Raw genomic sequence first — 72089 nt, forward strand, 5'->3', positions numbered from 1 at the left:
AACAGGAAACTGGTGACATGTCATACCGAGAGCTTTTATTCGACCCCTTATCAAGTTATACACTCCATTTCTTCTCTCACTGCCTGTCGACATCTAGTGGAAGACGTATGAAGTGCATCTATACTAATAGGCAGGCCCTAGAACAGAGCATCGATTTCAGATTTTCCACTTCCTGTCAGGAAGTTTGCTGCAAAATGAGTTCTGTTTTACTCACAGATATAATTCAAACGGTTTTAGAAACTAGAGAGTGTTTTCTATCCAATAGTAATAATAATATGCATATTGTACGAGCAAGAATTGAGTACGAGGCCGTTTAAATTGGGCACGATTTTCCCCCAAAGTGAAAACAGCGCCCTCTGTCCTCAACAGGTTAATTAATATCAACATTAAAATACTGTGAAACATTTTGCTGCAGAATACTGTAAATTATAGTGCAGTTCGGGAAATGTTTGTGACCGGAGAAATAATTGCTGTATTTCGAATGGTACTGTAATTCCATCTCACAGAATACGGTACTGTACAGTATTTTTGGAGTGAAAACCTTTTGACCATCATTTTTATCATCTCCAGCACCACCCCAACATCAACTTACCTTATGTGAAAATGGCACGTGTCGATGTTTTGTAATAAAAAAGATAGAGGAAATGAGTGTTTCCAATGACATCATCAGTGTGCATCATGTGATTTTAAGAAAATATGAAAATACATTGGCTGCAGTCCAAATGCAAAGTAGACAGCCCTCAGCCCTAAACCCTCAGCCTTTGAATGACGTCACATACCGTACATCGTCACAATGTCACTTACCCAAGCGAGGGAGACGCAATGTCCTTTGTGGAAATCTTGAAGTTGAGCTGAAAAACAGCCAACTTAGAGCTATTAATGTACCTAGCAAGCGAATGGAGATAGCAGTACCCCTGTCAGGTAGTTAGCTAAAGTTACCCATAGCTGGCTAGCTAGTTTTAGAGTTTGGTCATTTATTCCAATATAAAAAATATATGTTTATGAAGCTACGTATGTTTTATGGCTCCTCATTATGACACTAAGCCAATTTGAGCGTCATTCCCATTTTTCCGATGCTAAAATCAGTGCCATCAACAGTGCCAGTCAAAGTTTGGACACACCTACTCATTCAAGTGTTTTTCCTTATTTGTACTATTTTCTACATTGTAGAATAATAGTGAAGACATCAAAACTATGCCAAAACCATGCCAAGAGTGTGCAAAGCTGTCATCAAGGCAAAGGGTGGGTCCTTTGAAGATTCTCAAATATATAATATATTTTGATTGGTTGAAAACTTTGTTGGTTATTGCGTGATTCCATACGTGTTAATTCATAGTTTTGATGTCTTCACTATAATTCTACAATGTAGAAAATAGTAAAAATAAAGAACCTCTTGAATGAGTAGGTGTGTCTCAACTTTTGACTGCTACTGTAAATATTATTTTTAGCAAGCTAACTTCATAATTTTCTCACATGCCAAACATGCAGCCGTGTTGATTGAAAGTGGCTAGCTCGAGGGCTGAGGGGGTAAAATGTACGTGTTTGGACTGCAGCCATTGCCTACTAATTGCCTACTAAAAGCCAATTTATGCTTGATCCAAAAATCTGGTAGGAGGCGTCTTATGGATGGTGTGACACAATTCCAGAGCCTCCTGAGACATGCAGAGGCCAAATTGAGCTCCATACTGCATCGCTGTGCGCCGCCCAAATTGTGTAACAATGCAGTGGGCTTCGTATAGCTCCGCAATGACATGATTGGTTGACTGTAAGTGGGAGCGGGAGGTCCTGTATAAACACAAACTCACTTCCTTGACTACTTCCTTGACTAAATGCAGCACCTTTAATTGTCTGCTAATTGGTTGATGATGTTATTGGAAACACTTAATACAAAACAAAATATAGGAATGCGCCATTTTCACATATGTTGTGGTGCTGGAGATGAAGAATATAATTGTGACATTTTCCTTTAAGGCCTCTAGAAGTGGAAGTGATATAAAACACCAAATATGAATTGATACGTAAAATACTATTTTACTGCCTTCAACCTGCTTGCACCAATCCTGTGTAATTACAGTAAAATACAGTGAGATAGAAACCCCAATATCCTCAATGAATTTCATTCATCCATCCATCCATTCATTAATTACGATTACGGTAGCCTTGACTTTTTTACAGTATAATACAGTCAATTATACGGTACTGTATTTCGAATGTATTTCGCTGATTTGTTTGATATTAATAGTTTATATAATAGTATCATAGTTTATACGATTATATACTTAACTAATAGTAAGACATTTCTGTTCTATTAAATGCTGTGTTTCTGTAAAGGATGGTTTCCACTCTAGCTTCCTGCAGTTAGTCTGGGCGTATGGTCAGGTGAATGGGTTTTCCTAGAGATAGCTTGAGCTGACAATGACTTGGTGATAAAAACCTAAAGCTGGCATTCCATAGACAAGATGTGGTGTGTGTGACCCGAGATAGAGATAGCCTGGAAGAGTTTAGAACAATCCCTTACTGTCTCATTTTCATCCTGGCATCTGGGAAACTAAGCCGGGGTCAGGTTAAAACGGCACCGGGTTTAGATGACCACAGGATGAAATCAGGATGGCTTGTGGTGCCCCCCAGCCATGACTAAGCATCTTTAGTGTCAGGTATATAAAACCTCTACGTTGTCTGTAAAGGTTAGACTGCTCGGCCCAACAGCCAAGAGTTTTGGGTTGACTAGTCAAATTATTGCAATAATTAATCAATATTAAATAAAGATGATTCTTTGAAGAAATGACAAAGTATCTCTCAGTATGAATTTCCACGACAGTCATTACACAGTACTTGTTTTGATGCTGTACTTAAATTACAGTAATGTATAATACAGTAACTTACCACTAGCTGTCTGTAAGTTACTGTATTTAAATTACAGTAATGTATAATACAGTAACTTACCACTAGCTGTCTGTAAGTTACTGTCAAATTCACAGAAACCCCTTTACCCCTTTGCCCTTGAGGTGATTCAGGGGTCATCTGTAAAAGAGACCTTTGTCTCAACATGACTCCCGGTCAAAGTAAAGATTAAATAAATAAAGGTGTATTATATGGTTGTCCTATTGCTTATTTTGCAAGGCACCTGGAATTGCAGAGTAATTTTGGTTAAACATTTCTGGTAATGATGTTGCTGTTTTGCCATTGACACTGATAATGTACAATTGGAGGGCAAAATAAATCAAGATATTTTAGATCAAGTAACCAGCTGAGGAATAATTGTACACTTAAAATCCACCACTGTCCCACAGGCACATGCAAACTGTGCCTCAAATAGCTGGTCACTAAGCACCCGACTACTTACAAATCCATGGTTCTGGAGTATGTGTTATTATGAAGGAACAGTGCCACCGTTTCCCCAAATGCGGATTTGATTTTAAATTGTCTCTCAATCAATCAATCAATCAATCAATCAATCAATCAATCAATCAATCAATCAATCAATCAATCAATAACATGTATTTTATAAAGCCACATCAGCAGTTGTCATGAAGTGCTTTACAGATACCCAGCCTAAACACCAAAAATCAATCAATGCACAAGCACAGTGGCTAGAAAAAACTCCCTAAAAGGCAGGAACCTAGGAAGAAACCTAGAGAGGAAGCCAGCTCCAAAGGGTGTCTAGTCCTCTTCTGGCTGTGCCGAATGGAGATTGAAGAGTACATGGGGCATTAAGACCAGATTGCTTTTCAAGACTTTCAAACTATCATAGATAACCAGCAGGGTCAAATAATAACCATGGTGGCTTTAGAGGGTGCAACAGTTCAACACCTCAGGAGTCTATGTGCGTTGGCTCTCCTAACCTGTTATGTGAAAGTGAAGGCAGGGGAGCTGTATATAAAGGGGTGTTTGGTGCAGCATAGCACTCCTCTCACTTTATATCATCATAGAATAGGAGCTATTCGATCCCATCTCTTTGCAGAGTTTCTCAGGAAATTTCATTACGTTACTCTCTCAATTCAGTTAGCAGAGCTCGAGGTTGTATGATTAATCTTTCCCAGGTAATTCAATCGCTGCTCATACATTGTATTATTCTGTAGACTAGAGACACAGCTTAAGGATTAAGTTGTGTTCATCTTTTTGAATCTCCTCAGGCTGAATAGAAGTATATTGCGTCATAACCTCAGTTTGGATATTAGGCTGACTCACATGTTAGATACCTTGCTATGGGGAGGTAGCGATAATAGCTTACTGTAAACATTCTAATCAGATCAACTTCTGGGAGGAAATTACAATGCCAGCTAGAATATTAGGAATACAAGGTATTTCTTGTTAACAGACTTGCAGTTGACCCCTCTTGTATATAATGAATAGTTTGTTGCAGTGGTGGGTGGACAAATCAGAGGACATATTCATTGTTCAGGCAAATGAGAAATAAGTGCACTCAGGCTATCTGGAAGGCCAAAGTTAGTTACTTTAAGGGGCAGTTCTCTCTCTGGGTTTAACCCCAAGAAGTTCAGGGAAACGGTTAAAGACCTGGATAATAAACCCTCCTCCTCACAGCTGCCGATGTCCCTTAAAGTTGATGATGTGGTTGTTACTGACAAGAAGCACATGGCTGAGCTCTTTAATCATCACTTCATTAAGTCAGGATTCTTATTTGACTCAGCCATGCCTCCTTGCCCATCCAACATTTCCTCTTCTCCCACCCCTTCTAATGCGACTAGCCCTGATGCTCCTCCTTCTTTTTCCCCTTCCCCGCTACAAAGTTTCTCCCTGCAGGCGGTCACTGATTCCGAGGTGCTAAAAGTCGAACTTCTTGTGGGCAGGGGCCAGCATTTTCACTTTCGGAAAAATCCCCAGAATATAAGAATATATATCATCCCCAGAATATAAGATATGCATATTATTAGTAGATTTGGATAGAAAACACTCTGAAGTTTCTAAAACTGTTTGAATCATATCTGTGAGAATAACAGAACTTATGTAGCAGGCAAAACCCTGAGGACAAACCATTGTAGAAATTGTACTGTCTTTTCAATGAGGTTTTTTAGAGACACTAGATTTCTAATTGACTTGCTTGCAGTTCCTACCGCTTCCACTGGATGTCACCAGTCCTTGGAAATTGGTTGAGGTTATTCCTTTGTGTACTGAAGAAGTAGGGCTATCGTAAATGAGGGTCACATGAAGTACATTTTTTGAGAGAGCCACGTTACGAAAAAAGTTGCGTCAGTTTGTTTTCTTTTGTATTGGACACAGATCATCCCGACTTCAAATTGATCGATTATTAACGTTTAAAAATACCTAACGTTGTATTACAAAATTAGTTTGAAATGTTTTGGTAAAGTTTACATGTAACTTTTGATATATTTTGTAGAGAAGTGGCGATAGTTGGAAGCTGTGTTTTTCTGGATGAAACGGTCCAAATAAATTGACATTTTGGATATATATCGACGAAATTAATCGAACAAAAGGACCATTTGTGATGTTTATGGGACATATTGGAGTGCCAACAAAAGAATTTCGTCAAAGGTAAGGCATGATTTATATTTTATTTCTGCGTTTTGTGTCGTGCTTGCAGTGTTGAAATATGCTACTCTCTCTTTGTTGACATTGTGCTGTCATCAGATAATAGCATCTTATGCTTTCGCCGAAAAGCCCTTTTGAAATCTGACATGTTGGCTGGATTCACAACGAGTGTAGCTTTAATTTGGTATCTTACATGTGTGATTTAATGAAAGTTTGATTTTTATATCATGTTATTTGAATATGCCGCTCTGTATTTTCCCTGGCTATTGGCCGGTGGGACGTTCGCGTCCCACCTGCCCCAGAGAGGTTAAAGGACACACCACTTCACTCTATACTCCTCTGTAAACTGGTCATCTCTGTATACCCGTCACAAGACCCACTGGTTGATGCTTATATATAAAACCCTCTTTGGCCTCACTCCCCCCTGTCTGAGATACCTACTGCAGCACTTATCCTCCACGTACAGTACAACACCTGTTCTGCAAGTCTCATTCTGGCAAAGGTCCCCAAAGCTCAGACATCCCTGGGTCACTCCTCTTTTCAGTTCACTGCAGCTAGCGACTGGATCGAGCTGCAAAAAACACTTAAACTGGCAGTTTTATCTCCATCTCTTCATTCAAAGACCTAATCATGGACACTCTTACTGACAGTTGTGGCTGCTTCGTGTGATGTATTGTTGTCTCTACCTGTCACGACTTCCACCGAAGGTGGCTCCTCTTCCTGTTCGGGCGGCACTCGGCGGTCGTCGTCACCGGTCTACTAGCTGCCACCGATTCCCTTTTCCTTTTCTGTTGGTTATGTCTTTATTGGTTTCACCTGTTTCTGGACCGATGGGAGAGGAGTGGTCTCCCTACCTGGCCTCCAGCGCCTCCTTCGTCAACTCAAACGACGCCTCTGGCGGCGTCCGGATCCAGCGCTCTTCGTCTCGCGCCCCCGAGGGAGTACGATGGAGCGGCGGCTGGGTGCAAGGGATTTTTGCTCCAGCTAGAGCTATACCTGGCTACCATTCGCCCGACTCCCTCTTGTGAGGAGAGCGTGAGTGTCCTCGTCTCCTGTCTGACGGGTAGAGCCCTGGAGTGGGCCAACGCGGTCTGGAATAGTCTGGACTCTGCAAGGGACCACTACCCAGAGTTCACCCGCCGTTTCTGGGCTGTGTTCGACCACCCACCAGAGGGTCGAGCGGCGGGGTAACGGCTGTTCCACCTTAGGCAGGAGACGAGGAGCGCGCAGAACTTCGCTCTGGAGTTCCGGACCTTGGCCGCTGGAACGACAGGGCCCTGATGGACCACTACCGGTGTAGCCTCCGGGAGGACGTCCGCAGGGAGCTAGCTTGTCGGGACGCCACCCTCTCCCTCGACGAGCTCATAGACATGTCAATACGACTGGACAACCTGCTAGCTGCCCGCGGGCGTCCTGTTAGTTCCACTTCCCGGCCCTCCCGCTCCAACACCTATGGAGTTAGGGGGGGGGGCGCATCGAGGGGAACCGGAGGAGGAGGAGTGCGCTTTTTCACAAAACAGGACCTCAGGAGCGCGTATAATCTGGTGCTTTTCCGGGAGGGAGTTGAGTGGAAGACCGCATTCAGTACCACATCTGGCCATTATGAGTACCTCGTCATGCCATATGGGTTGAAGAATGCTCCAGCCGTCTTCCAATCCTTCGTAGACGAGATTCTCAGGGACCGGCACGGGCAGGGTGTGGTGGTATATATCGATGATATCCTGATCCATTCCGCCACGCGCGCTGCGCATGTGTCTCTAGTGCGCAAGGTACTTGGGCGACTGCTGGAGCATGACCTGTACGTCAAGGCTGAGAAATGTGTGTTCTCCAAACAAGCCGTTTCCTTCGTGGGTTATCACATTTCCACCTCTGGGGTGGTGATGGAGTGTGACCGCATTACAGCCGTGCGTAATTGACCGACTCCGACCACGGTAAAGGTGGCCAGGTGGCGGCTCCCATTACCTCACTGCTGAAGGGGGGACCGGCGCGGTTACGGTGGTCCGCGGAGGCGAACAGAGCCTTTTGTCGTCTGAAGGCGCTGTTTACCGACGCTCCAGTGTTGGCTCATCCGGACCCCTCTTTGGCGTTCATAGTGGAGGTGGACACGTCCGAGGCTGGGGTTGGAGCCGTGCTATCACAGCGCTCGGGCACGCCACCGAAGCTCCGTCCCTGAGCTTTCTTTTTCGAGGAAGCTCGGTCCGGCGGAGCGAAACTATGACGTGGGGGACCGGGAGTTGTTAGCTGTGGTCAAAGCTCTGAAGGTGTGGGGACACTGGCTTGAGGGGGCCAAGCACCCTTTCCTCATCTGGACTGACCACCGTAATCTGGAGTATATCCGGGCAGCGAGGATACTGAATCCTCGTCAGGCAAGGTGGGCCATGTTTTTTTTAACCAGATTTAGGTTCACCATCTCCTATAGACCAGGTTCCCTTAACACTAAGGCCGACGCGCTGTCCCATCTCTATGACACAGAGGAGCGGTCCATCGACCCTACTCCCATCCTTCCAGCTTCGTGTCTGGTGGCACCGGTGGTATGGGAGGTAGACGCGGACATCGAGCGGGCATTACGGTTGGAACCTGCACAGTGTCCAGCGGGTCTTCAGTACGTGCCGCTTGGTGTTCGTGACCAATTGATTCGGTGGGCCCATACGCTACCCTCTTCGGGTCATCTGGGTATTAAGAGGACAGTGCGGGGTCTTAGGGGGAAGTACTGGTGGCCCACCTTAGCTAAGAACGTGAGGTTTTATGTTTCCTCCTGTTCGGTGTGCGCTCAGAGTAAGGCTCCTAGACACCTGCCCAGAGGGAAGTTACAGCCCCTCCCCGTTCCACAACGGCCGTGGTCGCATCTGTCGGTGGATTTTCTCACCGACCTTCCCCCGTCTCAGGGGAACACTACGATCCTGGTCGTTGTGGATCGGTTTTCTAAGTCATACCGTCTCCTCCTGTTGCTCGGTCTCCCTACGGCCCTACAGACTGCGGAGTCCCTGTTTATCCGCGTCTTCCGGCACTACGGGAATGCCTGGGGACATCGTTTCCCAGCTCACGTCCCGAGTTTGGAGGGCGTTTATGGAGTGTCTGGGGGTCTCGGTCAGCCTGACCTCAGGTTTCCACCCCGAGAGTAATGGGCAGGTGGAGAGAGTGAACCAGGATGTGGGTAGGTTTCTGCGGTCGTATTGCCAGGACCGGCCAGGTGAATAGGCGAAGTACGTCCCATGGGCAGAGTTGGCTCAGAACTCACTCCGCCACTCCTCCACGAACATGTCACCTTTCCAGTGCGTGTTGGGCTACCAGCCGGTCCTGGCACCGTGGCATCAGAGCCAGACCGAAGCTCCTGCGGTAGAGGAGTGGGTGCAGCACTCAAAGGAGACCTGGAGAGCCGTCCAGGAATCTCTCAAACAAGCTGGTGGGCGGCAGAAGAGGAGCGCTGACCGCCACCGCAGTGAGGCCCCCATGTACGCACCGGGGGATCGGGTCTGGCTCTCGACCCGAAACCTGACCCTCCGCCTGCCCTGCCAGAAGCTGGGGCCGCAGTGTGTGGGGCCATTTAAAGTCCTGAGGAGGATAAACGAGGTGTGTTAAAGGTTACAGCTCCCTTCTTACTACCGTATTAACCGCTCGTTTCATGTGTCTCTCCTCAGGCCGGTGGTAGCTGGTCCCCTGCAGGAAGGTGAGGTGCCGGAGGTCCCCCCCCTCTGGACATCGAGGGGTCCCCGTCCATTCTGGACTCTAGACGCCGGGTGCGGGGCCTACAGTACCTCGTGGACTGGGAGGGGTATGGTCCGGAGGAGAGGTGCTGGGTACCGGTGGAGGACATCCTGGATACATCACTGCTGAGGGATTTCTATCGCCTCCATCCGGATCGCCCTGCGCCTCATCCTCCGGGTCGCCCTCGAGGCCGGTGTCGGCGCTGCAGGAGCCGCGCGTCAGGAGGGGGTACTGTCACGACTTCCACCGAAGGTGGCTCCTCTTCCTGTTCGGGCGGCGCTCGGCGGTCGTCGTCACCGGTCTACTAGCTGCCACCGATTCCCTTTTCCTTTGGTTATGTCTTTATTGGTTTCACCTGTTTCTCGTTTGGGGTTTTTGTTCAGGGCTATTTAAGCCGTTTATGTCCGCCTGCTTTTGTTCTGTGTGTGGATGGATGCGTTTGTTTATTTGTTGGACAGTTTTGGTGTCCTGTTTGGGTAGGTTGTTGTGATGTCTCTCTTGCCGTGATGTGTGTTCTGTCCTATATTTTGTGATTTCTAATCCCATCCCCCGTCCCCGCAGGAGGCCTTTTTCCTTTTGGTAGGCCGTCATTGTAAATAAGAATTTGTTCTTAACTGACTTAAATAAAATGTTTTAATACAAATTGTAATAGCTGGTATGGAATGATCTGCTACCTCTGGTTTGTTGATAGGGTTTCCATTTACAGTCTCTTGCTTGCTATATTGGAGGGGCGTCACAGATCTGAGGGTGAATGTGTGTGGTACGTTTGTGTTTTTTTGTGTGTTTTGTGTGTGCATGTGCGGCCGTCCAGCATCCTCATTCCTCTCATTACAGATCGATACGGCTATAATATGAGCTTTCTGATTGTAGTGGGCCGAATTAGAGGCCGTCAGACAGAGAGACTAGCTGCATTAGTCAGCTCCGGCTGATTATTGAAAGCATTGGAACGGTTTAACAATTCATGGTTCCAATCACAACACAAAACACTTAACAGACTGACCCAGTACATTGTCTTTGTCTCTGATTGTTAATTAGTTGGGAGCCCACTTCACTACTGCATGGGCCTGGCTACTGACGTACATTAATATTGGAAGCATTTATTTGAATTATTCATTGATGATTAATTGTATGCATATGTATAGTTTGTGTAACACACCCCTGTATACCATAAAGATATAAGTATTGTTTCTCTACCTGAGAGGGTGTCTAATAGAGTTGCACAGTAATATCGCAGAATCAAAACGTCATGATAATTATGAAACCAACATTTTAGAATACTGTAGTACCTTTTCATATGATACTACCACATTTTTCAGCCCTACCGATCTAAAAAACCTGCTGGCATCTGTTTTACAATGTTTATAAAGTCAGTGTTGTTTATAAATTCAGTTAAACATTAAGTAAGAGCAAATAGTATCTTTCATGCGTCGGCCAATAATGTCCACTTCACTTCAATGTGCATTTCACGTGTGGCAGCTGTAATCAGCCCCATACGAGCAATCAATCACCTGCTTTACTCTGTCCGCTCTTCCTGCACATCCAATCCACTGTCTAAAATACTCCTGCATAGAAATATGACCTGAATATTGATCCTTGACTAACACTCAACCTTCTGACTTTGTGTAATATCATCAACCAGGCAGTGACATGTATTCATGTATGCAAAGAGGAACCAGGCTTCCCCAAAATATTAACACCCCCCCCTCAAAAAAGCGGGATTTTAGACAGTGATTTTAGACAGTGTCATTTGCTCCCGCCTGCCGAACATCCACTAGCACAGCAGGCGGAAGGCTGGGGCAACACAGCATGCTAGCTAACTAGCTAGCTTGCTAGCAATAACGTGTGCAAGCTTGCTAGTTAGCTAGCACACTGCCTCCTGCCTGCTGTGTACCAGAGAAAACCGTGCCAGAAAGACAGGGGCGATGTACACGGTCTACCAATTATTCCCGCCTTCCACTTGCACAATAGATGGGAGGCTAGGGCGACACCGAGCACTAGCTAGCTTGATAGTATGTGACACTGTGTGCTAGCTAGCTTGCTAGTTAACTAATACACAGTGTCGCGCCCGCCTCCCACCTTCTGTGTACCAGAGTTCTCCTTAGGCCTATCTGGCTAAGCTAGTACACAGTGTCCACCTGCCCTCGCCGTCTTTATCAGAACTGAGGCAAAAGAGTCCCTGACAGGCGGGGGTGAAGGACACTGTCTACCGGCTAGCTACCATTGTCGCCCCCACCCTTTCTTCTGTGGGTTTTATCTGCGGTTGGCATCCAACATTATTGTGCATTACCACCACCTAGTGTACTGGAGCGCCCCTGCCTCCCACCTGTCCCAACTTAAATATGGACCAATAGCAGTATAAAGAGGGATGCAGGAACGCCCAAATAGCGGGCCGCAGTTGCACCCTTCTCGCCATGGGTGCTATCTGAACTCATGGACTCTTTAACTAAGGAACCGCTCGGGGCTGTGTGTGTTATCGAGTCTCCTTTTGAAAAGTTGATAGAATAAGTGATTTCTGCCCAGGACAGGGGGCTACTATTCCTGAAAATAGAAACAACGGAGAGTACTTACACTATCTAGCTAGCTAGCTTGTAGCGGGATAGATGGCTTGGTGCACACAGGCATCACTTGAAACAGCCCAATCGTGATAGCTAGCCATCCAACTTAGCTAGCTTACTGACAGGCTAACTAGCAACTGACAACTCACAAGATAGCTAACAATTCGCTCTCTTAACTTTACTTTAGCGATCATGTCCTACAGTGCACACAACTAACCAACTCTGGCCGTGAAGGTTGGAACATAAAACAATTGTTTTAAAACATATGTACCAAAAGTTGCGTCCGTCTTTGTGTCACACACTCAAAATATCCTCAGGACTAAATTCCACCCCCCGGCTAGTCTCATTCGTCCCCCTCCCTCCTCTTACGTTCTCTCTATTGGGCTAAGGGGACCTTTACTCAGTAACAGACAATAGCTCTGGGTTACATTAGCATATTTTAAATGTTCTTCAAATGCTTCAACTGGCCAATGTCCGTAATTTTTTTTCAATTCTTTAATTGAGTAAATGGCTAGTAGTGTGGTTGTGTATTCATGTATAGTACTGAATGTTCTAGCCAAGTGTGTCGAAAATAGTTCTAAATCTCAAAGGAACCTAGAGAGAAAGCTTAAGCCTGTGTGGCTGACATTTCCTCATGCAGGAATAAAGAACATCAAAACACTGACAATAACTAACCTGGAGAGAGACTCATCATTATAGTCACATTTGAGGTTTATTTCAGAACCCCCCAAAAAATGTCAGGTTCTGAAGAGAAGTTCATCCACCTACATGAGGTTAAAGCAGTCAAAAAACGTTTTGTGCTTTGGTAAGAGTAGGATGACTCATCATAGTTAGAACACATTTTGCAAAACACATTTTATATCTTCCACTGATACACCAGCACTTCCAGACAGCGGGGACAATAATAGCCGTGTGTTGGCCTTGAGGTTATAATTTGTCTTTGTATGGTTAAGCTCTAACAAGTATTACATACGGTATTGAAGCTCTGCATTTCAATCAAGGTTAAAGATGTTTTTATGAACCTAAACCATCATGCTGCACTAACAATAGAACATCAGACTCTTCAGACAGTTATTGATTCTAATGCATTGAGTTCATTGTCAGTTATTGATTTTAGATGAGAAAATGGTGTGGGTCACTCATTCAAGACCCACTCAGACTTGTACCTGCTCATTGACCACACCATACTATTCTCCCGAAAGCACATTTGTTCTAGTCTGGCTGACACCAAACACTGACTTCATAGTCTGGAAAGGCTCCTTAATGTTGTAGGCATAAAGGGTTGATATTGAAGGAGGCTGTGCTTTTTTACTGATTTGGTTCTTTCTCACTCCCACACCCACATGGACAGCCACACACAGCCTAAGAGCGCCACCCTCTACCAATACAAAACAACGAGAGGTCTCAACCCCCCACAAAAAAAATGTCTGAGAGAACCAATCAAACTAAATCCAACTTTTGCGAGAATATTGCACCAACAACGGACTTCTGTGTATCACGTGAGTCGTGTCAGCCAGGCTACCTTTGTAGTCTGTGTGTTGATATGCAAGGCCTGCCTTCAGCTTGACCACCTGTAGCCTAGTTGGCTCCCAGCAATCTATCTGTCCTGATTGCTTTTCTCCTTCTTTGACTTGTCAAAATAATTTCTTGCCCGTTCAGCCTGGCGAGTCTTTAACAAGGAGAAAACTCATTTATAACCAGGATCAGTAATTATTTGCTGGGAGCTGTGTGAGAACTGAACATATTTGTTATTCTGTGTTATTATTTTCTTTCTAATTGTGTTCTGCCTTTGGCATAATCAGTTCATTAGAATCCTCACTCTGTCACAGAGCGCTTTCACAACTGCCGCTAATTGCCACGACGACTGCTACTTGTCATATCCCGCTACGACTATTGAATTTGTGACTTGTCTTTGGTATTATGCTGGAGCTTTACTGAATTTTCTACAAGGAATTGAAGCTTATTATAACACAGTTTGTTGTTTTGCAAAGTCCATCAAGTGGGTTTATCAAGACAGAGCATCATTATTTCATTGGCTTTTGATAAAAAAAGGTTATACATTTGTCTTAACCATATGCTGCTTATAATCAGGTTACATTTATTGGTTAACAGTAAGCAAAAAGTGCATGGTGAATATGAACAAGGGGACCTTTAAAGCAATCGGAGATAGTAGTCGTAAATGCAGGCAACAGAGATTACAGAGTGTGTTCCTGTCTGTAAACTGTTAGCTATCAGTCAAATTTCGCAAAATATGAAACCGAAACTTAAGTTTAGGCATTCATTCTGTGTAAGTGTTGAGGTTTGGGTTAACTTTAGGCATTAGGGTCAAGCAAAGGAATTCATTCTGAGTGGTTAAGAGCAGCCTGGTCTCAGAACAAAGCATATTACATTGTATGATTTTTTACTTTTCGGGTGACAGTAGATTACTGAAGGCAAAAACGAAAGGAGGGGGGGTGGTCGGGGTGGATGATAGCTGTATAACACAAAAGTCTAGCAACTCAAACATCTAGCAACCCAAAGGTTCTGTGTTTTAATCTCATCACGGACAACTTTAGCATGTTACCTAAATAGCAACTATTTACTAATTTTTAGCTACTTTGCAACTACTTAACATGTTCACGAACACTCCCCCTAACCCTAATCCTCACCATAACCTTACCCAAAATAACATATCATACTAAAGCAGTAGAACATAATATATCATATTAAAGCAGTCAAATGTAATGTATGATACTAAACGGGTAAAAGCAAACTGGTGCGATCAAGACATAGGATACTATACGTTCTGCAATTCTTATGATATTGTATAACCACTATTACATTGGTAGGCCAATGTAATAATAACTTAACGTAACCTAACATATCATACTAAATGGTGTGGCACAGATTTGAGTAAAATATATTATGTTTTGTTCTGACACCAGGTTGGGTAGGGACACAGGAGAGGAGTGCTTCTTTGGTTATAGTTGAATACCATGCGGGGGCTCTTTGATAATGGGATGAAATACTATAGATCAAAACTAAGTTGATGCTGGATTGTGAACACACAGAAAACTTTGTGCAAACAAACTTATAGAAGTAATCTTTGTTTATGGCTTGAATGAAATGAATAGATACACACCGTCACGTAGCAGCTACAACAGCTTTCATCAATCAGGGTGTCAAAGAATAGGGGTGTACAGACAGGTGTATATCCCAACTATCACAGGAAGTGACTAAATTCATTACCATATGTAATTGATCAAGAAACGAGAAAGCTTTTAACGCTCGTAATCGAACACCTGCCTCAGTGCATTGTTAGATGCTTTTTTGCCCTCTCACTTTATACACGGAAGATCTCCGCTAAACATAGAATCGCATGGTTTACCTGTATCTCTGTGACTGCTGATAACTTCCTAACAAAGTTGACTACAAACACAAAGTTGCCAATGTGTTTGCGTTTGATACAAACAAGCAAAGTATAAAAACATGATTCAAATGAAAACCGAGATGACGGCTTTGAAATATAAACAGTAGCCTACAAGTAACAAAATAGAACAATAATTGATTGAACATGCAATGTATTTCAATATGATTAAAATACATTTAATGTTAAATCAATTATGGTTCTGTTTTGCTACTTGTAGGCTAATGTTTATAATTTGTCTCAATATATTTAATGATATGTAGCTTAACATGTGCACAATGACGTGAAAAAACAATGATTTTCTGAATTTTGATTGGGTAAACATTAAAATAAGCCAGCTCAATATTTGCGTCTGTAGGCGGTAATATCTCTCTAGTAGCTGATCCGTTGTTAGTGTTGTGAAATAATTTGAATGTTAAGGAAAGATTTGAATGGAGGAAGCTGATCCGAGAGCAGTGCTCCCGTTCTTTTGATATTATCCTTATCACATGCGCCAAAGGACGCACTTAGCGACCGATCTCTCTGCGTGGTGTTTTGGGAAACGCATGTTACATCTTCGGTCATTGTAGAAAAGATGCATCTTTTTTTTTTTTACGTAAGCCTATCGGGAAACGGGGCCCTGTTGTGTATTTAGATGTGTTGTACTCAACTGTTATTTAGATTATTCACATTTCGAAAACTGGTATGTGCTAAGTGTGTGACTGTGTACATGACAAATTGCATCATTAATGTAAGAAGAAAAAAACTGCAACAGTGACTGTTTTAGTATTATCTGTCAGCAACATCAAATTAAAGGCTTCTTTGGAGGTACATTAATATTTTATGAATGTGAGGTATTTTCATTATTAAACTGTAATTTAAAGCTAATGGGTTATTTCATAGTGAGCATAATGTCCATTCTGTCCGCACATCATTTATCACTATACTAATATATCAGGCAAATGGACTATTATAAAATATTACCATGATTAGATGTGTAGCTTCAAGCCATTGTACTGCACATGTATTACAAAGAGAGAGAAAAAGAAAATCACCAATAACCTTGTTCTTTCTCCATTAAACGGTCCGCCTTATCCTGTACTCTCTAAAGTGTGATTTAAAATGCATCTGTGTGTTTATGGTGAGCATCCTGACAGCAGCGTTTAGCAGAGCAATGTCCTTAGGGATAACATGCACTGATTAAGCTTCGTAGACGTGTATGGTCAATTGTGGGATGAAATATTTAATTATGTTTCTTTGAAAAAGTGCAACCAACTAATCGATATTCAATTAACGGAGACTGTGGAATTTGTTGATTCCAGAGAGAGAGAGAGAGAGAGAGAGAGAGAGAGAGAGAGAGAGAGAGAGAGAGAGGGAATGGCAGAGGGAAAGAGAGTTAGAGAGAGAGAAAAGATGATTAAGATTGCCCTTCTTTCATGTTAAGAACTCCAACTCCCACCGAGAAAGAAAATACTATATTTAAGAGGCTTTGCCTTATTAAGTAATCCATTTGGGTTCACTTTCTCTGCTGTGGTTTCTTGCGACTCCATGTAATCACCTCACCAACCATTATACTTATGTATAATACCTCATTTTAAATGACAACGTCCGACAGCACAACTGTTGGGTGCGTCACTCTGCTGTTTGTATGGTGATCATTATGAAAAGTCAGCTGCTAATGACCTATTAAGGCTGCTAATTGAAATTAGATGGCTAATTGTCTTGTCATTATTGTTGTTTTTTAATGGCAGAAAGCAGGCTGAGGGACCCTGGAGAGGGAAACCAGAGTTAATATACAAATAAAAGCCCTACCATGAACAAGGGAAAATGTGTATTTCGATTTCTCTCCTGTTTGCCTCCCAACAACATGCTAACATGCAGTTTTCTAAGTAAACACATCTCCTCACAGTGACTGTACTTTTCCTCTTCTGTTAGTGTTCTTAGAACAAAGTAGGTGCCATATCAGTGCAGAATGGCGAAACAGGCTACACTGATGACAATCATGATGAAAATGCTACTTCTGTCTTGTCCCGCATGGGCATCTAACTGCCTTGTCACCTTAGTAGAAGGTTCACTTAGGGTATTCATGGTGAATCTCAGACAACAAACACACTTTGCTTGTAGAGAAGGGCATGAGTCAGATAAGGACACATTAGAGACTGGACTTTCCTGAGCTAAACAGCTAAAGACCTGCTGCTGTGATTCTAGCTTCAGCTCTTCCATGTGGCAGATTTGAGAAGGTAAGATTCAGGTGCAGTCCCTTAAGGCAGCATTTCTCAACCCCCCCCCCCCCCCCCCCCCCCCAGCACTATACAGCTCATTCAAATATCCAACTCATCATCAAGCTTTGATTATTTGAATCAGCTGTGTACTGTAGTGCTAGGGCAAAAACAAAACGTTCACCCAGGGGGTCCCCCAGGGTCGAGTTTGCGAAACACTGCCTTAAGGTGTGTGGGTGAATGGTGGAAGCAGGTGGTGGAAGGGGAGCTTTACAGCAGGCTTTCTGGAAGAGTATGTTTACTGTCGGTTTGAGAAACGCTGTAAAAAAAACAAAAAACGGTTGTTTGAGTAGTGTCCCCTTACAGTTTTTTTTCACAATCCTTTGTGAGACGGTATAGTGGCCAGGGAAGAGGGGAAGGATGATTGGTGTCCCTCCCGTGTGTGTTGTGTATGGAAGGGGTGCTCTATGGGGAACACCACTCAGACATGCAGGACTGCCCCTCTTCCCCCATGTTCCCCTCTGTTGTTCCACATCACTCAGCTACAGTACAATATTAATGAGTGACCATCGTGAGTGGATGCGTCCTGACAAGATAAAACAAGAGTTCAAGCTTTTTAAAGTACCTCCTGTCAAGCAGGACATTCTTCTGTGTCCCCCCCTCCCCTACATCAGCTTACATCTACATCTCAACAGTGTGCTTCAATTCACCTGGGGACCTAGTCACAGAATGCAATTCAACCTCTATCTTTGGGCTCTTTCAGTTGGATTTCAATTTACACTGTTTCTCTATTGGTCACTCTAGATGGCTCTCTTAAAGTGAATTGAAGCTGATGTAGGGGAGGGGGGACACAGAAGAATGTCCTGCTTGGCCCTCCTACCAAGCTAATGTTCTATCTTGGTCTGCTGCCACTTTGCTTGGTCCTGTAATCAAAGAAAGATCAATTTAAAAGGCAAGGCATGTGAAAGTCCCAATGATTATTGTTCTAAAGCGATGTTTGCAGTGTTGTGCTACCCCCTGACCGGGCGGCTTTATTATTCTATTCATAGTCCTCAGTTGCTCGCTGTGCATTTCAGTGTGTGAGTGCACGTGGGTGGTTGTCTTTGAGTTTCCGCTTGTTCTATTTGTTCCTTTTCTCCCTGATGAGTAGAGGAAGCCGTGTGTTCCCTCTGGTAGCAGCAGACTCCCCATTAGAGCTGTTTCGCTGGGGGGGGGGGGGGGGGCGAGATGCGATGAGATGGACGTGGTTCATGAACGCACACACTGTTTTTTAATGCCTGAGATGCTGACGGGTTGCCCACATACACTCCACGCACATACACTGCTCAGATGCACACACGCACACACCCACACAGAAGCACACACCCACACAGCCATGCATATAGAGAGACATAAACAGAGAAAGAGAGGCAGGCTTCCCTCCTGCTCTCTGCATACCCCCTCCCTGTCCCCCTCCCCAGGGTGTTTGAAGATCTTAGATGTGTTGCGTTATAAACGGCAAAGAGTTGTTAGTGAGTACTGGCCTGGAAAGATTGAGATGGAGATGAGGATGATGATGATGATCGTCGTTGAGGGCTGGTATATGCTATTGAGGGGGAGAATTTAGACGTTTTAGAGGGAAAGGGAAAATGTACTTGCTACGACTGTGATATGTGGTTGTCTCACCCAGCTATTTTAAGATGAATGCACTGATTGTAAGTCACTCTAGATAAGAGCGTCTTCTAAATGACTTAATGTAAAATGTTATCTGCTGTTGCTGAAAAACAATAGCTAACATATTTAAACATGAATTAATTTGATTTTAGAGTACATTGCCAATGATGTCTGAACAATGCCAAATCCCATATCTCTCCATTTTTGGGGGTTTTAGTCCTTGGGTCGTTCGACGAAATGAGTGCCTTTTGCGTCCCTTAAATATCTTACGTAGACATTTTTAAAGCCTGTTATTTTAAATGAAGTCTCCGTTTAACGTAGACCCCCATGGACAATTCGATAAACAGAGACTTACTAAAGTGCCAACATTCAGCTCTGTGCCAGCTCTGTCCCTCTGTGCAACCTAGGAAGATTTGAACCCTCTTAATCCCAACATTTATCCACCATCCGTGTAAAGCCCTAGTTATTTTCTTGCATTTCTGAATATTATTATTTATTTCATGTGATTAGTGATTCATTTTAAGTTAAAAACAACCCTGTCCATAATTTTAAGGTCAACCCTATTACAGTACGTAAACTGGCTTGTTTTAATATGGTGAAACTATTCCTTTTTAAATAATATCAAATAAAGAAACATTTAACATCTAACAGTCAAATCATAGTGTAAAAGCAGGTGAGATGTTCTACTCTTTTGAGACATTTGTGGGTGCTTTGTGGTGGAAACTGAGCGGGTCGAGCATCAACCCTATTACCCATAGATAGACAGACTAGAAATCTTTTAGAAACTTGAATGTCTTAGTGAAGCTTGCATTCAATTTCCCCTCGTTGTTGCACACAACAAGCTTCCATTTCCCTTGTCACAAGGGGATACATGGATGATTTAACCTTTATACTACCAACATATTTTACAACATGGATTACCAACTGGTGTGATTTTGACCCCAAGAAGAAACTATAGGGAAAAGCAACAATCATAGCAAATGATGAACTTAATTCCTATCTAAACATAATTAGACATGTAAATAAGGTAATCTGAAATAAAAATCCCCAAAATACACTGTTATTTTAGCAAATGTTTTGTTACTTTGCTTATTGTGTCAAACAAAACCCAAAATTTTCCCCTTGAATAATGTGCAGCTTTTTTCCCAAAGTACCACGTATATTACTAGTAAAAATCTGATTTACTGTCACTTCCTGACCATAGAGAGCCCTTGGATTCTCTACAGGGGTTTAGGGTGTGACTAGGGGGGTGTTCTAGAATGTCTATTTCTATGTTGGTGATTTTGTATGGTTCCCAATTAGAGGCAGCTGGTAATCATTGCCTCTACCTGCTTTGTGGGATATTGTTTGTGTTAGTGTGTTTGGGCACTGCGTCTTCACAAGTTTTGTTTCTAGTTTCACTTTGTATTAAAAAGATGTGGAACTCAATGCACGCTGCGCCTTGGTCCGCTCATTTTGAAGTTCGTGACATTTACCATAATTTGATTGTAGTATCGTTTATTTTTTTGAATTTTGAAGTAAATATAAATGTTATATTTGCGATAAAAACGACTGCCATTTAACCCTCCTAATATGTTGCGGGTCAATTTGGCCCATTTCCACTTTTGAGTTCAAATACTAGTTGACCTCTCTTTTTCTCCATGAAATTAAATGACTTTTCCTCATTTAGGGTCATGAACCTAACTTCAAAATGTGGACACACTGATGTTGTGGAATGTACACCATAGTACCCTCCAAACTCGTCATCAAGCTCGAGACCCTGGGTCTCGACCCCGCCCTGTGCAACTGGGTACTGGACTTCCTGACGGGCCGCCCCCAGGTGGTGAGGGTAGGTAACAACATCTCCACCCCGCTGATCCTCAACACTGGGGCCCCACAAGGGTGCGTTCTGAGCCCTCTCCTGTACTCCCTGTTCATCCACGACTGCGTGGCCATGCACGCCTCCAACTCAATCATCAAGTTTGCGGACGACACTACAGTGGTAGGCTTGATTACCAACAACAACGAGACGGCCTACAGGGAGGAGGTGAGGGCCCTCGGAGTGTGGTGTCAGGAAAATAACCTCACACTCAACGTCAACAAAACAAAGGAGATGATTGTGGACTTCAGGAAACAGCAGAGGGAGCACCCCCCTATCCACATCGACGGGACAGTAGTGGAGAGGGTAGTAAGTTTTAAGTTCCTCAGCGTACACATCACGGACAAACTGAATTGGTCCACCCACACAGACAGCGTTGTGAAGAAGGCGCAGCAGCACCTCTTCAACCTCAGGAGGCTGAAGAAATTCGGCTTGTCACCAAAAGCACTCACAAACTTCTACAGATGCACAATCAAGAGCATCCTGTCGGGCTGTATCACCGCCTGGTACGGCAACTGCTCCGCCCACAACCGTAAGGCTCTCCAGAGGGTAGTGAGGTCTGCACAACGCATCACCGGGGGCAAACTACCTGCCCTCCAGGACACCTACACCACCCGATGTCACAGGAAGGCCATAAAGATCATCAAGGACAACAACCACCCGACCCACTGCCTGTTCACCCCGCTATCATCCAGAAGGCGAGGTCAGTACAGGTGCATCAAAGCAGGGACCGAGAGACTGAAAAACAGCTTCTATCTCAAGGCCATCAGACTGTTAAAGAGCCACCACTAACATTTAGTGGCTGCTGCCAACATACTGACTCAACTCCAGCCACTTTAATAATGGGAATTGATGGACATTTATGTAAAAATGTATCACTAGCCACTTTAAACAATGCCACTTAATATAATGTTTACATACCCTACATTACTCATCGTATATGTATATACTGTACTCTATATCATCTACTGCATCTTGCCATCTTTATGTAATACATGTATCACTAGCCACTTTAAACTATGCCACTTTATGTTTATATACCCTACATTACTCATCTCATATGTATATACTGTACTCTATACATCTACTGCATCTTGCCTATGCCGTTCTGTACCATCACTCATTCATATATCTTTATGTACATATTCTTTATCCCTTTACACTTGTGTATAAGGTAGTAGTTGTGGAATTGTTAGGTTAGATTACTCGTTGGTTATTACTGCATTGTCGGAACTAGAAGCACAAGCATTTTCACTACACTCGCATTAACATCTGCTAACCATGTGTATGTGACAAATAAAATTTGATTTGATTTGATGTCTGTGTAGATTTTGTATACAAACATGCTGTTGTGGGGAATTTTGACCCATACGCTTTCATATGTATAGATTATGGACATGTCCAAAATAGACAAGTGTATTTGATCTATTTTGTTTTGACTGGTTCTGATTGCACTTTTATAATTATGTTTGCGTGAAAAGGAGCTTTCCCAAGCTTCTCCTTCTCAGTGAGAGAGCAGTAGATCTCTAACAGACATTCAAAAATTAGCTCCAAACAGAAAATGCTTGTTTGTGAAAAAGGAAATATTTTAAACAAATATTTCTCAAAAATATTTAATTTTTAATTTTTAACAAGACAAGTCAGTTTAGAACAAATTCTTATTTACAATGTCAGTTGAAGTTGGAAGTTTACATACACCTTGCCAAATACATTTAAACTCAGTTTCACAATTCCTGACATTTATTCCTAGTAAAAATTCCCTGTCTTAGGTCAGTTAGGATCACCACTTAATTTTAAGATTGTGAAATGTCAGAATAATAGTAGAGAGAATGATTTATTTCAGCTTTTATTTCTTTATTTCACCCACATTCCCAGTGGGTCAGAAGGTTATATACACTCAATTAGTATTTGGTAGCATTGCCTTTAAATTGTTTACCTTGGGTCAACCTTCCCAAATTGTTTACCTTCACAACCTTCCCAAATTAAGTTGGGTGAATTTGGGCCCATTCCTCCTGACAGAGCTGGTGTAACTGAGTCAGGTTTGTAGGCCTCCTTGCTCGCACATGCTTTCTCAGTTCTGCCCACAAATGTTCTATATGATTGAAATCAGGGTTTTGTGAAGGCCACTCCAATACCTTGACTTTGTTGTCCTTAAGCAATTTTGCCACAACTTTGGAAGTATGCTTGGGGTCATTGTCCATTTGGAAGACCCATTTGTGACCAAGCTTTAACTTCCTGACTGATGTCTTGAGATGTTGCTTCAATATATCCACATACTTTTCCACCCTCATGATGCCATCTATTTTGTGAAATGCCTCAGTTCCTCCTGCAGCAAAGCACCCAAACAACATAATGCTGTCACCCCCCTGCTTCACGGTTGGGATGGTGTTCTTTGGCTTGCAAGCCTCCCCCTTTTTCCTCCAAAGATAACAATGGTCATTATGGCCAAACAGTTCTTTTTTTGTTTCATCAGACCAGAGGACATTTCTCCAAAAAGTACAATCTTTGTCCCCATGTGCAGTTGCAAACCGTAGTCTGGCTTTTTTATGGCGGCTGAGCGGCCTTTCAGGTTATGTCGATGGAGAACTCGTTTTACTGTGGATATAGATACTTTTGTAGCTGTTTTCTCAGCATCTTCACAAAGGTCCTTTGCTGTTGTTCTGGGATTGATTGGCACTTTTCGCACCAAAGTACGTTCATCTCTAGGAGACAGAACGAGTCTCCTTCCTGAGCGGTATGATGGCTGCGTGGTCCCATGGTGTTCATACTTGCATACTATTGTTTGTACAGATGAACGTGGTACCTTCAGGCGTTTGGAAATTGCTCCCAAGGAAGAACCAGACTTGTGGAGGTCTACAATTTCTTTAGATTTTCCCATGATGTCAAACAAAGAGGTATTGAGTTTGAAGGTAGGCCTTGAAATACATCCACAGATACACCTCCAATTGACTCAAATTATGTCAATTAGCCTATCAGAAGCTTCTAAAGCCATGACATAATTTTTGGGAATTTTCCAAGCTGTTTAAAGGCACAGTCAACTTAGTGTATGTAAACTTCTGACCCACTGGAATTGTGATACTGTGAGTTATAAGTGAAATAATCTGTCTGTAAACAATTGTTGGAAAAATTACTTGTGTCATGCACAAAGTAGATGTCCTAACCGACTTGCCAAAACTATAGTTTGTTAACAAGAAATTTGTGGAATGGTTGAAAAACTAGTTTTCATGACTCCAACCTAAGTGTATGTAAACTTACGACTTCAACTGTAAATAGCCCAGTACTGTACTGCCGACCATCATGTTGTACAGCGCCATTTTTCCCGTTCCATCCTAACAGAAACTCAGAAGGTTTTCTTTTTCATGGAATAGAAACACCATAATATTTATCAAATTAATTAAGCAAGTACCAGTCAAAAGTTTGGACACACAAACTAATTCCAGGATTTTTATATATTTTTACTATTTTCTACATTTTTAATAATAGTAAAGACATCACAACTATGAAAGAACACATATGGAATCAGTTAAGAACAAACTCTTATTTACAAGGACAGCCTTCTCTTTCCTCCCGGTCGGGGAATTGAACCCCGGTCTCCCGCGTGCCTGGAATATGGAAGACTATTGAATGCTTCTCAATGATGCCCTCTGGTGGTCAAACTAGCACTAACTTGCATTATCAATAAAAATGGCTGACAATTAAATGATGTGCCACAGAATGCTGCAGCAGCCCGCAAGCTGTGCCGCAGTATGACGCAACTTTTAATGGAGGAACCACTGTACATATTACCTCAGCTAACCTGTGCCCCCGCACATTGACTCTATACCGGTACCCCCCTTTATATAGTCTCACTATTGTTATTTTACTGCTGCTCTTCAATTACTTGTTACTTTTATTTCTTATCCTTATCCATATTTTTTTTAACTGCATTGTCGTTAGGGGCTCGTAAGTAAGCATTTCACTGTAAGGTCTGCACCTGTTGTATTCGGGGGATGTGACAACACTTTATTTTATTTTATTTGGTGCTAAAACTCCCTGTTATAAACCAATCAGCATCCAGGATCCAAACAACCTGTTTATAATCTCAGAATATTTATAATGCTATGCTTTGAAACATCAAAACTCAGAATTCCAGGGATGATGCTCTAAAACTCTCTCCACATACAGAGATAGAACTCTTTCCCTTGCAACCATGAACAAAGTTGCTTTGTAAAAACATTTGTTTTCCTTGCCACAGTAAACACTAGGGTCTGTAAAGTGTGTACAACAACGATTACACATTCAGCACATTTAGATTCCCTGTGGATACAGAAGGACAAGGGTCAGGAGTTTTTTTGTTTCTTTAGAGAATGGCACGTACAAAGTAACGGTTGGAGTGCCCTGCTGCAGTCATCAAGGGCTGTAAGGACAGCAGAGATGGCTGGATTGTTCCAATGCCCTTTGTTCATTATTCTGTAAAGGCCTTGGAAGTCCTTGAAGACAACTGCCAGAAGACTAACGTTAACTAGTCAATAGACAGTGAGGGCTTTTAGAAAATCGGATTAATTAAGGCTGAGTATGTTTTTTTTAAGCTTGCAGGATGCATTACTTACCAACAACAGAGGCAAATACCAATAAAACCACATCACATTTTGAAGATTACTTTCCTTGCTTTGTCTGACAACACAATCATGAATCTAACAAATACGTTTTGTGATTCAGAATGCAGTATTTATTTTGTTTCATAGTGAAAATGCACGTTTCTCACACTGGCTTTAGCCGCAGCGGGAACAGACCTGCCCGGGCAAGTCCAGGTGGTTGCCTGAAACACTTGCCTCAGAAGGAAGGCAACGTCAGCATAGTGCGACAAATCCTCATGTTTCTATGCTAGATTCGGACCAAACAATTAGCACAATAGCTAAAATGGTTTTGAAAAAAATAGTATGTAACAAAATAAGTATACTATAGCATTCCCTAATCATAAACTATTTACAGTGCCTTCATATTTGTGTCACTGATCTACACACCATACCCAATAATGTTTTTTATTTTATTTTTATAAATAAAAACTGAAAAGCTGAAATATCTTGAGTCAATAAGTATTCCACCATTTTCATATGCCAAGCCTTAATAAGTTCAGGAGTAAAAATGTGCTTAACAAATCACATAATAAGTTGTATGGACTCATTCTGTGTTCAATAATAGTGGTTAACATGATTTTTTAATGACTACCCCATCTCTGTACCTCAGATATACAATTATCTGTAAGGTTCCTCAATCGAGTAGGGAATTCAAGAACAGATTCAACCACAAAGACCAGGGAGGTTTTTTCAATGCCTCTCAAAGAAGGTCACTGATTGGTAGATATGTATAAATAAATAAAAGCAGACTCTGAATATCCCTTTTTAGCATGATGATTAATTAGGCTTTGGATGGTGTATCAATACACCCAGTCACTACAAAGATATAAGCATTCTTCCTAAAATCGTTTGCCAGAGAGGAAGGCAACTGCTCAGGGATTTCACTATTAGGCCAATGGTGATTTTAAAACTGTTATAGAGTTTAATGGTTGTGGTATGAGACAACTGAGGATGGATAAACAACATAGCAGTTGCTCTACAATACTAACCTAAATGACAGAGTGAAAAGAAGGAATTCTGTACAGAATCCTGTTTGTAACAATAATACTGCAAAACAATTGGTAAAGCAATTCACTTTTTGTTCTGAATACAAAGCACTATGTTCAGGGGAAATCCAACATAACACATCACTGAGTACCACTTCATATTTTCAAGTATGGTTGTGGCTGCATCATGTTATGGGTATGTTTGTCATCGGCAAGGACTAGGGAGTTTAGGATAAAAATAAACGGAATACAGCTATAAGCACAGGAAAAATACTTGAGGAAAACCTGGTTCAGTCTGCTTTCCAACAGACACTGGGTGACCAATTCTCGTCTCACAGGACAATAATCCAAAGAACAAGACCAAATATACACTGGAGTTGCTAATGAAGACAACATTGAATGTTTCTGTGTTGTCTAGTTACAGTTTTGACTTAAATCGTCTTGAAAATATACGGCAAGACTTGAAAGTATCTGTCTAGCAACGATCAACAACCAACTTGAATAATTTTCAAAGAATAATGGGTAAATATTGTACAATTAATGAATACTTGTCACGTCTACTCCCGCTCCTCCTCTTTTGCGCTCATTGTCGTCAGTTTACTCATTATTACGCACACCAGTCACCATCGTTACGTGTACCTGCGCCTCATGAGACTCAGCTGGACTCCATCACCTTCCTGATTACCTCCCCTGTATCTGTCACTCCCTTTGGTCCTTTCCTCAGGAGTTACTGTTTCATGTCTGTACCCCTCTCGTGTTTCTTGTTTTGGTCCATGTTCATTTATTTATTAAATTCACTCCCTGTACTTGCTTCCCAATTATTAGCATACACGTTACAATACTTATCTAATCAAGATATTAGTGTTTTATTTTTCATTTATTTTTTATAAATGTGTCACACCCTGATCTGTTTCACATGTCCTTGTGATTGTCTCCACCCCCCTCCAGGTGTCACCCATCTTCCCCATTATTCAGTTATCTCCTCTGTTTGTCCGTTCCCAGTTGGTCTTGTTTGTCAAGTCAACCAGCGTTTTGTTTCTCAGCTCCTGCTTTTCCCCAGTCTCTCTTTTCATGCCCTCCTGGTTTTGACCCTTGCCTGTCCTGACTCCGAAACCGCCTGCCTGACCACTCTGCCTGCCCCTGAGCCTGCCTCCCGACCTGCACCTTTGCCCCCCTGCTGGATTTTTACTTACCTTTACCTGCCTTGACCTGTCTATTGCCTGCCCCTATTGGATCATTAAACTATTGTTTATTCGAAAGTTGTCTGCATCAGGGACTCATTCCTGCAATTTTTTAATAATATTTCTACCACTTTGATATTACAGAATATTCTGAGTAGATTGTTGACCAAAAATGACAATTAAATTCATTTTAATCCCACTTTGTAACACAACAAAATGTGTAAAAAGTCAAGGGGTGTGAATACTTTCTGGAGGCCACATTTGTGGACAAATCCTACATACAATTATTTTACATTAGCTGGGGTAAGAAAAGTATTAAATTACCTTGAATTAGTCAAACCAACACATAACTGTGCAGATGCAAACTTTGGTAATGGAATTACGATAAAATCTCCCTCAGATTTTTGTGTGACCACATTTTGCCAACAACTGTTAAATATCTTCTCCGAATTAAGATTCAAAGATGTCAGCAGAAAGAATGGGTTGTCAGCTATGACATGCAGTATATTTTGGTTATTGAACTACAGTAAGTGAAGTGGATTTATACCCGTTAGCAGAATTGCATCATGGGTCCCTGATCTGTACTACACAGAAATCACAGGAGGTTGGTGGCACCTTTATTGGAGAGAACTGGCTCGTGGTAATGGCTGGAGCGTAATCACATGGTTTCCATGCGTTTGAAGCCATTCCATTTGCTCCGATCCAGCCATTTTTGTGTTTTTTATTTAACCTTTATTTAACTAGGCAAGTCAGTTAAGAACAAATTCTTATTTTCAATGACAGTCTACCCCAGACGATGCAGGGCCGATTGTGCGTCACCCTATGGGACTCCCAATCACGGCCGGATGTGATACAGCCTGGATTCGAAACATGGACTGTAGTGGCACCTTTTGCACTGAGAAGCAGTGCCTTAGACCGCCGCGCCACTCGGGAGCCCATAATAATGAGCTGTTCTACCCTCAGCAGCGTCATGTGACAGAAATGTATAGTTATGAATATGAATGTCATTCTCCTCAAGTTTAGACAGCATAGCACAGCGGAGTACAGTACAGTGCAGTACAATACAGCACAGCAGAGCAGTGTAGATGGTGGCTGGTAGCTTAGCGTTTAAGGGCCAGTAATCTGAAGGTTGCTGGTCAATTCCCCGAGCCAACTAGGTGAAAGATCATGCCGATATGCCCTTGAGCAAAGAACTTAACCCTAATTGTTCCTGTAACTTGCTAAAATGTAGAGTACAATATAATGGACTATACTTTTCTGTAATATTGGACTGTACTCTACTCACTGTAATGTCCAAACTTGTGAAACATACACTACTGTTCAAAAGTTTGGGGTCACTTAGAAATGTCCTTGTTTTTGAAAGAAAAGCACATTTTTTGTCCATTGAAATAACATCAAATTGTTCAGAAATACAGTGTAGACATTATTCACGTTGTAAATGATTATTGTAGCTGGAAACGTCTATTTTTTATACAATATCTACATAGGCGTATCAGCAACCGTCAATCCTGTGTTCCAATGGCACGTTGTGTTAGCTAATCCAAGTTTATCATTTTAAAAGGTGAATTGATCATTAGAAAAAACCTTTTACAATTATGTTAGCACAGCTGAAAACTGTTGTTCTCTGGCAGTCTCTATGGTGGTACCACAGGGTTAAATTCTGAGAAGTAGTTGAACTCAATCAGAGAAGTAGTTGGTGAACCAGGCAAGGCAATCATTTGAGAATCCAAGGCTATCGAGTCTGCCGATGAGGATGTGGTGACTGACAGAGTCGAAAGCCTTGGCCAGGTCAATGAATACAGCTGCACAGTATTGTTTCTTATCGATGGCGGTTAGGATATCGTTTAGGACCTTGAGCGTAGCTGAGGTGCACCCATGACCAGCTCTGAAACCAGATTGCAGGAGAAGGTGTGGTGGGATTTGAAATGGTCGGTAACCTGTTTGTTGACTTGGCTTTCGAAGACCTTAGAAAGGCAGGGTAGGATTGATATAGGTCTGTAGCAGTTTGGGTCAAGAGTGTCCCCCCCTTTGAAGAGGGGGATGACCGCAGCTGCTTTCCAATCTTTGGGAATCTCAGACTACACGAATGAGAGGTTGAACAGGCTAGTAATAGGGGTTGCAACAATTTCGGCAGATCATTTTTGAAAGAAAGGGTCCAGATTGTCCAGCCCGGCTGATTTGTAGGGGTCCAGATTTTGCAGCTCTTTCAGAACATCAGCTGACTGGATTTAGGAGAAGGAGAAATGGGGAAGGCTTGGGCTAGTTGCTGTGGGGGGTGCAGTGCTGTTGATCGGGGTAGGGGTAGCCAGGTGGAAAGCATGGCCAGCCGTAGAAAAATTCTTATTGAAATTCTCAATTATAGTGGATTTATTGGTGGTGACAGTGTTTCCTGTCCTCAGCTCAGTTGGCAGCTGGGAGGTATTCTTATTCTCCAGTGTCCCAGAACTTTTTTGAGTTTGTGTTGCAGGAAGCAAATTTCTGCTTGAAAAAGCTAGCCTTGGCTTTTCTAACTGCCTGTGTATATTGGTTTCTAGCTTCCCTGAAAAGTTGCATATCACGGGGGCTGTTCGATGCTAATGCAGAACGCCATAGGATGTTTTTGTGTTGGTTAAGGGCAGTCAGGTCTGGAGAGAACCAAGGGCTATATCTGTTCCTGGTTCTAAATTTCTTGAATGGGGCATGCTTATTTAAGGTGGTGAGGAAGGCATTTAAAAAAAATAACCAGGCATCCTCTACTGACGAGATGAGATCAATATCCTTCCAGGATAACCCGGCCAGGTCGATTAGAAAGGCCTGCTCGCTGAAGTGTTTCAGGGAGCGTTTGACAGTGATGAGTGGAGGTTGTTTGACCGCTGAACCATTACGGATGCAGGCAATGAGGCAGTGATCGCTGAGATCTTGGTTGAAAAAGGCAGAGGTGTATTTAGATGGCAAGTTGGATAGGATGATATCTATGAGGGTGCCCGTGTTTACGGCTTTGGGGTGGTACCTGGTAGGTTCATTGATAATTTGTGTGAGATTGAGGGCATCAAGCTTAGATTGTAGGATGGCTGGGGTGTTAAAACTTCTCTAGGATAGGGGGCAGGATTTTCACGTTTGGATGAAAAGCATACCCAAATTCAACTGCCAGCTACTCATCCCCAGAAGATAAGATATGCATATTATTATTAGATTTGGATAGAAAACACTCTGAAGATTCTAAAACAGTTTGAATCATGTCTGTGAGTATAACCGAATATATTTAGCAGGCGAAACCCCGAGGACAAACCATTCAGAATCTTTTTGTTGTTGAGGTCACTCTCTTTTCAATGAGATTTCATTGGGAATCCAGATTTCTAAGGGACCTTCTTGCAGTTCCTACCGCTTCCACTGGATGTCAACAGTCTTTAGAAATTGGTGGAGGTTTTTCCTTTGTGTAATGAAGAAGTACGGCCATCCAGAACGAGGGTAACTTTTAGATATAGGCGCGTGACCAGAAAGCTAGCTACAGTTTGTTTTCCTCCTGTATTGAACACAGATCATCCAGTCTTCAATTTTATCGATTATTTAAGTTAAAAAATACCTAAAGTTGTATTACAAAAGTAGTTTGTAATGTTTTGGCAAAGTTTACAGGTAACTTTTGATATATTTTGTAGTAACGTTGCACAAGTTGAAACCAGTGTTTTTCCAGATCAAACGCGCCAAATAAATTGACATTTTGGATATATATCGACGGAATGAATTGAACAAAAGGACCATTTGTGTTGTTTATGGGACATATTGGAGTGCCAACAAAAGATGCTCGTCAAAGGTAAGGCATGAATTATATTTTTATTTCTGCGTTTTGTGTCGCGCCTGCAGGGTTGAAATATGCTTCCCTCTCTTTGTTTACTATGGTCCTATCCTCAGATAATAGCATCGTTTGCTTTCACCGAAAAGCCTATTTGAAATCTGACATGTTGGCTGGATTCACAACCAGTGTAGCTTTAATTTGGTAACGTTCATGTGTGATTTAATGAAAGTTTGATTTTTATAGTAATTTTCATAGTAATTCATTTGAATTTGGCGCTCTGCATTTTCTCTGGCTTTTTGCCAAGTGAGACAGTAGCGTCCCACCTAAACTCACATTTTTGGATATAAATATGAACATTACCGAACAAAACATACATGTATTGTGTAACATGAGTCCTATGAGTGTCATCTGATGAAGATTATCAAAGGTTAGTGATTAATTTTATCTCTATTTCTGCTTTTTGTTACTCCTCTCTTTGGCTGTGTAGCTTTAATTTGGTATTTTGCATGTGTGATTTAATGAAAGTTTTATTTTTATAGTAATTTATTTGAATTTGGCGCTCTGCATTTTTACTGGCTTTTGGCCAGCTCGGACGCTAACGTCCCACATATCCCAGAGAGGTTTTAAGCATGTTCCAGTTAGCAGCACGAGCTCTGAAGATCGATGGGGGGCAATCAGTTCACATATGGTGTCCAGAGCACAGCTGGGGGCAGAGGGTGGTCTATAGCAGGCGGCAACGGTGAGAGACTTGTTTTTAGAGAGGTGGATTTTTAAAAGTAGAAGTTCAAATTGCTTGGGTACAGACCTGGATAGTAGGACAGAACTCTGCAGGCTATCTTTGCAGTAGATTGCAACACCGCCACCTTTGGCCGTTCTATCTTGTCTGAAAATGTTGTAGTTAGGAATGGAGATTTCAGAATTTTTGGTGGTCTTCCTAAGCCAGGATTCAGACACGGCTAGAACATCCGGGTTGGCAGAGTGTGCTAAAGCAGTGAATAAAACAGACTTAGGGAGGAGGCTTCTAATGTTAACATGCATGAAACCAAGGCTATTACGGTTACAGAAGTCATCAAAAGAGAGCGCCTGGGGAATAGGAGTGGAGCTAGGCACTGCAGGGCCTGGATTCACCTCTACATCACCAGAGGAACAGAGGAGGAGTAGGATAAGGGTACGGCTAAAAGCTATGAGAATTGGTCGTCTAGAACGTCCGGAACAGAGAGTAAAAGGAGGTTTCTGGGGGCGATAAAATAGCTTCAAGGTATAATGTACAGACAAAAGGTATGGTAGGATGTGAATACAGTGGAGGTAAACCTAGGTATTGAGTGATGATGAGAGAGATATTGTCTCTAGAAACATAATTGAAACCAGGTGATGTCATCGCATGTGTGGGTGGTGGAACTGAAAGGTTGGATAAGGTATAATGAGCAGGGCTAGAGGCTCTACAGTGAAATAAGCCAATAAACACTAACCAAATGCAGAGAGGGAGAGAGAGAGGGAGGGGTTGTCCATACTCAGACTGTTTTATCACTCTTGGTTTGACCACCAGACAACAGAAAGACAAAGAAAATAGTTATGATCTGAATATGACAGTAGCAGGTAACCCAACTGTGGTTTGTGACTAATATAATCTCCAGGGGCGCAACTTTGATTTTAGAAGTGGGGGGGGACGTAACCTGGCGAGGGGTCTGGGGGTCCTACCTCAGAAATGTTTTGGCCATCTAAAGCTAATATCATGCATTTCTACACAAACTAATATGACCCTTTTGGGATCATTTTGGGGTCACTTTTATTGTAAATAATAATGTTTCTAAGCACTTCTACATTAATGTAGATGTTACCATGATTATGGATAATCCTGAATGAATCGTGAATAATGATGATTGAGAAAGTTACAGACGCACAAATATGATACCCCCAAGACATGCTAACCTCTCACCATTACAATAACAGGGGAAGCTAGAATTTTTGGGGGGGATATTTGTGCGTCTAACTTTCTCACTCATCACTATTCATGATTCATTCAGGATTATCCGTATTCATGGTAGCATCTACATTAATGTATAAGTGCTTAGAAACATATTATATTATTTTTTACTATAAAAGTGATTCCAAAATAACACAATACATTATTTAGCTTTCATTTCTCCTGGGCACTAAATAATCTGAAACACAACCAAAACAAACAGGAAATTCATCCAATAAATTTGTAGTCACAAGCTTGATGTAGTCATTGTGTGCTATGAATATAAGACCAATTACTTCACTTTTCACTACTTTAATACACTTACAAGTGAAGTTGTCCCAATGCTTTTGATCCCCTAAAATTGGGGACTACTGTATGTACAAAAAGTGCTGCAATTTCTAAACTGTTCACCCAATATGGACGAATACGTTCAAATAAAAGCTGTCAGTCTGCACTTTAACTTCAACTTTTGGAGTATGGAGCTGGATTGCCCCGTCCTGCCCCTAGGAGTCCACCGCCCTGCAGCGCCCGCAACCCAACACACCTCACTCAGCTTTAGGTTCTTAGTGAAACATTCATTATTGCCTAAATAAGTATTTTCCTGACATGGGCATGTTTTCAATACAGACCCCTGCGAACAGAACCCTTTGGTCGAACTGTTTTCCATATAAGGCATCCAGACCTTATGAAGTTGCACAGTATACCCTTAATCTAGTAATAAATCTAGTGATACATAACGTAACATTTCTGCTATCCGTTGTGACAGGTTACACAGTTTATTCTGATAACAGTCTCCAGTATCAACATTTCTTAGCAAACAAAAACAGGGAAAAGGGAGTCTGTAGACATGTTGAGACAAAATAACATACTAGAATTCTGTCAGCCTTCACAAGAGCATACCATATGAAACACTGTATGTCCCCTTTTGTGTTTACACCTTACACCTCCAGCAGAGGTATTACATTTCTAAGTGCATGATATTCAGTTTCAATGGCATACAGTACATTCTATGGATGGTCTTAACCTGTTTGGGCTGCAGGGGCAGTATTGAGTAGCCAGATAAAAGATGCCCATTTCAAACGGCCTCGTACTCAATTCTTGCTCGTACAATATGCATATTATTATTACTATTGGATAGAAAACACTCTCTAGTTTCTAAAACCGTTTGAATTATATCTGTGAGTAAAACAGAACTCATTTGGCACAAACTTCCTGACCAGGAAGTGGAAAGTCTGAAAACTATGCTCTGTTCTAGGTCCTGCCTATAAATGGGTATGATACGTATTAGTATACATGCACGTCATACACCTTCCCCTAGATGTCAAGAGGCAGTGAGAGAAGAAATGGAGTGTTTATCTTGGTCTGAGTTGGAATAAATCCTCTTGGAATGACGTGTCACCCATTTCCTGTTTTCAGGAAGGCGCGAGAAGGAACCGGGGATTGCCTTCTGTACAGCTGTCGTTATAGGCGACTACTATCTCCGGCTTTGATTTTATTTGATACATGTGACAATATCATCGTAAAGTATGTTTTTTCAATATAGTTTAATCAGATTATTTAAATTTTTTCGGGAGTTTTGCCGTGTTCCGTTCTCTTCCGTTTGTTGACATGGAGAGATTCGCGCCACTTGGCCAGTGTGCTTGCTAAATCGAGAGGGAAAAAGGTCGTTCTAAATCCAAACAACGATTGTTCTGGACAAAGGACCCCTTGTACAACATTCTGATGGAAGATCAGCAAAAGTAGGACCCATTTTATGATGCTATTTCATATATCTGTCGTACATGTGAACTAGTCGTTTGCGCCTAGCTTTTGGGTACTCTCTCGCTATACCTAAGCTGTATGTCGTAATGAAGTTATTTTTAGAATTCTAACACGGCGATTGCATTAAGAACTAGTGTATCTATCATTTCCTATACAACATGTATTTTTTAGTTATGTTTATGAATAGCTATTTGGTCAGAATATGTGTGTCAGAAAAAGTGTCAGAAAAATATCCGGACGTTGTGGGAAAAAGTAGCTACGTTAGCACAATGTATAACCACTGATTTCAGCTCTAAATATGCACATTTTCGAACAAAACATAAGTGTATGTATAACCTGATGTTATAGAACTGTCATCTGATGAAGCATATCAAGGTTAGTCAAAAATTATATATCTTTTGCTGGTTTGTTACGATCGCTAACTTTTGCTGCTGGGAAATGGCTTGTGTTTCTGGCTATTGTGGTAAGCTAATATAACGCTATATTGTGTTTTCGCTGTAAAACACTTAATAAATCGGAAATATTGTCTGGAATCACAAGATGCCTGTCTTTCATTTGCTGTACACTATGTATTTTTCAGAAATGTTTTATGATGAGTATTTAGGTATTTGACGTTGATGTCTGTAATTATTCTGGCTGCTTTCGGTGCAATTTCTGATTGTAGCTGCAATGTAAACTATGATTTATACCTGAAATATGCACATTTTTCGAACAAAACATAGATTTATTGAATAACATGTTATAAGACTGTCATCTGATGAAGTTGTTTGTTGGTTAGTTTGGTTGGTTCTTGGTTAGTGAGGTTGGCTTTGTGCATGCTACCTGTGCTGTGAAAAATGTCTGTCCTTTTTTGTATTTGGTGGTGAGCTAACATAAATATACGTGCTGTTTTCGCTGTAAAACAAGTTTAAAACTCGGACATGTTGGCTGGATTCACAAGATGTGTACCTTTCATTTGCTGTATTGGACTTGTGTCACGATCGTCTTGATAAGAGAGAGAGGACCAAGGCGCAGCGCGTGAAAAATACATCTTCTTTTAATGAAGGAAAAACAAACACTTACAAAATGAACAAAACAAACGATCGTGAAGCTAAACCTGAACTAAGTGCACACATGCAACATAGACAATTACCCACAAAACCCAAATGCCTATGGCTGCCTTAAATATGGCTCTCAATCAGAGACAAGTAAACCACAGCTGCCTCTAATTGAGAACCAATCTAGGCAGCCATAGACATACAAACACCTAGACAAGTCACTGACCCATTAAACGTACAACCCCCTAGACAAACCAAAACACATACATTCCCCATGTCACACCCTGACCTAACTAAAATAATAATGAAAACAAAGATAACTAAGGCCAGGGTGTGACAACTTGTTAATGTGTGAAAGAAAAAATGTGTGAAAGAAAAAAAAAAAAATTTGAATTTCGCGCCCTGCACTTGAAGTGGCTGTTGTCATATTGATCCCGACTTAGGGCTTGCAGCCAGAAGAAGTTAAACAGCAGTAATTTATGTCTGAGATTATATGAACATGACTAGGCATTGTAACATATCTGTGTCCATTCAGCATCATCAATAGTGTCTCAAAGGTCTTCCTCACATTTTGTTTGACATGTTTTGTGTCATCAGAAAAAGCCTCTATCAACCCTTGATACAGTTTGGAAATAAACTTTTGAGGTTTGTAAGACTGTCTTAAAATAGTTTTAATCTTTGAAGCATCTAGCTTGTCCAGTGTTTGCTGCAAGAAATAATAAAGTGTTCACCTCAGCACTGTCACAGAATGTAACATATACGCTGAGAGTAAGGCAGATTAACAAAACAGGAGAAGCGCACTGAACGTGACAAAAATCAATACTGCCTGATGACTGAGGCTACTGAGGGCTAAATGAAGGCAGTAATCAAGATGATGAGGTCCATGTGTGCGTAACGATGGGGAGCAGGTGTACGTAATGATGGTTGCCAGGACTGATGGTTAGTACCTGCCACGTTGAGCACTGGAGCGAAGGAGCGATAGTAGGCATGACAATACCTCTACGCAGCATGGTTTCAGCCACAGGACAACACCAGCCAGGAGGACGGCCCAGAAGGCAAGGAGCGGGCCGGTCCAGACGGCGTAGATGGAAACGATGTTGGGGTCCAGGATGTTGGCCGCCGGGACCCAATAGTGCTCCTCTGGGCTGTATCCCTCCCAGTCCACCAGTTACTGGAACCAACCCCATGATGTCGGGAGTCCAGGAGGGACCTGACAGCATAGACGGGAGTCCCATCGATGTCCAGAGTATGCGTAGGGTGTCGCGGGGGATGGCACCAGCCAGGCGACCAGGAACCACCGGCCTGAGGGAAACATGAAAGAGGGTGAGATCCAGTAGTTGGTGGGGAGTTGTAATCGATATGTTACCTCATTGACCATCCGAAGGACCTTGAAGGGCCGCACAAACTGGTGGCTCAATTTCCGGCAGGGCAGGTGGAGCGGGAGTTTCTTGGTGGAGAGCTAGACGCGATCACCAGGATGCAACACCGGAGCCTCACCGCTCCTTCTGGCGGTGGCGGCGCATTGGAGCCTCACATGGGCAGCGTTCCAAACCTCCTCTGTGCGCCGGAACTGCTCGTCCATCTCAGGGGCTTTGGTCTGGCTCGGGGTCCACAGGGCCATGACGCACTGGAAGGGAGTCAGCCCGGTGGAGTAGTGACGAAGTGAGTTCTGGGCGTACTCTGCCCAGGGAAGGTCGGTGCCCAATCCGCCTGGCAGTAATTCCTAAGGAACCTACCCAGCTCCTTGTTGATCCTCTCCACCTGCCCGTTGGACTGAGGCTGGTACCCGGATGTGAGGCTGGCTGTGGTCCCTACCTTCTCCATGAATACTCATCATACCCGCAATGTGAATTGGGGGCCACAGTCAGAGACGATGACCTGCTGGAACAGTGCCTCAGCAACCTGGAGAGCAGTAGGGAGACCAGAGAGAGGGATAAGACAACAGGAGTTAGAGAATCTGTCCACAACAACAATGAAAGTGGTGAAACTGTCAGACGGGGGGAGATCAGTAACAAAATATTTGGACAGATATGACCAAGAGCCGCTGAGGCATGGGAAGGGGAAGGGGTTTTCCCTGCTGGAGTGTGCTGAGGGGATTTGTTTTCGGGACATATGGAGCTGGAGTTGGCATAGCGTGCGACGTCTCATGCCAAGGTGGGCCACCTGTACCTTGCGGAGATGGAATGAATGATGTGGGTGATACCTGGGTGTCTAGCAGCGAGGGATGTGTTTGCAGCCGATTGCAGCCGATCCTTACCCCCTTGGGGACGTAGGTGTGTTCCAGAGGGCAGGTAGCAGGCACGGGTTCCCTCTCCAGAGCCCGGCGGATGTCCACGTCTATGACCCAAAGCACGGGGGCAACGATTCGGGAGGGTGGAATGATGGGCGCACTCAGGCCAGGAGCCTCTCCCGAATTGTAGAGACAGGACAAGGCATCGGCTTTGATGTTCTTTGAAACTGGGCGATATGACAGGGTGAAGTTGAAACTAGTGAAGAGCCCACCTTGCTTGGCGCAGGTTCAGCTGCCTCGCTGTCCGTATGTACTCCAGGTTCTGATGTTTGGTGAGGATGAGAAATGGGCCCTTGGCACCCTCCAGCCAGTTTCTCCACTCCTCTAATGCCAACTTCACCGCCCGTTCACCGACATCATAGTTCCTCTGCAGGAGACAGTTTTTTGAGTGGTATGCACATGAATACAATTTCTGTGGGTTACCTTGGCATTTGGACCGGATGGCCCCGTGCCCACTTCTGAGGCGTCCACCGCCAACACGAAGGGCAGCGTAGGATCTGGGTGTTTCAGCAACGGGGCGGAGGTGAAACGCTCCTTCAGCAAGCGGAAAGCCTCATTAGCTGGAGGACTCCACACTAACTTACCGCCCTTGAGGAGAGAGGTGAGAGGAGAGGCGATGATGCTAAAGTTTTTAATGAAGCAGCAGTAGAAGTTGGAAAACCCGAAAAACCATTGTGGCCCCTTAATGTTGGTTGGGATTGGCCATGACCTGACTGCTTCGCCTTCCTTACATCCATCATCACTTCCTGGGGGCTGATCCGGTATCCAAAGGAGACAACAACCTGATGGAATTGGCACTTCTCCGCTTCCACATACATGTGTTTCTCCAGAAGGCGTCCCCAGGACTATTCGGAGGTGGGCGATGTGATCCTCCATGGTGGCCGAGTAGACCAGGATGCCATCGATATACACAACCACCTGGCGCCCGAGAATATCCCGGAACACCTCATTCCCTAATGCCTGGAACATTGACAGAGCATTGGCTAATCCATAAGGCATCGCCAAGTACTTGTAGTGCCCAAATATCATGCTGAAGGACGTTTTCCATTCTTCCTCTCCTGGATGTGGATAGGATTGTAGGTGCTCCGTTTAGTAAAACCCCGGGCCCCGCAGAGCTGTTCGACAGCAGCCGGCACCAACGGGAGATGGTAGCAGTACTTGGTGGTGATGGAAGTGAGTCCTCTAATGTATGTACGGACGTAGACCATCGTCCTTCTTGGCCACAAAGAAGCCTGCCAACGCTGGGGAGGTGAATGGGCGGATGAAACCTTGTTGGATAGCCTCCTGGATGTCTTCCTCCATGGCCTCGGTTTCAACCACTGACAGATGGTAGACCTGGCTGTGCGGAGGTGCAGAGCCTGCAAGCAGGTCGATGACACAGTCCTAGGGGCGATGAGGAGGGAGACTGTTAGAAATGGGTCTTGTAGAAAACCACCCGGAGATCCTGGTAAACCTCTGGGATGTCGGGCAAGAGGGAAACCACAGGACTCTCAACTGATGTGGAACCACAGGGTAAAAGCAGGTCCTGCGGCACTCGGGTGCCCAGGCAATGATTCTCATCCTCGACTAGGAGATGGTGGGGTCATGACGTTGGAGACACGGGAGGCCGAGGATGACTTTGTGTACTGGTGCGGTGATGAAGAAGAAGGGAAAGCTTTTTTGGTGCATGGGTCCCACGATGAGGGTGTGTGGTGCTGTGATGTGAGTGATTGTGATCTGTTTCACCTGTACTTGTGCTTGTCTCCACCCCCCTCCAAGTGTCGCCCATATTTCCCATTATCCCCTGTGTATTTATACCTGTGTTGTCTGTCTGTCTGTTGCCAGTTCGTCTTGTTTGTTCAAGCCTACCAGCGTTTTGTCTCAGCTCTTGTTTTTCCCTAATCTCTCTTTTTCTCGTCCTCATAGTTTTTGACCTTTGCCTGTCCTGAACCTGTACCCGCCCGCCTGATAACTGCCTGTCTCTGACTCTGCCTGGCGTCCTGTACCTTGGCCTCTGCTCTGGATTATCAACCCCTGACTGCCTTGACCTGTAGTTTGCCTGCCCCTGTGGTTACAATAAACATTGTTACTTGACACAGTCTGCACTTGGGTCTTACCTTGATTCCTGACAGACACGATAAATTCCAAGCTTGCCGGTGAATAAATGTATTCCTTAAAACCTCTACCGATTCACCCTCCCGGATCCGGGATCCTCCTCATCAGAAACGCTGACTAGCATAGCCTAGCCTTGCGCCACAGGGATATCATATAATATAATTTCATGAAATCACAAGTCCAATACAGCAAATGAAAGATAAACATCTTGTGAATCCAGCCAACATGTCTGATTTTTAAAATGTTTTACAGCGAAAACACAATATATATTTATGTTAGTTCACCACAATAGCCAAACACACAACGCCATGTTTTCACCGCCAACATGGCTTTCACAAAACCCACAAATAGAGATAAAATTAATCACTAACCTTTGAACAACTTCATCAGAAGACAGTCTTATAACATCATGTTATACAATACATTTATGTTTTGTTCGAAAATGTGCATATTTATAGGTATAAATCGTAGTTTTACATTGCAGCCACCGTCACAAATAGCACCAAAACAGCCAGAATAATTACAGAGAGCAACGTAAAATCCAAAATACTCATCATAAAACATTTATGAAAAATACATGTTGTACAGCAAATGAAAGATAAACATCTTGTGAATCCAGCCAATATTTCTGATTTTTTAAGTGTTTTACAGCGAAAACACAACATATATTTATGTTAGCTCACCACAATATCCAAAAACACAACGCCATTTTTCCACCGCAAAGGTAGCTTTCACAAAACCCACAAATAGAGATAAAATTAATCCCTAACCTTTGAACAACTTCATCAGATGACAGTCTTATAACATCATGTTATACAATACATTTATGTTTTGTTCGAAAATGTGCATATTTATAGCTACAAATCCTGGTTTTACATTGTAAATACGGCGCCATAATGCACCAAATTGTCCGGAGAAATTTTGGACAGTGACGTAATCTAACCAAAAAACTCATCATAAACTTTACTAAAAAATACATGTTGTACAGCAAATGAAAGATACACTGGTTCTTAATGCAACAGCTGTGTTAGATTAAAAAAAATAACTTTAGTACAAAGTACAGCATGCAATATTCTGAGACAGCGCCCAGCCATTCTCCGCCATGTTGGAGCCAACATATTCCACAAAAATACGAAATAACATCAGAAATATTCTCTTACCTTTGATGATCTTCCATCCGAATGTAGTGCAAGGAGTCCTAGTTCCACAATAAATCGTTGTTTTGTTTTAGAATGTCCATTTCTTCCGTCGAATTTGCAACTTTGGCTAGCATAGTGGAGCGCACATGTCCATGAACTCTTGGCGCATGGAACGAAAAATTCCAAAAGTCACAATAAACGTCGAATAAACTGGTCAAACTCAGTTGAAAATCCATCTTTATGATGTTTTTCTCATATGTATCCAATAAAGTCCAAGACGGAGCATTTCGTCGTGTATACCTAACGCATTTCAGAAGACAATGTGGTGTTCCCTGGTGCGCGGCTAAATACTGGGAATAGGGCGGACCTGTCACTCCAAAAGCTCTCATTCGGTCTCACATCAAGCTAGACACCCCATTCAACATTCTACTGCCTGTTGACATCTAGTGGAAGGCGTATGAAGTGCATACAGATCCATAAATATAAGGCAATTGAATAGGCAAGGCCTGACACAGAGCCCCATTTTCAGAATCTTCACTTCCTGTTTGGAAGTTTGCTGATATAATTCAAACAGTTTTAGAAACTTCAGAGTGTTTTCTATCCAATAGTAATAATAATATGCATATCGTATGATCTAGAACGGAGTACGAGGCCATTTAATTTGGGAACGATTTTTTCCCAAAGTGAAAACAGCGCCCCCTATTAAGAAGAAGTTATTAAGAGTCTATTGACACACCAATGCGTCAATCTAAATAACATAATAAAAAATCCCCACCAAAATTCATCAGTTTAACCTTTACTACTCCAGCGTTCCGCCAGCGGAACTCCTCCCACATTCCACTGAAAAGGCAGAGCGCGAAATTCAAAATATATTTTTTTGAAATATTTAACTTTCACACATTAACAAGTCTAATACAGCAAATGAAAGGTACACATCTTGTGAATCCAGCCAACATGTCCGATTTTTAAAATGTTTTACAGCGAAAACAGCACGTATATTTATGTTAGCTCACCACCAAATACAAAAAAGGACAGACATTTTTCACAGCACAGGTAGCATGCACAAAGCCAACCTAACTAACCAAGAACCAACCAAACTAACCAAGAAACAACTTCATCAGATGACAGTCTTATAACATGTTACACAATAAATCTATGTTTTGTTCGAAAAATGTGCATATTTGAGGTATAAATCAGTTTTACATTGCAGCTACCATCACAGCTACCGTCAAAAATAGCACCGAAGCAGCCAGAGTAATTATAGAGACCAACATGGAATACCTAAATACTCATCATAAAACATTTCTGAAAAATGCATCGTGTACAGCAAATGAAAGACAAGCATCTTGTGAATCCAGCCAATATTTCCGATTTTTTAAGTGTTTTACAGCGAAAACACAATTTTGCATTATATTAGCTTACTACAATAGCAATGTATGACGTGCATGTATACTAATAGGTCTCATGCCCATTTATAGGCAGGACCCAGAAGAGAGCATCGATTTCAGATTTTCCACTTCCTGGTCAGGAAGTTTGTGCCAAATGAGTTCTGTTTCACTCACAGATATAATTCAAACGGTTTTAGAAACTAGAGAGTGTTTTCTATCCAATAGTAATAATAATATGCATATTGTACGAGCAAGAATTGAGTACGAGGCCGTTTAAATTGGGCACGTTTTTCCCCCAAAGTGACAACAGCGCCCTCTGTCCTCATCAGGTTAAGCGATCTGTTTTTTGGATGGGCTGCATCTCAATCCACCACATCCGCCTATGTCGGCCTTCTGCGTATACGGTGGAAGGTGGCCGAGCTACAGCAGTGTTTCGTCAGACCATGAGACATTACAAAAAATATTTTTACAAAAACGTCTGTAGCTTCCAAACGGTTTGGCCTAAAAAAACTTACATGACCAATCTTTCAAAATATGAGACTCTCATGAACACGATGGTGTTCTCTGTTTTGCTCTAAGACTCAGACTCGTCTGAAGGTAACCCATACAAATGAATGGAAGTATGGAGGTAGTTTTGTGCCAAGGAAAATAAGGGGTTAAACATGTGTCCAAAAAAAACAAAAAACAAATCCTGAGCTTTCTTATACGCTATCACCTAGATATAGGACAGACACTTCAAAGCCTTTTTTCTTTATGATACATTTTTGACTGTAATTTTGCCATTTATGAATGTGCTATTCACTATGTTTCTATGGGCTATAGTAGTAAATGCCAAATTCAATATTTAAAAAAATCATTTTAAAACGTTTTTTTTATGCCTAAAGGGATCCTTAAATTATAAATCAAAGAGCTAAATGATCCACGGCGTGACCATCTTAAAACAATTCCATATGTAAACTTAGTAGAAACCCCCCCATGGCTGTCACAACTTCCGCCGAAGTTGGTGCCTCTCCTTGTTTGGGCGGCGTTCGGCGGTTGACGTCATCGGCTTTCTAGCCTCCACCGATCTACATTTCTTTTTCCATTTGTTTTGTCTGTATTGTACACACCTGGTTCCCATTACGTTTGAATTATTTCCCTATTTAACCCTCTGGAGCCATCATGGTTTTGTGCGTGTTTATTGTTGTCAGTTGTCTCGTTTATGTGATTCTGGATTTTCGTTCTCCTTGTTGGAAGATTATTTTTGAGTAGAGTTACTATTATTACTCATCTCTGTGTCCTGCGTCTGACTCCGCCTTACCCACATCACCTAGACTCTGACAACGGCTTATACTTTTGGAGGTTAAACTCCTCTTAAAAATGTATTTATTCATGACAGACTTTTTTACATGGAGCCACCAGGAGTGATTTAAGATGAGTCAGGGAGAGCGAGAGAGCGAGAGAGAGAGAGAGAAGTATTTCTGTGTTCAGTGTGTAGCTCAGAGGTGCCACATTCTGGAAATGCATTAAATTGCATAAATTGCTGCTCTGTGCTGTGTCCAAATCATGCCAGGTGCAGGACACAATCTCTTGATCTGCAATCTAATATACCTACAAATTCACAACACATATTTTTGGGGTTTTAAAAACATCTCCTGTGCGGGCCACATTAAGTTATTATAGTATTTACACAATGTACATGCTGCTAGATAACAATATAGTGAGTGTGTCGTGTAGTAGAGGGGCTGTGTGTGTTCTTTAAAAATAATCACTTTTATTTCACCTTTATTTAACCAGGTAGGCCAGTTGAGATCAAGTTCTCATTTACAACTGCGACCTGGCCAAGATAAAGCAAAGCAGTGCGACAAAAATAACAACACAGAGTTACACATGGGATAAACAAACGTACAGTCATTAACACAATATGAAATATACCTGCTGGAGCGCGTGCTACGAGTGGGTGTTGCTATGGTGACCAGTGAGCTGAGATAAGGCGGAGCATAACCTAGCAAAGACTTACAGATGACCTGGAGCCAGTGGGAATATGTAGCGAGGACAAGCCAACGAGAGCATACAGGTCGCAGTGGTGGGTAGTATATGGGGCTTTGATGACAAAACAGATGGCACTGTGATAGACTGCATCCATTTTGCTGAGTAGAGTGTTGGAGGCTATTTTGTAAATGACATCGCTGAAGTCAAGGATCAGTAAGATAGTCCGTTTTACGAGGGTATGTTTGGCAGCATGACTGAAGGAGGCTTTGTTGCGAAATAGGAAGCCGATTCTAGATTTAACTTTGGATTGGAGATGTTTAATGTGAGTCTGGAAGGAGAGTTTACAGTCTAACCAGATACCTAGGAATTTATAATTGTCCACATACTCTAAGTCAGAACCGTCCAGAGTAGTAATGCTAGTTGGGTGGGCGGGATACGGGCAGTGGTCGGTTGAATAGCATGCATTTCATTTTACTATCATTTAATAGCAGTTGGAGGCCACGGAATAAGTGTTGTATGGCGTTGAAGCTTGTTTGGAGGTTTGTTAACCTGTTATGGCTGCAAGGGGCAGTATTGAGTAGCCAGTTAAATCGTGCCCATTTCAAACGGCCTCGTACTCAATTCTTGCTCGTACAATATGCATATTATTATTACTATTGGATAGAAAACACTCTCTAGTTTCTAAAACCGTTTGAATTATTTCTCTGAGTGAAACAGAAGTCATTCTGCAGCACACTTCCTGACCAGGAAGTGGAATGTCAGAAATCGATGCTCTGTTCAACTTCCTGCCTATACATGGGCATGATACGTAAGAGTCTACATACACTTCATACACCTTCCCCTGGTTGTCAAGAGGCGGTGAGAGAAAAAATTTCGTGTTTATCTTGGTCTGAGGTGGAATTAAAGCTCTTTGTTTGACGTGACCGTCCACTTCCTGTTTCTGGAGCGCGCGAAAGAGGACATGGATTTGCCTTCTGTTTTGCTCTCGTTATGGACGACTAACATCTCCGTCTTAGATTTGATTTGATACATGTGACCATATCATCGTAAAGTATGTTTTTTCAATATAGTTTAATCAGATTATTTAAATTTTTTCGGGAGTTTTGCCGTGTTCCGTTCTCTGACTTTGTAGACGTTGGAGAGATCCGTAGCACTTGGCAAGTGCCCATGCTAAATGAAGAGGGAAATTTGCCGTTCCAGATCCAAACAACGACTGTTCTGGACAAAGGACACCTTGTCCAACATTCTGACGGAAGATCACCAAAAGTAAGAAACATTTTATGATGCTATTTCTAATATCTGTCGTGCATGTGAACTGGTCGTGGGCGCCCAAGTGTTTCTGGCTATTGTGGCTACGCTAATATAACGCTACATTTTGTTTTCGCTGTAAAACATTTAATAAATCGGAAATATTGTCTGGAATCATAAGATGCCTGTCTTTCAATTGCTGTACACTATGTATTTTTCAGAAATGTTTTATGATGAGTAATTAGGTATTTGACGTTGGTGTCTGTAAATATTATGGCTGCTTTCGGTGCAATTTCTGATTGTAGCTGAAATGTAAACTATGATTTATACCTGAAATATGCACATTTTTCGAACAAAACATATGCTATACAATAAATATGTTATCAGACTGTCATCTGATGAAGTTGTTTCTTGGTTAGTGGCTATTTATATCTTTATTTGGTCGAATTTGTGATAGCTACTGATGGAGTAAAGAACTGATGGAGTAAGAAAAGTGGTGTCTTTTGCTAACGTGGTTAGCTAATAGATTTACATATTTTGTCTTCCCTGTAAAACATTTAAAAAATCGGACATGTTGGCTTGATTCACAAGATGTGTACCTTTCATATGCTGTATTGGACTTGTTAATGTGTGAAAGTTAAATATTTAAAAAAAACATTTCGCGCCCTGCACTTGAGCTGGATGTTGTCATAAGTGTACCGGTGTCGGGCTGCACCCCAAACAGGTTAACACAGTGTCCAAAGAAGGGCCAGATGTATACAGAATGGTGTCGTCTGCGTAGAGGAAAAGAATCACCCACTGCAAAAGCGACATCATTGATATATACAGGGAAAAGAGTCAGCCCGAGAATTGAACCCTGTGGCACCCCTATAGAGACTTCCAGAGGTCCGGACAACAGGCCGTCAGATTTGACATACTGAACTCTATCTGAGAAGTAGTTAGTGAACCAGTCAAGGCAGTCATTAGAGAAACCAAGGCTGTTGAGTCTGCCGATAATAATACGGTGATTGACAGAGTCGAAAGCCTTGGCCAGGTCAATGAAGACAGCTGCACAATACTGTCTCTTATCGATGGCGGTTATGATATCGCTTAGGACCTTGAGCGTGGCTAAGGTGCATTCGTGACCAGCTCGGAAACCAGATTGCATAGCGGAGAAGGTACGGTGCGATTCTAAATGGTCGGTGATCTATTTGTTCAATCTGCTTTCGAAGACTTTAGAAAGGCAGGGCAGGATGGATATAGGTCTGTAACAGTTTGGGTCTAGAGTGTCTCCACCTTTGAAGAGGGGGATGACCGTGGCTGCTTTCCAATCTTTAGGAATCTCAGACGCTAGGAAAGAGAGGTTGAACAGACTAGTAATAGGGGTTGCAACAATGGCGGCGGATCATTTTAGGAAGAGAGGGTCCAGATTGTCTAGCCCAGCTGATTTGTAGGGATCCAGATTTTGCAGCTCTTTCAGAACATCAGCTGTCTGGATTTGGGTGAAGGAGAAGCGGGAGGGGGGGGGCTTGGGTCAGTTGCTGCAGGGGGTTCTAATAAAAGGCACAGTCAAACAGAGGTGGAACGGAAGGGGGAGGGAGGCGATTGGTTTTCTTTCATTTTTTAAATATAATAATTCTTTAAAATTGTATTTTACCCCCTTTTTGTCCCCAATTTCGATCTTGACTAATCGCTGCAATTCCCCAATGGGCTCAGGAGGCGAAGGTCGAGTCATTCGTCCTCCGAAACATGACCCGCCAAACCGTGCATCTTAGGCAATTGGTTTTCTTAATGACTGACCATTAAGCTACATTATAGTTGATATGAAATTGATTCGTTTGTTTTGGGAGCTGGTTTGCATATGGAAAGGAAATGTATCCGAATCAAGATTATCTCTGCCTCCTGCGTGACTCCTAATCATATGAAAGGAAACCATTTGAACATAATCTATTTGTGTCGTTTTTCATCAGAGTACATGAGATGTGATTCGCCTCACACACAGACAGCCTTTGCTGTAAACACCAACCATCTTAAACAACTTGGGAGGGATGAAGGCTACTTAAACAAATCTTGACACTGACGCTGCTGCTAGTATGACCCTTTCAGGGGGGGGGGGGTCTGAATTGATCATATAATAATAGTACAGTAGCAAACATTGGTGTCCAAATCAACTGACAGTTCAGTCTTCTATTCAATATGGTGTTGCAGACACCCTGCTGAAGCACCCCCTTCCCTGGTGTTTAAAGTGCATGAAATGAGGCCATGATATGATATCATACTCCTTCACAGAGGTATTGATCCAGAGGCCTAATGGCCTGAGTTTGTTCCTGATAGTCTTCAGAGACCAGAGGAGAGGACACATGTCTAATACGCATAGGCTACTGCACTCCAGATGAAAATAGATGGCGTTTGAGGGTTTTGAGGAGAGGGAAATACTCAAGAAGAGTAGCTGCTGCTTCTGCAAAAGCTAATGGGGATCCAAATAAACTTTTGCATACTATACATTTTTGTGTCTGTATTTGAATATTAAAGGTGCTGTAGCATCTCATATAAGGGTATCTATAACAAGAGTTTATAGAGGTGTAATAGGTAAACCCTTGAAAACAGAATTGCACCTTTTGTATCACAATACATTATTAAGAGTTACTAAGCAATTTAAATCATGATCTATAAAGGGTCATCAATGTGGAAGTAAGCATAAGCCATTTTCTTCAGCATGGGGTTGAGAGCTTGTTTATGACACTAGGTGGTAAGGAGAGAAGCCATGCTGTTATCAGTCATCTGGCTTTAATCACAGAGAGAGCTCTGACTAGGTAGTGTGTGTCAGTCCGTGTTTAAAGAGCTGTTGCATTGATTAGCCATTATCCGCACTGATAGGCCCGTCAGATGGACTCAGGCGACATGCACGTGTCGCTAACCGCTCGGCGGTGCTTAAACCCTCAAGAGCTATCTAACCTGTACTGACACTGCTGTCTCTGTCTTCATTACTTCTGGGCTATGGATCAGTGATTAGTGGACAGGGGTCTCTTTATGAGTTGTGTCCATGGATTGACCGGGGAACCTGATACTTGGATTGGCAGTATCAACTGTGATGTATGATGGGTAATGTTTTAGTGGATGGCAAAATTATACAAACCTAAATCTGACTGCCCCAAATTAGAAGTGGGAAGAGAAAAAGGGAAGACATTTTTTGATGAACTTTGCTTAATGTAGTAACCAAAGATTGCATAGCAACCGGTTAAGTTCATCGTGTAGAGTATATTCGGAAGGAGGGGCTAGTCGGTAATCTCAATAGCATTCGTCCATTTTGGTATGCAGAGACAGTCTTCTCTCTCCTGCCTTGTCATTTAGGTCATTGATTTCCTTTAAGCACAGTTGTGCATGCTAAGTGGCTTCTGGTCGAAACCCTCAGGTCTTGCACAAACTGCCCTCGCAGTCAAACACACATTAGCTGTAAAGGAAGGTTAATCAAAACCAATGATTAACAAGACTCCTTCTATTTAGGGGACACCCTTCAGCACAAAGGTTGTGACCCAACAACGGGGTCTGTCTCTCTTACCGTCAGAGACTAGGAAAATAAGGGTCTGACCCAACAACTGGGTCTGTCTCTTACCATAAGTGAACAGGGAAATAGGTTTGTGAGTACAGATCTCCTTGACTAACACTAATGTTGCCCGCCCTTTCCATCCCCCGTAAATGTTTTATTATGACTGACCTGACATTCATTGGTTTCTTTGTCAAATCTGGGTTTTCTTCACTCACCAATTTGCATTTTTATTTTACCTTTATTTAACTAGGCAAGTCAGTTAAGAACAAATTCTTATTTAGAATGACGGCCTACCCCAGCCAAACCCAGACAACGCTAGGCCAATTGTGCACCGCCCTACTCCCAATCATGACCAGATGTGATACGGCCTGGATTTGAACCAGGAACTGCAGTGACACCTCTTGCACTGAGATGCAGTGCCCTAGACCGCTGCAAACTGCATTGAGGAAGAAGTTATTTGAATTTTAAAATAAATGCTGTCACGTGATAAATAAAACTGTCAGAAGCGATCTAAAACACTTCCAACAGTTACAGCTCTATGTTGTTTCAGACGTGAATTAAACACTGCATCAAAAAGTAATATCTCTAAACAAATCAGCATATCAGAGCACATCCGCAGCAAAATAAACATCTTGGAGATCACACAGTATGAGGAAAAACAAAGACCTTGTTTTATTTATTTACAAATCAAATGCAGGCCTCACATGAAGAGATATAACAGTCAGGGAAGACATCACAACACGGATCCAATTTATCACCCAAGCATCACTGCAGCCACATATTAACTAGTTGTTGGTCCCACGGGATCTGAACGTGCTCCTACACTTTTCATTCTCATTCTCATGTGTCTTTCCATTTACTCAGGTAAATTGATAGGTCAATCACTGTTAATTGATGAATAGATTAGTCGTTAGATGAGTCATTATTAAAGGAAGATTACACAGGTTTTTTTTTTACATATCCAAGCAGTAGGATACTGTACATACGCTGCTTGAGGGGAAGCCGAGGAAAACATACAGTAAGAATAAGCATATAGCTAGATTGAATGGATCTTTGCCATGTTGTTTCGTACAGCATTGCACCAGAGTCCAACGCAAAAACATTGTTGCCTTTCTATAGGTTTGGTGATATGACTTTCTTGTGGCAATGCCAGACATTGTTGCCTTTCTATAGGTTTGGTGATATGACTTTCTTGTGGCATTTTGATGAGAAAGAACATTTTCGGGTTGCCATAGTATTTCACTGCATGTTCTAGAACTGCCTGAAAACTCTTGCTCCCCTGCTGTTTCACCTCTTTGCTTCGATTCTACCAACTGGAAAGGTACCACTTTCCTCTACTAGAATGTCTTCATCCATACCACCGGAACCTCCTAACCCCCCTCTACCTCCCCCCCCCCCCCCCCCCCCCCCCCCCCCCCACCCTCCACCTCCTCTCCTGTCCCTCTCTACTCTGCTAGTCTACAGTAGCAGCAGGAGGAGCTTGTAAGATTTTATTGATTTTGACCCTCAGTGCCCCGCTCATTGAGTCCCGGGCTACAAACTCGGTGCTTTAGAGTTCAGAAAGATTGCATTTTAGATAAACACTGTCAGCCACTGTAGCGAAGGTGCTAGGCCGATAAAAAAAACAGGTTTGCGCAAACACCTGGAGACATTTCCCGATTACTATCTTCAATGTGAATTACTGTGGAAATGGTGTGTTCCAGCTGGAAATGACCCCCCAAGTAGTGACAGGAAGGTCTGGAGGATGGTCAGAGGAGGAGGGTGTCTCTAGCAGATAGGAGCTGGTCAGAGACGGAGATCAAGGTGGAGTTGGAGGGCCTGGGGATAAAATTGAGAGATTGGTCTGTAATTTGACATTTTAACTTGTACACAAGTTGTAAATAGGAGATAAAAAATGTATACCTCTAATTTGATACATCATATTTAAGTAAGTGGATTAATTTAAAACAGTTTGTAGATGTCCAATCGTCTTGTTAATAGTGTGTAGTGGGAATATGGGTCACGAATCAATCTAAATATAAATGAATCAATGACTAATTTAATATTTATTCCTGGTCCCTAGGCCTTGGTAAATTTCCTAACTTACTGTAAGGTTTAGTAAACTGTCACAACACTCTTAGAGCAGCACTAACCTTCTAATCTCTCTCTCTCTCTCTCCCGCTCTCTCTTCTACCTACCCCCCCTCTCTCTCTGCTCTTTTTTTCCACTCTCTCCGCTCTCTCTCTCAATTCAATTCAATTCAATTCAAGGCCCTTTATTGGCATGGGAAACATATGTTAACATAACCAAAGCAAGTGAAGTAGATAATATACAAAGTGAAATAAACAATAAAAATTAACAGTAAACACTACACTCACAGAAGTCCCAAAAGAATAAAGACATTTGAAATGTCAAATTATGTATATATACAGTGTTGTAATGATGTGGAAATGGTTACAGTAAAAAAGGGAAAATAAATAAACATAAATATGGGTTGTATTTACAATGGTGTTTGTTCTTCACTGGTTGCCCTTTTCTTGTGGCAACAGGCCACTAATCTTGCTGCTGTGATGTCACACTGTGGTATTTCACCCAGTAGATTTAGGAGTTTATCAACATCGGGTTTGTTTTCTAATTGTTTGTGGATCTGTGTAATCTGAGGGAAATATGTGTCTCTAATATGGTCATACATTTGGCAGGAGGTTAGGAAGTGCAGCTCAGTTTCCACCAAATTTAGTGGGCAGTGTGCACATAGAATGTCTTCTCTTGAAAGCCAGGTATGCCTACGGCAGCCTTTCTCAATAGCAAGGCTATGCTCACTGAATCTGTACATAGTCAAAGCTTTCCTTAAGTTTGGGTCAGTCACAGTGGTCAGGTGTTCTGCCACTGTGTAGGACCAAATAGCATTCTAGTTTGCTCAGTTATTTTGTTAATTCTTTCCAATGTGTCAAGTAATTATCTTTTTGTTTTCTCATGATTTGTTTGGGTCTAATTGTGTTACTGTCCTTGGGCTCTGTGGGGTATGTTTTTGTTGTGAACAGAGCCCCAGGACCAGCTTCCTTTTAGGTGGTTGTAGAATTTAGCAGCTCTTTTCTGGATTTTGATAATGCTCTGATGATGATGCTCTGCATCATTAGGATATTTTTGCAGATTTCTGCATGCAGAGTATCAATTTTGTGAATTATTGGTTGGTGAGCGGACCCCTGTCCTCACAACCACAAAGGGCAATGGGTTCTATAACTGATTTTTAGTCAGATCCTAATTGGTATCTCAAATTTTATGTTCCTTTTGATGACATAGAAGGCCCTTCTTGCCTTGTCTCTCAGATCGTTCACAGCTTAGTGGAATTTACCTGTGGCGCTGATGTTTAGTCCAAGGTATGCATCGTTTTTTGTGTGCTCTAGGGCAAAGGTGTCTAAATGGAATTTGTATTTGTGGTCCTGGCGACTGGACCTTTTTTGGAACACCATTATTTTGTGCTAACTGAGATTTACTGTCAGGACCCAGGTCTGGCAGAATCTGTGCAGAAGATCTAGGCGCTTCTCTAGGCCCTCCTTGGTTGGTGACAGAAGCACCAGATCATCAGCAAACAGTAGACATTTGACTTCAGATTCTAGTAGGGTGCTGCAGACTGTTCTAGTGCCCTTGCCAATTTTTTGATATATATGTTGAAGAGGGTGGGGATTAAGTTGCATCCCTGTCTCACCCCACGGCCCTGTGTGAAGAAATGTGTGTTTTTTGCCAATTTTAAACGCACAATTGTTGTTTGTGTACATGGATTTTATGTCGTATGTTTATCCCCCAACACCACTTTCCATCAATTTGTATAGCAGATCCTCATGCCAAATTGAGTCGAAGGCTTTTTTGAAATCAACAAAGCATGAGAATACTTTGCCTTTGTTTTGGTATGTTTGTCAATTAGGGTATGCAGGGTGAATACGTGGTCTGTCGAATGATAATTTGTTAAAAAGCCAATTTGACATTTGCTCAGTACGTTGTTTTCACTGAGAAAATGTACTAGTCTGCTGTTCATGATAATGCAGAGGATTTTTTCAAGGTTGCTGCATATCCCACAGTAGTTATTGGGGTCAAATTTGTCTCCACTTTTGTGGATTGGGGTGATCAGTCCTTGGTTCCAAATATTGGGGAATATGCCAGAACTAAGGATGATGTTAAAGAGTTTAAGTATAGCCAATTGGAATTTGTTGTCTGTATATTTCATTGAGGATACCATCAACACCACAGGCCTTTTTGGGTTGGAGGGTTTTTATTTTGTCCTGTACTTCATTCAAGGTAATTGGATAAACCAGTGGGTTCTGGTAGTCTTTAATAGTTGATTCTAAGATTTGTATTTGATCATGTATATGTCTCTCTCTCTGTCTCTCTCTTGCTCGGCTCTCTCTGTATCTTGGCTCTCGCTATCATCTCTACTGAAGATCACATCCCAAAATTCACTGGGGTGATCACTAGAGCATGAAATTTCACTTCAGTTATCCTATCTGCTCTCTCTCTCCTTCTCCTTCTCGTCGCCCCATAATACTGCGGTGCCATGTCTTGCGCCCAAAGCAGCCACCGATACAACCCTACTGCACCATGGGAGAAACAATCTCTCTGCCTCTGCCAAAACTCATTATGCTAATTTGGCATCCGAGTGCTTACAGCATGGAATCGTCTAGAACTGTAGCAGTGAGAGGAAGAGAGCAGGGGAGACTAGGGTTGCATACCACAACCAAATGCCAGACTTCTCCTTGATCTGTATTACGTAAACGTAGGACTCTTCATACACTAACATATCTGAGTGTTTGTAATGTTTATGTAACTATATGTAACTATACTGTTTAGGATTCCTCTCCGCTAACTCTTTTGCCTGTCTGTAGAATTCACGTGTTAGATAGATGCAAGGTAAAACTCATTACGGATAGGTTAGCCAAAGGCTCCCATGTTCAACATCAGTATTCTGCGTTTCCTCCCGCTGCGTCTGGGATGGATGTTCCCAGATTAAGTTTAGGGAGAGGAGTGGGTTTGAGGGGCTAGTGTGGGGTAGGGGATGGGAGTAGGGACAGAGGGGGACATTTGGGGTGAAGGGGTGCACTGAGAAGAGAAAGTATGTGAGAAAGAGCGTTTGACAGTCTTTGGGGGGGGGTGTGAGGCAATGGATGGATCACAAGAGGGGAGAGAGAGGTGGTTTGCGAGACGGAAAGAGATAGTAGAGGATACTAAAGAATGATGGCAGAGGGGAGAGGATTAGTGGGGGCTGCACTGAGACAGGACAGAGGAGAGAGGAGGTTTTGGGGACTGGGAGATCGAGAGTTTGGTGAAAAAGGAGGAGAGGGAGCAACCGACAGCGTGGTGGAGTGTGGTCTTATTATCTTATTTCCACTGCTGCTGACGGATAGTGGGTGAGATGGGATAATTCCCATCTCATCCATTAATGTATGATTAATAGACAAGCAGCAGATATGAATCGATGCATCAGCAGCCTCCACTAAATCAGGACAGGAGTGGAGTGTTATCTTTCTGCTGACAGACCCCTGATAGCCCGTGGGGAATCACTGTGAATGTCAACGGGAGCGCCACTAGTCTCTCTTCTTACTCTGTCTTCTCTCTCCATCTCTTTCTTTCTCTCTACCTATCAATCTCAGAATAGCAAGTACCTCAGTTTACTGGGGGGGGGGGGGGTCTACTTGTCTACTTTCTTCAATCAGGCATCCTAGTACAGCTCCATATTAATTGAAAGTCATCTGACTGAGAGTCCATGTAGCATTTTACTTCAGTCATTTATTCAAGCCACGTCCATAACTAAATTTCTGTTACTTCTTATCATTCAATCATTTAATTGTGTCCACTCTACACTCACCCATTACTAAGCACACACCTACTTCACCAATCCCATCAACGATGGGGTTAAATGGTCATCTAGTCCTCCGTCCCTCTGCAACCATCCACATCCCTTAGCCTCCGATCCTTGAGCCATTGTAAGGGTGTTTGTCTGCTGTCTTGGCCTTATTGAAAGGTAACACCCACCACATCTCATTCATCAAAATGTTTTTTGAAAAAAATATATTTGTCACATGGACCGGTGTTGACTGTACCCGGGAAATTCTTACTTACGAGCCTTTCCCCAAAAATGCACTGTTAAAAAGGACGAAAAATGTACCAAATATAACACAATAAAACAACAAGAACAAGGCTATCTACAAGGAGTACCGTTACAGAATCAATTTGATGGGGTACGATGGCGCCGACAGACATGGCAGCTCTGCTTGTAGCTCGTAAGCAATTTCGCAGTATTTCGTTTTTGTGTATGTTATTTCTTACATTATTAGCACAGAAGGTTTTTTGTGTTATTAACAGCCGGAAATAACTTTTGACTAACAGAGCGGAAGGTAACTCACCAGCATTACGACCAGGAATACGACTTCCCGAAATGGATCGTTTCTTTGTTCCCCTCAGGGCAATTTAAGTTATCACATAAGCTGCTCCAAGAAGCCGCCGGCGGAGAAGAGGTATTCGGAATGGACTTCTAGTCCAACTCAGCAGGCGTGCACATCATCCACCAATTCTGAGTATATTACTCGCTAATGTACAGTTATTGTACAATAAAGTATACGAGCTCAGGGTGAGGATCTCCTTCCAGAGAGACATCAGGGACTGTAACATACTCTGTTTCACAGAATCATGGCACTCTCAGAATATACTGTCCCCGTCGATACAACCAGCTGGGTTCTCAGTACATCACACAGACAGGAATAAAGAACTCTCCGGGAATAAGAAAGGCAGGGGTGTATGTTTCATGACTCATGATGTGATTGTGATAACATACAGAAACTCAAGTCCTTTTGTTCACCTGACCTAGAATACCTCTAGGTATAGAGGTAATACAATCAAATGCCAACAGTATTACCTCACAAGAGAATTATCTTCGGTTATAGTCACAGTCTTGTATATTCCCCCTCAAGCTGATACCACAACGGCCCTCAAGGAACTACACTGGACTTTATGCAAACTGGAAACCACATATCCTGAGGCATTTATTGTAGCTGGGGATTTTAACAAAGCAAATTTGAGGAAAATGTTACCGAAGTTCTATCAACACATTGACTGTAATATTCACTCTGGAAAATCTCTTGACCACTGCTACTCCCCCTTCCGGGATGCCTACAAGGCCCTCCCCCGCCATCCCTTTGGCAAATCAGACCACGGCTCCATTTTGCTCCTCCCTTCCTATAGGCAGAAACTCAAACAAGAAGTCCCCATGCTAAGATCTATTCAACGCTGGTCTGACCAATCAGAATCCATGCTTCAAGATTGTTTTAATCATGTGGACTGGTATATGTTCCGGGTAGCCTCTGAGAATAACATTGACGTATACATGGACACGTTGACTGAGTTGATCAGGAAGGGGATGTTGTTCCCACTGTGACTATTAAAACCTACCCAAACCAGAAACTGTGGCTATATGGCAGCATTCTCATAAAAATTAAAGCGCAAACCACCGCATTTAACCATGGCAAGGTGACTGAGTATATGGTCGAATACAAACAGTGTAGTTATTCCCTCCGTAAGGCAATCAAACAGGCAAAACGTCAGTACAAAGTGGAGTCGCATTTCAACGGCTCAGACACGAGACGTATGTGGCAGGGTTTATAGACAATCACGGATTACAAAGGGAGCTAAACATCTTCTTTGCCGGCTTTGAGGATAAAACAGTGCCACCAACGCAGGACTGCGGGCTCTCATTCTCCGTGGCCATAGGACATTTAAGCGATTTAACCCTTGCAAGGCTGCCGGTCCAGACGGCATCCCTAGCAGGGTCCTCAGAGTATGCGCAGACCAGCTGACTGAAGTGTTTACGAACATATTCAATTTCTCCCTATTCCAGTCTGCTGTCCCCATTTGTTTCAAAATGTCCACCATTGTTCCTGTACCCAAGAAATCAAAGGTAACTAAACTAAATGACTATCACCCCATAGCACTCACTTCTGTCATCATGAAGTGCTTTGAGAGGCTAGTTAAGGATCATATAATCTCTACCTTACCTGACACCCTAGACCCACTTCAATTTGCTTACCACCCCAATATATCCACAGACGATGCAATCGCCATCGCACTGTCCACTCAGGCTTCAACACCATAGTACCCTAGCTGGGACCGAGAGACATCTTAAGGCCATCAGACTGTTAAATAGCCATCACTAGCACTACCACCCGGTTACTCAACCCTGCACCTTAGAGGCTGCTGCTCTATATACATAGAGATAGAATCACTGGCCACTTTAATAATGGAACACTAGTCACTTTAATAATATTTACATACTGCCCTACTCATGTCATATGTACTGTATTCTATTGTACTGTATTTTAGTCCATGCCACTTCGACATTGCTCGTCCTTATACAGTATTTATATATTTACATTTACATTTACATTTAAGTCATTTAGCAGACGCTCTTATCCAGAGCGACTTACAAATTGGTGCATTCACCTTATGATATTTCTTAATTATATTCTTTTACTTTTGGATTTGTGTGTATTGTTGTGAATTGTTAGATACTACTGCACTGTTGGAGCTAGGAACATACACATTTCGCAACACCTGCAATAACATCTGCTAAATATGTGTATTTGAAATGAGGTAATAGCAGCCGTTCTTCATCACTCAATAGCTAAGGTGTCTATACTCACTTCTCTCTGACCCTCTCCTCTACCACACACAAGCACGCGCACACACAGTCTTTTTTCTCTCTGTCTCATGGGGCGTAGCAGTGGGAGGGTGGTATTGATTGCGGAGTGGTCAATCGATACACCTCTATTATACATCACTCCCTCTTTCTCCCTTCTCTCTCTTTCATCCTCCCATCCCCCACCCCTCTCTGGACCTCTCATCCCTTGCTTCAGCCAAGCTGTGAGGTACTGTGAGATGTCCCCTGTGTGTTCTCTAAGAGCTGCCCATCCATCAGTCCTGTGACACCTGTGACATCCAACCCGGCACCAGGCACAGACAGACAGACAGCAATACCGCACACTGAAATACAGCCATCGTCTGTCCACACAGTAACATTTATGAGCAACGAATCTGTTACCCAGGAGAAATGTATCTCATGAAAGTTTGTAATTTCCTGTTTTACTTCTGGGGAATGCCGTTAACAATTATGATTACCTTGTGCAAGGGAACAAAGCGAAGTCTCCTCCCTCACAAACGGAAACCCTCGGACAAACCCTTCCGTTCCGCTAATTTCACCCATGTTTATCATGGGCAAAAAGCAAATGTTTGTTTTCATGAATTTTTTGGATACAGCCAATTTTGAGTTTGTGGCTGTGGAATCTAGAGGAAACCGTTAATCATCCGCACACAGGCTTAAAAATCCCTGGGCCAATTTAAGCACCCCTTCGCCTAATCCTGATTCGTCCAAATACGAAATTCGTCCAATGACAAAAACGCAAAACAAGGAACTACTTCTGCTGCTAGTAATTCTAAGTGACTTTGACAGATTCTTGCCGTTTCATTGTCTGAGAATCTGTCCATGAGAGATTCATGAGCAACTATTTTCCAGGATGTACAGTACTTGTCCAAAGATTGGACACACCCACTCATTCCAGGGTTTTTCTTTCTTTTTACTATTTTCTACATTGTATAATAATAGTGAAGACGTCAAAACTATTAATTAACACATATGGAATCATGTATTAACCAATTTTTTTTAAACAAATCTAAATATTTTTTATATTTGAGATTCTTCAAAGTAGCCACCCTTTGCCTGACAGCTTTGCCCACTTGGCATTCTCTCAACCAGCTTCACATGGAATGCACAATTTTGCATCTAAATGCAGTATTTTTCAAGGGAAAACGTATGCATGAAAACGATAAGTCTCTCGTTCAATAACAACAAACACTTCATTGAAGACTCCCGACTTCGGCTACCGAGGCTTTAGCTACCGACTTTAGCTTACTTCAAGAAAAAACACCAGAAAAAACCCTTCCCAAAGACCAAAGCAGCCAGTAGCCTAGTGGTGAAGGGCGTTTGCCCAGTAACCAAATGATCACTGGTTTGAATCACCGAGCCGGCAAGGTGGAAAAAATCTACTGTTCTGTCCTTGAGCAATGCAGTTTACCCCAAACAACAGCTGACGATGTTGATTAAGGCATCTCCCTGCACCTGTCTGATTCAGAGGGGTTGGGTTACATGCAACTGACTAGATATCCCCTTTCCAAAAATGAACAAATATGTTATCATAACACATGCACAAACTGTTTTGGATGGGAAGCATGCGGACGCCTTTACAAACCAACACTGCAATGTACACTTTTCTGCACGGAATCTATGCACACACACTGGACTCTACCAACACACACATACAGTGCATTCAGAAAGTATTCAGTTGCAGCCTTGTTCTAAAATGTAAAAAATCCTCAATCTACACACAATACCACATCATTTTTGCAAATGTATTAAATATAGAAAACGGAAATACCATATTTACATAAGTATTCAGAATCTTTACTAGGTACTTTGTTGACACACCTTTGGCAGCAATTACAGCCTCGAGTATTCTTGGGTATGACAATACAAGCTTGGGCACACCTGTATTTGGGGAGTTTCTCCTATTCTTCTCTGCAGATCCTCTCAAGCTCTGTCAGGTTGGATGGGAGCTTTGCAGCGCAGCTATTTTCAGGTCTCTCCAGAGACCAAGTCTGGCAAACGCAAGGATATTCAGAGACTTGTCCCAAAGCAACTCCTTGGCTGTGTTCTTAGGGTTGTTGTCCTGTTGGAAGGTGAACCTTCACCCTAATCTGAGGTCCTGAGCACTCTGGAGCACTTTGGAGCATGTTTTCATCAAGGATCTCTCTATACTTTGCTCCGTTCGTCTTTCCATCGATCCTGACTAGTGTCCCAGTCCCTGCCGCTTGAAACCAGCCCCACAGTATGAAGCTGCCAAATCCATGCTTGGCCGTAGGGAGGGTGCCAGGCTTCCTCCAAACATGACGCTTGGCATTCAGACCAAAGAGTTCTTGGTTTCATCAGACCAGAGAATCTTGTTTCTCATGGTCTGAGAGTCCTTTAGGTGTCTTTTAGCAAACTCCAAGCGGACTGTCATGTGCCTTTTACTGAGGAGTAGTTTCCGTCTGGCCATTCTACCATAAAGGCCTGATTGGTGGAGAGCTACAGAGATGGTTGTCCTTCTGGAAGGTTCTCTCATCTCCACAGAGGAACTCTGGAGCTCTGTCAGAGCCATCGGGTTCTTCGTCACCTCCCTGACCAAGGCCCTTCACTTCCGATTGCTCAGTTTGGCCGGGCGGACAGCTCTAGGAAGAGTCTTAGTAGTTCCAAACTTCTTCCATTTAAGAATGATGGAGGCTACTGTGTTCTTGGGGACCTTCAATGCTGCTGACATTTTTTGGTACCTTTCCCCAGATCTGTACCATGACACAATCCTGTCTCGGAGCTCTACGGACAATTCCTTCGACCTTTGCTTGGTTTTTGCTCTGACATGCACTGTCAACTGTGGGACCTTATGTAGACAGGTGTGTTTCTTTCCAAATCATGTCCAATCAATTGAATTTACCACTGGTGGACTCCAATCAAGTTGTAGAAGCATCTCAAGGATGATCAATGGAAACAGGATGCACCTGAGCTCAATTTCGAGTCTCATAGCAAAGGGTCTGAATACTTATGTAAATAAGGTATTTATATTTTTTATGTATTATACATTTGCAAAAATGTCTTAACCTGTTTTGGCTTAGTCATTATGGGGTATTTTGTGTAGATTGATGAGGGAAAAATATAATTTTATCCATTTTAGTATAACACTAATGTAACAAAATGTGGAAAAAGGGAAGTGGTCTGAATACACTGTATATACACTGATGACCCAACACACACACACACTGAATACACCCACACAGACGTAACATGCGTGCACTGCATACTGATGCCACACACACACTCAAACACACGCACAAACACGTTATAGTATTCTATCCTTGTGGGGACTTAAAATGTATTTCCTTTCAAAATCCAATTTTCCATAACCCCTAGCCCTAACGCTAACCCTAAACCTAACCGTAGCTCCTAACCCTGAACCTAAACATTAACCCCTTACCCTAATTGTAACCCTATCTCTAACCTAATCCCTAAACTTAAATAGCATTTGTCCTCATGGGGACCTGGGAAATGTTCCTTGTTTTACTATCCTTGTGGGGACTTTTTAGGTCCCCACAAGGATAGAAGAATCAACCAACCAACCAACCCCCACAAACACACATATACTTTCACACTCACCACATACAGTATACTGCTGCTACTGTCTATTATCTATCCTGTTGCCTAGTCAATTTACCCCTACCTATATGTCCATAGCTACCTTGATTACCTCATACCCCTGCACATCAACTCAGTAATCTGTTTAAATGTTGGAATTCAAACCATTGTGTTTACAGTAGGAAACATGACATTCTCTGGTAAACATTGTTCATTCACTGGAATGATCAGCAACCCGTATCCTGTTTGTTTGAGGCTCATGCTGATTTGAATGGCTTCCAGAGGACAGAGGGGGTATGTTAGCAGAGAAGCTGGAGAAGATTCAAACTGCTCAGACGGAGATCATTAGCTGAGAGGAGAGAGAGGAGAAGGAGGAAGAAAGGAGAGAGAGAGAGAGAGAGAGGGAGTGAGAGAGGTAGAAGAGAGCGATAGAGAGGTAGAAGAGAGAGAGAGCGAGGTAGAAGAGAGGTAGAAGAGAGAGAGAGGTAGGAGAGGGAGACGTAGGAGAGAGAGAGAGGTAGGAGAGCGAGAGAGAATAAGAGAGAGAGAGAGGTAGGAGAGAGAGAGAGGTAGGAGAGAGAGAGCTCGATTAGCAGGCTAGTGCTGCTCTTAGAGTGTTGTGACGGTTTTCTAAACCTTACGGTCAGTTAGGAAACTTATCAAAGCCTAGGAACCAATTCATATTTAATTAGAAGCGTGACCCATATTCCCACTACACACTATTAACATATTAAGAAGACGATTGGATATCTACAAACTGTTATAAAAAGAGAGGAAGCTAAATTAATACTTCTATTTTGATAAATCATATTAAAGTAAGTGGACTAATTAAAAAAACAGTTTGTAGAGGGAAGCTAAATTAATACCTCTAATTTGATAAATAATATTCAAGTAAGTGGACTAATTAAAATCTCCTATTTACCGTTTTTGTACAAGTAAAAGTGACAAATTACAGACCAATCTCTCCATTTTATCTCCAGGCCCTCCAACTTTATGTTATATAATTGTGCACATATTGATGTCAGACATGCACCTACCCCAATGCTCTGTTGCTGATGACTGGGAAGAATGCAGGAGCAGATATCAGGAGCAGGACAAAGACACCCTGTTTTTGACTGATGGCTGACATAAGGGCATGTACGTGATAGGCCAATCTGGCTTATATGATTATGATGGTCATAATGCCTCTTGACAGTGTCATAAAGTGTATTTTCTTAGTCCAGTAAAGTGGTACAGAATGGTCATAATGCTCCTTGACAGTGTCATAAAGTGTTTTATCTAGAAGTTATTTAAACATATTTGTGTGTGCATTTGCTTGTGTAGGGTCGCACGTTTTCTATCACTCCTTTTTGGGGGTCGGGGGTCAAAAAGTTTGAACACCTCTGCCAATACTGTACATGATAGTAGCAACAAATGGATTTGGATTGGGTATAGTAATGGTAGGCTACAGTATTTCTTACAATCTTATATTTCGACTGGAAGTGTGTTGGTCATTGTTAATAAGTGCAGCATTTATTCCATTTCAAAATAGTTTTGCTTATCAGATTAGGCTGCTTTCCCTTGTAATAATTGCTCAACAAATCTTGTGGGTGAGCACATGCCTCCCAAAATGTCTGTGCATGGCCCTGATTACATTTACATTATTTACATTTCAGTAGTTTAATAGATGCTCTCATCCAGAGTGACTTAAAGTTAGTGCATTCATTTTAAGATTGATATGTAGCTGTCACACCTAGCATAGGCATGATGGGGGGGGGGTTAGGGTGTCAGGTGCTTTCGGAAGATAGGCAGGGACTGCTGTCCTAGCTTCAGTGGGAAGCTGGTTCCATCATTGGGGTGCCTGGACAGAGAAGAGCTTGGACTGGGCTGAGAAGGAGCTGCCATCCCGTAGGGGTGGGAGAGCCAAGAGACAGACCAAAGGTGGCAGAACGGAATGCTCAGGTTGGGGTGTAGGGTTTGAGCATAACCTGGTTGGGAGGGGCAGTTCCTCTTGCTGTTCCGTAGGCAAGCACCATGGTCTTGTGGTGAATGTGAGCTTCGACTAGAAGCCAGCGGAGTGTGCGGAGGAGCGGGGTGACATGGGAGAACTTGGGAAGTTTGACGGACTGCAGCATTCTGGATAAGTTGTAGAGGTTTGATGGCACAAGCGGGGAGCCCAGTCAACAGCGAGTTGCACTAGTATAGATGGGTGATGACCAGTGCCTGGATTAGGACCTGCACCGCTTCCTGTCTGCGGTAGGGTCGTACTCTACGGATGTTGTAGAGCATGAACCTGCAGGAACGAATCAATGCTTTGATGTTGGCAGAGAACGACAGGGTGTTGTCCAGGGTTACGCCAAACAACAACAAAAGACCAGCTATAAAATAAAACAATTTATGTCACAACAGGTGTAAATATATGGGTCATGACAGTGTTATGGCAGCTGTTATGACAGTCTGACATGGTTATGACCGTAAGTAAAGTGTTACAGAATACTGAATGTAACAGTGAAAATACAGTCCATTGAACAGACCAGATGTACAGTAATTGACATTCATTCATTATTATCTAGTTAAATGGGTGAAATAGACACAGTGATCAATCAATATGAAACAGATTAACAAATAAATTGCAAATTACCGACAAACGCAAACACCAATCTATCTCCATGTACTGTATGTGGAAAATATAATGACAACACTATATAGGCAATAGAGCAGAAATAACAATAGTGGCAGTGCCTTGACAATTATCCCACTATACCATCCAAACAATGCTTTCAATCTCTCATTACACATTTTAATTTCACACCGAAGCTTGAGGATGTATTGGAGGCAGGATATTCAATTATTAATACTCAATAACCTCGACAATTGCAATATCAGAATTCTTATTATTTTGGTTTGATGCTCACCCACACATCATTTTCTATCAGGCGATTCAATGAAACTAATTCATAGTGTATCTATCTATTCTATTTTCCTCTTCTGTTGTTGTGGACTTAAATGTGCCACGAGCCACACTGCTGTAACTTATGACTTTGTTTCCATAACCCACTAAATCTGTTAATTGCAAAATATGTTATTACCTCCATCTTGACTATTGACTTGTCTTGAATGGGCGACACTGAGATCACTATCAGTCAAATGGAAAATCTAATTGGTTCAGAGAAAGTCTGTAATATGCAGACCACCTATGAATAGCTTGCCAAACAATTCTGAAAGTCAATCAATCAATCAAGTTTATTTTATATAGCCCTTCGTACATCAGCTAATATCTCGAAGTGCTGTACAGAAACCCAGCCTAAAACCCCAAACAGCAAGCAATGCAGGTGTAGAAGCACGGTGGCTAGGAAAAACTCCCTAGAAAGGCCAAAACCTAGGAAGAAACCTAGAGAGGAACCAGGCTATGAGGGGTGGCCAATCCTCTTCTGGCTGTGCCGGGTGGAGATTATAACAGAACATGGCCAAGATGTTCAAAATGTTCATAAATGACAAGCATGGTCAAATAATAATCAGGAATAAATGTCAGTTGGCTTTTCATAGCCGATAATTAAGAGTTGAAAACAGCAGGTCTGGGACAGGTAGGGGTTCCATAACCGCAGGCAGAACAGTTGAAACTGGGACAGCAGCAAGGCCAGGTGGACTGGGGACAGCAAGGAGTCATCATGCCCAGTAGTCCTGACGTATGGTCCTAGGGCTCAGGTCCTCCGAGAGAGAGAAAGAAAGAGAGAAGGAGAGAATTAGAGAGAGCATACTTAAATTCACACAGGACACTGGATAAGACAGGAGAAGTACTCCAGATATAACCAACTGGCCCTAGCCCCCCGACACAAACTACTGCAGCATAAATACTGGAGGCTGAGACAGGAGGGGTCAGGAGACACTGTGGCCCCATCCGATGATACCCCCGGACAGGGCCAAACAGGAAGGATATAACCCCACCCACTTTGCCAAAGCACAGCCCCCGCACCACTAGAGGGATATCTTCAGCCACCAACTTACAATCCTGAGAAGAGGCCGAGTATAGCCCACAAAGATCTCCACCACAGCACAAACCAAGGCATGAAAGAGCACCAGTAAGCCCCTGTAATAGGGTTAGAGGTAGAGAATCCCAGTGGAGGGGAACCGGCCAGGCAGAGACAGCAAGGGCGGTTCGTTGCTCCAGAGCCTTTCCGTTCACCTTTACACTCCTGGGCCAGACTACACTCAATCATATGACCTACTGAAGAGATAAGTCTTCAGTAAAGACTTAAAGGTTGAGACCGAGTCTGCGTCTCTCACATGGGTAGGCAGACCATTCCATAAAAATGGAGATCTATAGGAGAAAGCCCTGCCTCCAGCTGTTTGCTTAGAAATTCTAGGGACAATTAGGAGGCCTGCGTCTTGTGACCGTAGCGTACGTGTAGGTATGTACGGCAGGACCAACTCGGAAAGATAGGTAGGAGCAAGCCCATGTAACGCTTTATAGGTTAACAGTAAAACCTTGAAATCAGCCCTTGCCTTAACAGGAAGCCAGTGTAGGGAAGCTAGCACTGGAGTAATATGATCAAATTTCTTGGTTCTAGTCAGGATTCTAGCAGCCGTATTTAGCACTAACTGAAGTTTATTTAGTGCTTTATCCGGGTAGCCGGAAAGTAGAGCATTGCAGTGGTCTAGCCTAGAAGTAACAAATGCATGGATTAATTTTTCTGCATCATTTTTGGACAGAAAATTTCTGATTTTTGCAATGTTACGTAGATGGAAAAAAGCTGTCCTTGAAACAGTCTTGATATGTTCGTCAAAAGAGAGATCAGGGTCAAGAGTAACGCCGAGGTCCTTCACAGTTTTATTTGAGACGACTTTACAACCATCAAGATTAATTGTCAGATTTAACAGAAGATCTCTTTGTTTCTTGGGACCTAGAACAAGCATCTCTGTTTTGTCCGAGTTTAAAAGTAGAAAGTTTTCAGCCATCGACTTCCTTATGTCTGAAACACAAGCTTCTAGCGAGGGCAATTTTGGGGCTTCACCATGTTTCATTGAAATGTACAGCTGTGTGTCATCCGCATAGCAGTGAAAGTTAACATTATGTTTTCGAATAACATCCCCAAGAGGTAAAATATATAGTGAAAACAATAGTGGTCCTAAAACGGAACCTTGAGGAACACCGAAATGTACAGTTGATTTGTCAGAGGACAAACCATTCACAGAGACAAACTGATATATTTCCGACAGATAAGATCTAAACCAGGCCAGAACTTGTCCGTGTAGACCAATTTGGGTTTCCAGTCTCTCCAAAAGAATGTGGTGATCGATGGTGTCAAAGGGAGCACTAAGGTCTAGTAGCACGAGGACAGATGCAGAGCCTCGGTCTAACGCCATTAAAAGGTCATTTACCACCTTCACAAGTGCAGTCTCAGTGCTATGATGGGGTCTAAAACCAGACTGAAGCATTTCGTATACATTGTTTGTCTTCAGGAAGGCAGTGAGTTGCTGCGCAACAGCTTTTTCTAAAATTTTTGAGAGGAATGGAAGATTCGATATAGGCCGATAGTTTTTTATATTTTCCGGGTCAAGGTTTGGCTTTTTCAAGAGAGGCTTTATTACTGCCACTTTTAGTGAGTTTGGTACACATCCGGTGGATAGAGAGCCGTTTATTATGTTCAACATAGGAGGGCCATGCACAGGAAGCAGCTCTTTCAGTAGTTTAGTAGGAATAGGATCCAGTATGCAGCTTGAAGGTTTAGAGGCCATGATTATTTTCATCATTGTGTCAAGAGATATAGTACTAAAACACTTAAGTGTCTCTCCCGATCCCAGGCCCTGGCAGAGCTGTGCAGATCCAGGACAGCTAAGCCCTGGAGGAATACGCAGATTTAAAGAGGAGTCCGTAATTTGCTTTCTAATGATCATGATCTTTTCCTCAAAGAAGTTCATGAATTTATTACTGCTGAAGTGAAAGCCATCCTCTCTTGGGGAATGCTGCTTTTTAGTTAGCTTTGCAACAGTATCAAAAATAAATTTTGGATTGTTCTTATTTTCCTCAATTAAGTTGGAAAAGTAGGATGATCGAGCAGCAGTGAGGGCTCTTCGATACTGCACGGTACTGTCTTTCCAAGCTAGTCGGAAGACTTCCAGTTTGGTGTGGCGCCATTTCCGTTCCAATTTTCTGGAAGCTTGCTTCAGAGCTCGGGTATTTTCTGTATACCAGGGAGCTAGTTTCTTATGACAAATGTTTTTCGTTTTTAGGGGTGCAACTGCATCTAGGGTATTGCGCAAGGTTAAATTGAGTTCCTCAGTTAGGTGGTTAACTGATTTTTGTCCTCTGACGTCCTTGGGTAGGCAGAAGGAGTCTGGAAGGGCATCAAGGAATTTTTGTGTTGTCTGAGAATTTATAGCACGACTTTTGATGCTCCTTGGTTGGAGTCTGAGCAGATTATTTGTTGCGATTTCAAACGTAATAAAATGGTGGTCCGATAGTCCAGGATTATGAGGAAAAACATTAAGATCTACAACATTTATTCCATGGGACAAAACTAGGTCCAGAGTATGACTGTGGCAGTGAGTAGGTCCAGAGACATGTTGGACAAAACCCACTGAGTCGATGATGGCTCCGAAAGCCTTTTGGAGTGGGTCTGTGGACTTTTCCATATGAATATTAAAATCACCAAAAATTAGAATATTATCTGCTATGACTACAAGGTCCGATAGGAATTCAGGGAACTCAGAGAGGAACGCTGTATATGGCCCAGGAGGCCTGTAAACAGTAGCTATAAAAAGTGATTGAGTAGGCTGCATAGATTTCATGACTAGAAGCTCAAAAGATGAAAACGTCATTTTCTTTTTTGTAAATTGAAATTTGCTATCGTAAATGTTAGCAACACCTCCGCCTTTGCGGGATGCACGGGGGATATGGTCAAAAAAAAGTACATGCAATTTTCACGTTCCACCGCAAATGGTCATAAACAAATCTCACAAGTATCAGACACCGCAAGCTCCCAGCTACTATCTAGCCAATGCAACATTGACATTATCTCACCCCTGGTTAGCCACTATTGGCTTAAAAACATTGGTTGGAGTGAAAACCTACAGGACGGTAGCTCTCCAGGAACAGGGTTGGAGAGCCCTGCTGTAGAGCATCTACAGATGGACTATCCAGATAAAGTGTTAGCAGAAAGGGTTGTTTTAACATGTTTGCCAGTTGCTCATTAAAAGCATACCCCCTAGAATAAAGGCCTCTCGAGTGGCGCAGCGGTCTAAGGCACTGCATTGCACTACAGACCTGCGTTTGATCCCAGGCTGTGTCGCAGCCGGCCACGACTGGGAGACCCATAAGGCAGTGCACAATTGGCCCAGCATCGTCTGGGTTAGGGGAGGGTTTACCCGGCCAGGATGCCCTTGTCCCATTGCATTCTAGCGACTCCTTGTGGTGGGCCAGGAGCATGCACACTGACTTCGGTTGCCAGCTGTACGGTGATGCCTCCAACACATTGGTGCGGCTGGCTTCCGGGTTAAGTAAGCAGTGCGTCAAGAAGCTTGGCGGCGTTGACCTTTGCCTCTCCCGAGTCCGTATGGGAGTTGCAGCGATGGGACAAGACTGTAACTACCAATTGGGGAGAAAAATTGGTAAAAAGTACATTTTTTTTTTGAATATAACATAGTATCAAATTCCATCTGTTTAAGTTAGAGATATGTTTTTTTTTTACATGGGCTGCGTTTCAATCCACGGCATCGCCAATGGCTATGAAAAGCCAACTGACAATTACTCCTGAGGTGCTGACCTGTTGCACCCTCAACAACCACTGTGATTATTATTATTTGACCCTGCTGGTCATCTATGAACGGTTGAACATCTTGGCCATTTACTGTTAATAATCTCCACCTGGCACTGCCAAAAGAGGACTGGCCACCCCTCAGAGTTCCTCTCTAGGTTTCTTCCTACGTTCCTTCCTTTCTAGGGAGTTTTTCCTAGCCAATGTGCTTCTACATCTGCATTGCTTGCTGTTTCGGGTTTTAGGCTAGGTTTCTGTATAGCACTTTGTGACATCGGCTGATGTAAAAAGGGCTTCATAAATAAATGTGATTGATTGATTAAATGGCAGGCTTCCGCATCTGCAGTGGAAGGTGGCCACGAGCTACAGCGGTCTGTGCCATACATAAGACATCCCGAAAATCTGTCTTCTCAGGAAACCCTCTGTAGTGTCCGAGCGATTTGGCCTAAAAACTAGTATGACCACTCTATGGAAAGATGAGACCCTCACGAACATGAAAGTTTTCTCCCTTTTGAACAGTTTGGGATACACATTAAAATTACCCCTTTATGGACAGGTGAGACTCTCACGAACACGTACATGTTGGTTGTCTGAAGACTTGTCTGAAGGTTAAAAAAATGAATGGAAGTACATATGGATGTAGTTTACTGCACAAAAAAACGGGTTAAATATGGGTAAAAAAAATATTTAAAGGATTTCCTGATCTTTCATACAGTTGAAGTTGGATGTTTACATACAGTACACCTCAGCCAAATACATTTAATCTCAGTTTTTCACAATTTCTGACATTTAATCTGTGTAAAAATTCCCTGTTTTAGGTCAGTTAGGATCACCACTTCATTTTAAGAATGTGAAATGTCAGAATAATAGTAGACAGAATGATTTATTTCAGCTTTTATTTATTTTCTCACATTCACAGTGGGGAAGAAGTTTACATACACTCAATTAGTATTTGGTAGCATTGCCTTTAAATTGTTTAACTTGGGTCAAACGTTTCGGCTAGCCTTCCACAAGCTTCCCACAATAAATTGGGTGAATTTTGGCCCATTCCTCCTGACAGAGCTGGTGTAACTGGGTAAGGTTCGTAGGCCTCCTTGCTCACACACACTTTTTCAGTTCTGCACACAAATGTTCTATACGATTGAGGTCAGAGCTTGTGATGGCCACTCCAATACCTTGACTTTGTTGTCCTTCAGCAATTTTGCCACATCTTTGGAAGTATGCTTGGGGTCATTGTCCTTTTGGAAGACCCATTTAACTTTCAGACCGATGTCTTGAGATGTTGGTTCAATATATCCACATAAATTTCCTTCCTCATAATGCCATCTATTTTGTGAAGTGCACCAGTCCCTCCTGCAGCAAAGCACCCCCACAACATGATGCTGCCACCCCCGTGCGTCACGGTTGGGATGGTGTTCTTCGGCTTGCAATCCTCCCCCTTTTTCCTCCAAACATAATGATGGTCATTATGGCCAAACAGTTATTCTTTTGTTTCATCAGACCAGAGGACATTTCTCCAAAAAGTACAATATTTGTTCCCATGTGCAGCTGCAAACCGTAGTCTGGCTTTTTTATGGCGGTTTTGGAGCAGTGGCTTCTTCCTTGCTGAGCGGCCTTTCAGGTTATGTCGATATAGGACTGGTTTTACTGTGGATATAGATACTTTTGTACCTGATTCCACCAGCATCTTCACAAGGTCCTTTGCTGTTGTTCGGGGATTGATTTGCACACACTGTACATAGACTTTTTCTATTGTGTTTTTGACTGTATGTTTGTTTATTCCATTTGTAACTCTGTGTTGTTGTTTGTGTCGCACTTAGCCACTTTATCTTGGCCAGGTCGCAGTTGTAAATGAGAACTTGTTCTCAACCAGCCTACCTGGTTAAATAAAGTTGAAATAGGAGACAGAACGCGTCTCTTTCCTGAGCGGTATGACGGCTGCATGGTCCCATGGTGTTTATACTTGCATGCTATTGTTGGTACAGATGAACGTGGTACCTTCAGGCGTTTGGAAATTGCTCTCTTGGATGAACCAGACTTTTGGAGGTCAACAATTTTTTTTCTGAGGTCTTGGCGGGTTTAGGCCTTGAAATACATCCACAGGTACACCTCCAATTGACTCAAATTATGTCAATTAGGCTATCAGAGTCTTCTAAAGCCATGACATCATTTTCTGGAATTTTCCAAGCTGTTTAACTTCTCTATCTAGGGTAGGTGAGACGCTAACGTCCCACCAGGCCAACATCCGGTGAAACTGCAGAGA

This window comes from Salvelinus namaycush, chromosome 35 (genome assembly GCF_016432855.1).
Source record: "Salvelinus namaycush isolate Seneca chromosome 35, SaNama_1.0, whole genome shotgun sequence".
NCBI classification, from domain to species: Eukaryota; Metazoa; Chordata; class Actinopteri; order Salmoniformes; family Salmonidae; genus Salvelinus; species Salvelinus namaycush.